The following is a 71,625-nucleotide window of genomic DNA, read 5'->3' on the forward strand; positions in this document are numbered from 1 at the left end:
GTGTAATTCCTGTTGTTATCGGAAAATAATATTTATTTATACAATCATCCATTTCCTTTTTATGAATACTATATGGTCGCCTCTTAAGTGTTAAGAAACATTTCATGATAAGCTTGCTTTTATTGATGAGGAAATTAGAATTAATTTACATCATTTCATCGTTCATTATCACCTGAAAGTCAATTCAGAATTCGTTTTCCAAGGAATATTCTGAAAAATGTACAACTGATTAACATTCGGAAAGACCTGCGGAACTTCTCGTTTTTGACCCGCTTGACAATTTGAAATGAGGGGGGAACAGTTTGAAAAGTTGTTATAAAAAGGATATAAATCCATCACATGATAAGGTAAGACATTTTTTTAATTATTTGAGATGTTCATTTGTAAGGATAATGACATAAGTTAACTTAAAACTGTCGTAAACATTGTAAAATTGTTGTTCAAAGTTCCCACAAAAATTCGTTGGGAATTTGCTACGAGAAAATGGATGGATGTGATAAGACTCTGGGGTTCAACATTGATAGTAAAAAAAAAATCCGATAAAAAACGTTGAATGTAAATGATATGAACCTCCAGAGTCTTATATTATAGGACTAGGGTTCTTTTCAGAAATCCCCCTCCCTTGTCTGTATCCGCCATGCTAAGTCCCTGTCAAATCGGTGAACTTGAACGTTTTAACGGCGTGACGCAGAGGTTTCCGAAAATGCGTGTAACTGTTCCGAAATTGGGGTGGTTATTTATAGAAGTAAAATACGATTTTGAGTGTAAAAATGTACTCGCCCAATGATTTGTTTTTGGGCCTTTAACTATACATCGTTTGACAATTTCTAGTCGTCCAATCAAGGATTTGGTCGACTAGATATGTACTACGTTGTAGTATAGTTAATATCAAACGCACTGATTTCTTCCATCGCCGGACTCTTACACGAGTTATATTGTCATTCCCTACTAGAGGATAACCAGTTGGGGAGTTCAATATTCCTGTGTGGTATGTTTCATTCTATTGTTGAAGACTTCATTTTGTTGTTGTCAGTTCGCTGTTTTCAACGCCATCTTATATTTTATATTACCCAGTATATGTATATATACACATGGAAAAAAGAATGGCAACACCAAATTGAAATTGAAATATAAAAAAACACTTTTTATTTATTGTGATATAATTTGGTAAAATAGAACTACTGAAACATTATTTAAGTATCACCTGAGTTCAGTCGAATAAATATCGACTAGGTAAGTTTTTATCTGCACATGCAGCTACTGTACCCGTAAACAGATGTTTTCATCCTCATTGTTTTCAACACTTTAAATAACCAAATTTTTAAAGTTATGTGATTGACACCTTGTAATGGGTCCCCGACAACTCTAAACTGCAGCAAGATGACAGATTATCAGCATAAGAGAAGCAGGGATGTCACTGTAACTACTGCACGTATTGTTGGTCATTACCATTCCACTTTAAGTCGTTTTGAGAATAAAAGAAGGCACTAAACGATGTTAAAGACCTTCCGAGATAATGAAGACCCCTATACCATTTGCAAGGGAAAATCAAGCATAATAAAGGTTGGTCAGAAGGAAACCCATTGCATACAATACAATCCCAAAAATAGAGTGATGGGCATACAGCAGCCTTTTAACAAGAACTGTTCGAGATCGACTCATCGCTACTGGCTATCAAGCGATAAGACCATTTCGGAGACCTTTGCTTACGAACAGACACACAGTTTTCCGTATTCAATGTAGTGCAGAGCTCGCTAAAGTTGAAATTAGCCTCGTGGAGGAAGATTCATTGTTCCAATGGAATTCGGGTCATCTTCCTTGGACGGATCGTAGCCCAGATTTGAACCATATCGAGCATATATGGGACACTATTGGGCGGAAAGTGCGCGAAAGGACACCCCAGTTCAAACACATTATGAAATAAACAATGCCCTTCATAAAAATGGTTGCTGCTACCTTAGCAACAAATTTGTCGATTTTTGGCAGGAATCGGAAGACGCTTAGATGCGGTTATCCGTTTGAATGGAGGCTGCCAACAAAGTACTGTTTCCTTGGCGTATAACGATCAACCATGATGTGAATAGTCATCTGACGATTAATTTTGAAATGTCTGACATTGTAAAGTTCGACTACAGTCAAAGTTGTAAAATGCATTTTTTTTTTAACAAAAAACACTTCATTTTGTTATTAAAATTGTGATTATATTAATCTTTTTTTTCAAATTTTTTTTGTTCGTTTCAATGCCAATGTGGTTATCATGAACTATTTTTAATTAATATTATACAAATATCTTATAATATATTATCAAAAAAAAGAGGCTGATTTTTAAGTTTTGAAAAATCAAGGTGTTGCAATACTATTTTCCATGTGTATAGTAGTTTCATTAAAAGAAGGTTGTGAATCATATGCAAGCAGCTGCTAAGATAAGTGCAAATTAATTAACAGCAAACAAATACCAAAGTACAAATATAGAAAAAGTACGGATGCAAGAGATTTATTTTATGCGCAATTTGCCGTTAATTGTGATATACAAAAAAGCGTGTATGGTCCTAAAACTCACATCATTAAAAAACACTTCATGGTGTAGAATTGGAAAAATTTAGTCAAATAAAGTGGCCTCTATGAGATTATTTAATGTTCCAACAAGAAACAGTTTACGCTTTAAAACTATTTCTCGAATTAATTTTTTATAAAGCCTGCTGACTTTCAGTACATTTGAACAAGAGCCTAAAGTTGAAACCCATCCCCCTTTATACTCTGGATAAGGAAACTCCCCCCATTTTTTTTTGAAATTGGCTGGATCCGCCTCTGACTATCTTGCAGATCAAATAAGTTTTTCAGGACCCCCCTCTTTTGTGGGAAAAATGTGACTCTTTTTTTCAGGGAACCAATGAAGCATGACTGGAGCGGGCCGCCTCGTAGGGAGTCAGTGGTCCTTCTCTTTTGAAAATTTCTGGATACGCTACTTGAAATGAATTACAAAATAAAATATGACAATTCGAATCTACTATGCTTGCATAAAAATGACTATTGCTTATGGAAATAGAAAATTTTAACTTTGTCTGTTAATGGTGTTATTATGTACATCATGATGTGGAATCAGAAAATTAGAATATAATTAGTTAACCTAAAACATAACCATTTAATTTTTTTTTACAAATCAATTGGCTTTTATTTAATTATTAAATACCAAAAACGAGTTGATATTTAACTCGGATATTGTGTTTAAATTTAAATGCATTCCTTGTTACTTTTGAAATTAACATATACTGTATTAATCAGACCATCAAGAAACTATTTGCTTTGACAAAACATGGTTTCTCATGACAACTATAGACGATATGAAAACTATTATACTGAATTTAACCAACTATAGGTTAACTACACAACATTTAGAGAGTACAACAAAATTGAAAAATTACAATTTTGTTTTATATTACTTGTAAATCATTCTGTTTAGCAATGTTTAGGAAATTAAGCAAGAATGGATTGATTGCAACTTTATTATTGTAAAGGCATCATTTCAATCATGAAGCACCATGTATGTATGTGTCAGGCAGCAACAATTTCATTTTCGAGGGGGGGGGGGGTAATTGATTTTTTTTAAGACAAACTTTTCTTTTCTCCTTCAGTGAATAACAAACTATTCCTTTTGGCAACTTTTGGTAAACTTTTTTTTTTCAGGGTCATAAACAAGTTATTTTCTCTCAAAAACTGGAAAAAAATTCATGCCCCCTCCTCCCCTAGATAATCATATGGTTGCTGCCTGAATCTAAAGTTTGAAACAAACAATACAAGAAATATGCAAAAGGCACCTTAATTTCTCCAGTTATATCTGTATCTTTTAAATCGAGTCCTTCATTGGTGAATTGCAGTGATCTCTTGGTTTTTGACTGTGAAAGTCCCTCTGTTTGAATTGGTTGTGGCATAATTTCAGGTGGTTTAGTTTTGTCTATTTCTGGCTGTTTTTGGTGACCCGGCTGAAGAATTGGTTGCTTTGTCAATTGGTTAAAGGGTGGCAGTTGTACCAATCGAATGGGTATTGAGGTTGAGAGTTGGGTTCTTTGTTGTTTTTCTGGGAGAATAAGTGGTGATCGCAGCATTCTCTTCGTAACTGTAGCCCTTCGTGGCGACGGAATATTTATTTGTGTTTTCACAACATTCTGACGTTTCGATACTAAGTCACCTCTTTATGTAATTGTTTTATAACCTTTTTTGATAGTTCTAACATCCTTTTTAGTTTAAATAATCACCGAAGAATTTCATCATGTTTTTTCATAACATCATGAACCAGGTGTAAAATTTACAGTTCGTACTTCTTTATGATATTTTGAAAAACTTTCCCAAAAATATCTTTGTATGTGGCCATATATTATTGCATTAGCTAAATCTTAATTATGAATATGTTTTTGTCGATAATTTAATTTCCTTAGATAAAGATTTTTGTTCCATATTTTTACATGCTGCAAGCGAGGGTACGTATCACTAATTTCTGGTAATCAGACATAAATATGACTAGCTGTTTTTGTTGAGCATTCCTAGCGCATGCTTCCATCGAAAAAAAATCTCAACAACACAGAGACTACTGAGAAATTGTCAAAAATGTCTTAAATTTGAGATTTCTTAAAATCCCCCCTTTTGACCTTTGACCGCAGTTTTCCAAAATCTTCACCTTTTTTGCACTCGACTACATGCCTTAATCAAAAAATATTATATCTATCTACAAAATAAGACCAAAAATAGCCGTGAGGTATTTCGATCCATTAAATTTTAAAGTTTACCGTATTTGTCACCGTACTATAAAGCCTGACTAATTTTTCGTTAAAGTATTATTGCGCAGAAAGTGATTTTTAACCTGTTTATATACACATCGTTCCATACACTTTGAAATCACACTGAACAACGAAATAGGTCTATACTTTCTAACGTCATTCGGTTTACTATTTCTTTTATAAACTGGGGTAACATTTGCTCTTTTCCATTGATCTGGAAAAGAAGACGTACTTAACGATAAGTTAAATAGCTTACACAGTGGATACTTCAAAACAGACGACGCTTCTTTTGACAATTTGTGACTTTTGAGGTCTGGGCCCAAAGCTTTTGTGGGATTAGCAATTTTCAATATATCTTTTCACTTCCATAACAGTAAGTTATATAAAACTAATGTCATCACTAACAGTATGAAGTTCATCAGGAATCATAGCACTCGAATCATCAATATTTGACTGGGAAGAAAAAATCGATATAATTCATTTGCCTTTTCGATTTCATCAAATATTTAGTTGTTATTAACCACAAGCATTAGCCATACAAAAAGGACTATAGTCGACTCTTAGCTGATGAAAATGGAAAGTGCTCTCGCTTTGTAGATTAATTTATTTACTTGAATAGCCACGTGCATCAATCAACAAATTTTACCACTCACGTGAGGTTACACAATATGAAGAAGTATTTATCGTTTAACAGGTCGGGACCACTACCTTATATGGAAATGCATAAATAAGCATACTTATGTTCTCGCACATGTAATTGTTTATTTACATGTGACGCAATTTATTTTTACCTAGGGTTTTGACCAATCCACTAAATGAGTCACAATGCATGATGGACTACTATGCAATTACAATCAACCAAGAACACGTGTTATTTACTGAAATACAACACATTTTTTCGTGCAATGCGGGATTAGTTTTTCATTTTGTGTATCCTCATTTATAGTTCGTGATATAAAGTATTATTTCCATGCACCGATTAACGAAGAGTTGTTTCTATGCGAAGAAAACTGGGTTGGAATTACCCAATATATAGCCATTAACATGTTTGATGATGACACAGATATTTCATGTATTTGTCAACCAGACAGCAACGAAAAAACAGCGAAAAAACACAATTACCCATGAGACAAACTTACCAGTGCAAAGTAAGCCGTCGATAACAGCCGGTGCTGATATTCACGAGTACAGCAATTTTCGTATAGATAATTAAAGGCAAATGTGTGATCCTTGAATTTTGTGTTCTTAAAAAAGGCGAAAAAATATTTACATACTACATGGCAGTGTTAACATTATTATAAAGTATTTATTTTTGTCACATTTCAGTAGATGGGACTTACAAACTCATGAAACTGTTGCCTTTGTTTTGAAGGTAGTGAAGTCAGCAACTGTAGTTTCAGATTGTTCGTTTTTTAACAGACTCGGACTTTTGCCAAACTGAATAAATCATCACAGCTGATTTCTTATACCTGCAAAGTAAAACTTTGGTTGACTTGTTTGCTTTGATTGTATAGTTGTTTATACAAACTTTGAAAATAAAATAGACCTCAATATTTATATATATATAGGCATAGGTTAACTTGTATATTTTATATTTTGCACAATATACAAACAAAGCAAGCAAGCTAACCAACGTTTTGCTCTACGTGCATACGAAATAAGCTGTAATAATGTCATGGAGATGTATGTGCGACAAGGTTGAAAATTTGATATGTTTTGTGAAAATTGCAGAATTCGATCTATAATAATAAAAAAAGAAGATGTGGTATGATTGCCATTGAGACAGCTGTCCACAAGAGACCAAAATGACACAGAAACTAACATTTATAGATCACCATACGGCCTTCAACAATGAGCAAAGCCCATACCGCATAGTCAGCTATAAAAGTCCCCGATATGACAATGTAAAACAATTCAAACGAGAAAACTAACGGCCTTAATTATATATAAAAAAAATGAACGAAGAAACAAATATGTAACACATTAACAAACGACCACCACTGAATGGTTTTTGATGGGATAGATTTCTTCTCCTTTTATATATTTAATTGGGCTGGGTTTTTTTCTTCATTTTTTTCATTTTTTTTGGTTTTTTGGATTGTTTTACACAAGTAAATTTTGGGTCATTTATAGCTTACTTTTCAGCATTGAACCTATGCCTGGTTACTTTACTGAATTAAGTCTTTGTTGGAAAGAAGTCTCATTTGGCACTCATACCTCATCATCTTATTTCTATATACAAAGCACGTTTTAGAAAAAAAAAGGTAATATGGAACCAACTATGATCAAGAGACTTTTGATATTGGAGATATTTTACATGTCAATTAGGACAGCAGACGAACGATAAAAAACCTCTGAGGTATATTTTGTGATACAATTAGCAACAAACGAATTTAAAACATTGTTGTGACGTCATTCTATTGTTCTACCTGTTCTTTATTTCAGTGATTGGACTATCATTTACCTGTAAGAAACCAATATGTTACCTTAAACTGTCTAATATTTTTAAGAATAGATCTCTCTTTTCTTAAAAATATTGGACAGTTTAAGGTAACATAATAGTTTCTTACAGGTAAATGATTGTCCACTCACTAAACATTAAACATCTGTCTCCTGTCAGAATAAATTTACAGCGAAAGAAAACATGACGGCAATTTGACAAACACATTTTTATTAAGGTAACCTTCCTAATCAGTTAGTTTGTGGACAGTTTTTTAGAACTTCAAATTTATTTTAACACTTCCAGCGTCAATGCTTGTTTCACGGCCATTCTCATTTTCGGGTCGTCTCCCTTGACGTCGACTTTGTCGACAATGCTCTTTGTAAGTGTGGAGTCTTGCGTCTTGTGAACTTTTGCGTTAACAACGCTGTCGACCATTATAAGCTGGTCTTCACATTTCCTTTTATACCCACGCACTGCCGATGAACGATGACCATTTTTTTTCTGAAATTAGCTGCTCATCTACACCTGCCGCGTATAGCCTTGTCGCTGCCGTCGCACGTAGAGAATGATTTGTGAAGTTACCAGAAAATTGAGCACCTTTACACAAATCCGACACCGTTTTTTGCAGCTGGTGGACAATCGTCGTACCACTCATCACTTGTTGGATATTTCTTTGATCTCAATTCGTTTTTGAAACATCCTCTGTATATTCTAAATACTTTCTTCCATCAGCAGGAGATATTTTCAAAGATATTTGTGAATTAGTACCAACACGTAGATTTCTGTGTTCTTGTCCGGCACGCAAGGCAAAGTTTAACCCTATACAGTACAATAAGGTGTCACAGAGTTTTTTTGGCGTATCAGTTCCTAAAATATTGTAACTCCACATGTATGTTTCCTGGTCAGCGCTTATCACATCCGCCTTCTTTGTTTTAAGACCAATTCCGTTTCTACTTAGTTCTTTCATTTTAGAATCTAGAACACTGCGCAAGGCACTAACATCTCTGTCATCTAAAATACTTATGGACCGGTCATTTTGTCTTAAAAAACGCTGGATGTAAATTATTAGTTCATACAGTGTATTTGGATAGTATTCAAGTCCTTTCTTATTGCGCACTTCAGTAATAAAATACCCAAGAACTGTGTTGAGTTGATCATTTGTCATGGTAACTAGTCTACCTTCAATTTTAGAAATCTCATTATCAGTTTTCGCTATTTTATTTCTATGCTCTAGCCAATTTTCGAACAGTTTCACAGCCCAATCAGTTTTGTTTTTCGTGCTTTTGGGGATTTCTTTTTGCACAAGCTGTTTTATGTCGTCATCGGTCTTCGGATATACAAATCTTCCGCTTTTGTTGTTGTTGATCTCTTTCTGTTGACCATCATTTTCAGCTACAATAAAAAAAAATTAAAACAATTAACGCTTTATAGACAATGACACAATTCGATTGATTGATTGTTTGTTGCTTAACATCCAGTGGCAAATAGTTCATGCATATTCAGGACGAGAACAAGTTCACAATAAATACAAATTGGTAGGTTGATACGATAGAGGCCATCTGGGATGACGGTCGGAGAAATTTGGACTGCCACTGAAAAATGAGGGTATCTTGGATAGGGACAGAAATTCGAAGACCTCCAGTTAAATATTTTGGTTAAAATTAAGAGAAATTTGCTCATTGGATGTGCACCTCCTACTGTGTACAAAATGCAAATCGAACACTTGCTTAATCAATCAAGGACATCATTTTTTTCTTAATTTACAGATTTGGGCGTTTGTTTTCAAGTTTGTTTTTTATCTAAATATCGGATAGTATTGCCTGTATTGGAATATGACAAACTTCAAAAAATAAATCAGAAAAAAGAAACACCTTTACAGCAGTTTAAAGAGATCAAAAAGTTTTTGATTCGCACGTTGTTCCAAGTGACTGTTTTAAAACGGATATATCTTAAAGTATAGTCATTTGATTTTGACAAATTTAATCATATTATGTTTGTAAAATCAAATTTTAAGCAGTTTGCAATTGTGTTATATAATTAAGTCAAAACACGTTTCTGCATTTAATTGAAAGGGGGGTCTTAATGAATGCATTTTATTTAAAAACGCCATACTATGATCAATAAATGTTTCGTTGAAATGTGACAACAGTTTCAAACAGTCTTCACCTAAAAGGTCATATTGAGTGTATACAATGTATATTACGAAAACACAATAAGGATACACTATCTTCTTTTTTATATGTAAACACAAATGTTTTGTTTTGTTTTTTGTCATTTGCCAAGTGGGATCGAGGGACGAAATATTTCGGTAAACACTGAAAAGAGTAACACATACATAATCGGATAAAAAGAGCCACATAAACCTTGTATAAAAATCGAAAAGTGAATGTGTGCGAGTTTTTTTTTATGTTTTGTTCGTTTGTTTGTTGTTGTATTTTTTTCTTTTTTGCCTTTTCTTTTGGGTCAGATCTTTTGCAACAACAACAATCGATTTTTCTATGACAAGTTTGAAATAAATGAAAATTTATTTCATTTTATGTACACTATGACATGTCTCTATTATTCAGTATTTCTGATGTAATATGTTTGCACAGTACAAAATTCGTACAGCAAAGACTTACAGAAGGACTCATACATTTTAACTTGATTGGTATGATATAATATGCAGAAACTTAGAAGATAAGAACATCTAAATAATTCAAATTGCTTGCATGCATATTATCTCTTTTACTTATGCTTTTTATTATATTCTACATGTATATATGGTGTTGCATTGTAAATAAAATTGAACGCGGTGCATTTGATATAATTGAACCTTTTTCTTCAACTTGAACCCGGCCGTCTTTAAACGTATAATGTTATTCAAAGGCGGACCAAGGGGGACCTTGGGCCATCCTCTAATTAGTCGAGGAAAATTTCAATTAATATTTTTGGGGAATCACTGAAGCATGACTGGATCGACCTCCTCTTATGTCAGTCAGCGGAAACCCTTACAAAAATACATGAATCCGCCACTGCGTTTTAAAAGGAACTGAGGAATCAGTTAATAATAGGATTACATTTTGAGCATTGGTGTATCCAGGTGGGGGAGGGGGGTGGGGGTCCAGAACCCCCTTTTTATTGGCCGATCAATACATTTGAATGGGGAAATTTTGTTGGAATACCCCCCTTTTTTTACTCTGGTGTGGGACCCCATTTTGTTAAATTACTGGATTCCGCCCATGTTAAGATAAATTAAAAACTTGCCATTATTAGCTGCCATTACTAATTCTTCGTCGTTGTCCGCACTGGATATATCAGAATAAAGATCCGATTTTAACACAAAGTTGGAAACAATGTCATCACTATCATCAACGTCGCTTTCTTCTTGTTTGAAAGTATTCTGCGTTAGAAAAATACTTTCATCGTCGTCTATATCCATTTCCAAACATTAAATGCATTGAAAGTACTCACGGGGAGTTTAAATGTAGGCCTAGAGCACGTAAAATTCGTGATACGCATGCACTGTTTTTGCATGTACCTTAACATGTAGTTTACCTTCAACTGTACATTCTTTTTTTCTCTATATTGTTTGAGTTTGAGCTAGTGTTTAAAGGGGCCAAGATATAGGATAGAACTAATAAAGTTTTTGCAAAACTATTTAAACACTTGATGTGAAAAAATTTGCAAAAACACTATTATTGTATGCTTCTTTAAGGTCTATAACAAGTAAAACAATGTTTTAAGTAAGATATATATAAGTCTCTAACAGTCCATTCTGTAAAATATTGGACAGGTCGCAAGCCTCAGACCTGTTCAATATTTTACAGAATGGACTGTTATCGGCTTATATCCCTTACATAATAGATGGATGAAACTATAAAAATGTGTTGAGCTATAATATACCGTATCCGCTCCAGGAGGGCGAAGGTTCCGGGGGATGGACCCCCCTTGTTGAACGATCAGTGCATTTGGATGGGTACATGTAGTTGGAACCCCCTCCCCTTATGTCCAGGGTTAGGACCCCCTTTTAAAATGGCTGGATCCGCCCCTGCCGCTTTCATAACACTTATTTTTAGCATTCTGAATATTATGATGTTCTTACTTTTAGTTCAGGTTCTGTTAAAAAAAATACACATTTAGTACAGAAAGAAGTGTTTCAATGAAAGTTTTCGTGTTTTTCTAGGCAGAAATGATTTTGGAATGACATTATACCGGTTTAAAAGAGCTCAAATGATTTTCTTACTGGACAGTGGTCACTTCATCGGGTATTTCACTGTTTCATGTCGTGAAATTAATGCAGGTTCAATTCATAACAATGCACAAAACTGGTTCAACTACTTTTGCAAGGCGAAAAAGAAAGTAGAATCGTGAAGCCAGTAAACAATGTTGTTCTAATCTGAGCATGCAAATTGAAGATTACGTTATATATTTTACATGAAATATATTTGCAGAATAAAAAAATTGGTAATGAGAGTCCCAAACAATATAATAGTTGACTGTTTTCCCACTAATTCCACGTGTTTTAAGTAGAAGTTTACTCGTAGTAGCCCACAATGCATTGTAGTTCATTGAGTCGATTGGTCAGTTTTTCAAGGCCATATTGGCCTTGTGTTTTGGAAATTACTATGCAAATATATTCTGACGTCAGAAAATCTAGAGTTTTCGACCTGTTTAACGTTGCTGTTAGTCTCGATCATCCAGACGCTCCATATCCTATATGTAGAGTCTGGATTCAATTGCATTGAATAATTGTTAAGTTGGGGCGTGACAAAATATGCAAATGAGCTAGTTTTAATTTTTCGGAAAGTTTCAAGATTTATCTTCTATTCATGTTAACACTAGATAAAACCGAACAGAGGAAATGGACTATCAATGGACGTGGCATCCAAATCAGCTGAGTCTATCTCAAGTTTATACATTTCTCACTCAGTTGTGCCAAACACATCTCTATGTGTTTCTTGTTCAACAGTTGGTTCAAGAAAGTATCTCATATTATCTAAAAGTGGCTCTGTTGGTTCCGCATTCGAAAACTGTTGTAAATTTTATGAAACTAATCTACAGTGCAAAGAGAACTTTGGCAGTTACGTTTGTCATCAATGTAAATGGTATGTACGAGAGAAGCTCTCCTGTGATAGTGTAGTTCAACTTTTACAGACCCCCAAATTGATAGAATTTCTGATTCCTGTGATTATAGGTGGAGTTTTAGCTGTAACTTCAGGGTACCCAAACGCTCATTCGTCACAGATCGCCCCAGCCTTTTAATTTTTATATAAGATAAGATAAGAAAACTTTAATTTCATTCGGCATGGTTTACAACATACAAAAACATAAGCAGTGGCGGATCCAGAACTTTTCATAAGGGGGGCCCGCTGACTGACCTAAGGGGGGGCCCGCTCCAGTCATGCTTCAGTGATTCCCTATAGAATCAACCAAATTTTTCCCACGCAAGGGGGGGGGGGGGGGCAGGGCCCCCCGAGCCCACCACCAAATCCGCCTATGATAAGCTCTTGTGAGCTTTTCACCGAATATATAAAACAAAACACAAACATAGAACAGACATACATACATACAGACATAGAATGAATATGATATACGTGCAAGGCAAACAAAGCATACATATTTAAGAATAGCATATAAGCACACACAAAATGAATAGAATAGCACTATGCAAAGCAATCCAAAAAACAATAACCACAATCATGACTACAGCAACTAAGAAGCAAATGAAAATTTAAAAGCTATGAAAACAAATTAAATATATATTTGGTACTGTTTAATGCTGATCAATGGGAATTTACTCACGAGAGAACAACAAAATAGGTTTTAAATTTTGACTATATAAAATATATGCAAACATATTTTTGTTCTTCAATTGAGCCCGCAAAATGTCGTACGCGTTATGACCTGAGATTTTTTTTCTCAATGCAGGTCATGACCTGACTTTTCATTTTCAGAGGTTGACAGGTATGTAATTTAATTGTCAAGTTGTGTTCCCCTGACTGGCTAAGGCTCCTTGTTGAAGGCCATATTTTACCTATAGTTGTGAACTATTAATACAATGTGACTTGGAAGGAGAGTTGTATCTTGAAAAGAACACAACATATTTTATTTTCAATTATCATACAGAGCATACATTAATAAGGAAAAAGAATATTTATTTGCATAGATACATATATATATCATGTATGTAGATACATACAATTTAAATACAGTTAAAATACAATTATTACATTATTAACTCATATTCTTTTTAATAAATTTACCAACACATTAAAAACCTGATTATCTTCTAATCACAGTTTAAGACAGAAGCACAAACTTTGAAATAGCATTTCAAGTGGTCAAAATTATTTTGAAAAGCACATGTTGAAATTCTATACCTGTTATAGTTTCAATATTATTGAGGGGCCTGATGGATTATTTTCGTTCTTCGTGATTGATGTATTTTCACTATCGTTACCCGTTTTTCTACAGATTTTTTCCCTTATTATATTTTTTTCGTGATCCGTGATCATGGAAATTTATTTTCTGTGAATCATGATTGACAAAAAAATCAACTTGTGAATCGTGATGAGCCCTGCCCCCCCCCCCCCCCCCCCACCACCCCCAATCTGGCCCCTCATTTTTAAACTAATTTTTAGGTGAATGTGAAACTTATTAATTTTTAAAAACACACAATATCTCAAACTTTATGAAATCTTCTCATACAGTTTTTTACCAATATCTCTGAATTATCAAAGGAAAATATTAAACCTTTACACATGCTATTTGGAAATGTTTGAAGAACTTTTTATTTATTAGATTTGAAAATTTATATTTTTGCAGAAAGAGGGTTAAAAATTTGTATAATTAACTCCTTTTACAGTTTTCAACTCCATTCTTCAAACACTTCATGCACATGTCATAATAATAATGAAGTCAGCATGTGTATTTGAAGTGGATAAGGGATACTCAAATGACCATTTTTCATTATTAAATGTAACTTGGAATTTCCTTTTTCAATATTAAATTAAAGAGTCTCATTCATATTTTTAAAACACCACAAAAATGTATGATACATGTATGTTGAAAACAGTACATGACAATTAAGTTTATTTTTGTGGAGAAATTAGGCTAATGACTCACAGTACACTTCTTTAATTTGTAAAACACCATAATAGCAAATTATTGGTAATGGTATGCACAGCTTAGCGCAATGACTACAAATTGTTGCCTCCCTAAAACACACTGATCATGCTGATATGCATTCACATCTAACAATCAAATGTATATGATACATGTACAGTGTACACAAAATAACTATATAGTTCCATAATATCAGTCTAAAAATGTACATACAACATCACCAAATTGTTTTTTATAAGACCGAAAAAAATTGCGTTCGTATATTGCTATCACGTCGTTGTCGTCGTCGTCGTTGTCGTCGTCCGTAGACACATTGGTTTCCAGACAATAACTTTAGTTTAAGTGTATGGATCTCTATGAAACTTAAGCAAAAGGTTCAATACCACAAAAGGAAGGTTGGGATTGTTTTTGGGGGTAATGGTCCCAACCGTTTAGGAATTAGGGGACAAAAACAAGCATTTTTCTAGTTAACGACTATAACTTGTGTTAAAGTGTATGGATATCTCTGAAATTGTACCACATTTTACAAAAATACAATTTCTTATCAATTTTTTTTTTGGGGGGGTAAAAATAAATCTTTTTTTTTGTTTTTGGGGGGGGCACATTTTTTTTTCTTCAAGATTTACGAAATAACCACTTTTTTGGGGGTAACATTTTTTTTATGGCGGGGGGGGGGGGGGGCAATTTTTTTTTAATTTATTTTTTTATTTTTTAGGTTTTTCTCACAATTTATTTTGCTATTTCTTTGTCTATAGTCTAAAAACAGATTTACTAAGTATTGCACAACAGCGCAGTGTATTGCACTACAGCACAGTGTATTGCGCAACAGCATGAAATTGAAAATAAATTCATATCATTTAACCAATTTCAAGTTCTTTGACTACATTTAGTCTGTGACAGAAAACTATTATGTGTCAAATATTTAATTAAAATCCAAATTCAGACCTGTATCAAGCTTGAATATTGTCCTAATTGCCCAAACTGTTCAGGATTGGACCTCTGCGGTCGTATCCAGCTGCGCTTGGCTAAGCACATTTTTTGGTGATGTTGTACATTTATAGACTTGCATTTTATATTTGGTAGTGTACTGCATCATATTTATATGATCTATCGCCTCGTAAGATTTATCATTGGCTATTATTCAAACATTAAATAGTCTCATAATATATATATAAATTATATAAAACTTTTAATACATACATTATTTATACTGATAACTTAGTCTGTCATTTGTCTGTTCATTTGGCTACCCATAATTATAAATATAAAATTTCTTTAATATTCAGGTCAATTGAAAAAAGCTCTAAATCTATATGCAAAAGCAGACGATTTGACAGAAAAAATAGAATCCAAATCACAGCAGCTGCAAGAAAATGTACCAACAAAGCGCTTATGTTCCTTACAACAACCATCTGGGAAAAGACACAAATCAGCTCTGCAACATGATGTTAGAGGTAAAAGAAAAAAAAGTTATTGCATGAATATTTTACTAACTGTTTATATAAAGGCAACATCATTTTTTTATTATGGTTATTTGAATTTCAATAAACGTCTTAATGTCAATATCATTACAAACCTCATATTTTTGTACAACATCATCAGAATTATATACCAGTAATAATAGTTTCGATTTAACCAAAATTAAGTTAATTTATGATAAATTATTCACATTTATGAAAAAAGGAATCAGCTTGTTTTTCACTTTTACATACATGTACATGTATCTAAAAATGTTAAGGTTCATCAGAACGAATTGACAATTATACATGTATATACCCCTCAGTTTTTCACATTGCAATTCGACAAATATATATCCATTTTTAATTAATGCATGCAGATACTAAATGAATGTGCAATGGTTAATGTTTGCTCAGGGAAATAAAACTGTTATTAATAATCATAAGAGAGCATTTACATGAATTTTGATGTTGCCTTGGATGTTATTATCATTAGGGTTATGGCTGTTATGTGTCCGTTGATTGGAATGTCGTCTCTTTGACATACCCATTTTCTATTCTGTATTCTATTTTGCATGTCATCATTTAAAAATTATAACTGCCTAAACTGGATTTTGCTATCCTGAAATTAGGCATTAAAATTTCAAGCAACTTAACTCTCTAAATTACAAATCTTTTTTAAGAAAACATCTAAGAAGATTCTCTTATAAATAATCAAAATTGGAAATGTTAACAAATGAATTTACTTTGTATTTTAAGTGTTGGTGTAAATTTTAGCATGTTTTTTTAAAAGGGGGAAAACTACAATGCATATAAAACAACTTTTATTATACAAACTAGTGCAAGAAAAAAACATTTTTTCAGTTCAATAATCACTTTAAAAATCAGAAGATGTAACTGAATAAATACATTTGTAGTACATTTAATTCATATCAAACTGTTATGATACAACAAATATCCTTTTAATGGGCAATGAGTAAGTATTCTACTTCATAATTGTGTCTTTTTATGTCCCTGCAGCAAGGCAAAGGGTACATTTAAGTGTTACCCTTGTTATCTGTCCATCCTTCGGTCTGTCCTAAGTAGTCCCCTACCAACGAAGTTGAAGGGGACTTTAGGTTTGCACTCTGTCCGTCAGTCAGTCCGTCTGTCAATCTTTCAGTCCGGCAAATCAGCTTTACACACTTTTTTTGTCATGCTTGAAGTTAGTGGTTTGATATTTGGTATATAGTATAACCATGATAAGTTACAGATCAAGTTCTAATTTTGTTCCGGTCTGGGGATTTTTTGCAGAGTTATGGCCCTTGGACTTAGAAAAATCACATAAGTAATCTGTTTTCGACACTTTTTTTTGTCACACTTGAAGATATTGACCTCATATTTGCCATATTGTTTAACCATGACAAGTTATAGATCAAGTTAGAATTTTGTTCCGGTCTGATGATTTTTTTGCAAATTATGGTCCTTGGGACTTAAAAAAATCATGCAAGAAATAAATTTTTCACTATTTTTTTTGTCATACTTAAAGAGTTTGATTGATATTTTGTTTATAGTTTTACCATTACAAGTTACAGATCAAGTTTAAATTTTGTTCTGATTTGATGATATTTTGCAGCGTTATATGATCCTTAGACCTAGAAAAATCACATTATTTACCAATTTTCTGCACTCTTTGTTGGTCATGCCTGACTACCGTTATATTGATTTGATATTTGGTATTAATAGTTTTAACATGACAATTTACACATCAAGTTCAAATTTTGTTTTCGGGAAAAATGAACTTTTACTGGTAGGGGACTATGTATTGCCATGCAATACTCTCAGAATGCTGGATACTATCCATGCTGATCTGTGTCCACACTTGTTTCAAATTTTATTAAACTTGTATACAATCCTAACAACTAAATCACTCTGACAGAGTTTGAATATGGGCAGTGAGTAATTTACAGTGCTATTCTGTCATTCCATCAAAACCAAATATGCTCACTTTTTTAAACAACTAAAGATATTTACAGTACTTGATTTTTTTGTTTATTCAGGTCCACTTATAAAACTTACAGATAAAGTTAACGTTTCCATTCTGCTGATCTTGGCCAAAATAACCGGCTTTTGAGTTGTAAAATTTAATTAAAATAATAGTTATACTATAAAATAATAGTTTTTCTGCTGTGCTGATTTATGCTAAAATAACGGGTTTTGGACATGTATTTGTGCACTTGAGAAAACAAATATGTTAATATGAAGTTTTTCAAAATTTCTTAAGATATTGAAGTTAATTTTTTTATCTTTGCCTAATATGAAGGTTTAAAGATAGATTACATGTTTCATTCTACTCTGCTAATTTTTGTATAAATAATGGGCCAAGTTGTTAGCTTTAATTAGCCTATGGACACTGTATCAAAATCCCTATATATGAGATATTGTTTACTAAATATAGCAATGCATATCATTTCTTAATGACCACTCTAGTTTCTTTTCAGTTCAAGCACTGCATGTTCACAAAGCTTTTAATACTGGCCATTCTTAAATAGTTATGCATCTGTCAAACTGTTATTTTTAAATATAAGTTTGCAGTGCAGACATTATTTTGAATGAGTCAAATATCAGCAACTTTTGATCAAGAAGCACATTACAAATGGATATTACATGGACAAGAAATGGAATACAAGTTATGAGCAGTAATCTTTTATGTAATATGAATTGCGAGATATTAATATAAATCTTTACTGATCAAGTAAGTACGCTTTATATATTATTTTTTGGAAAAATGTGAACCAGAGCAGGTTGACTTATTTACAAGAACGGTCATAAAACTAGGTTGAAAAACATATTTATCTTCTTGGGATATAAATCTAATCAATGATCTTTTCAATTTACTGAAATCAAATATTTTAACCTTTTTATTCAGCTGGTTATAATGCATAGTATATATTATTATAGGTTTTGAAACAAACAAACAGGAATTAATACCAGAAAAGACTCCACACTGCAAAATAAATCTCAATGTCAACCAGTATTGTCAAACAGAATTTGCACATGATGTTGGAAAATCTTGTCAAGCACCTTCTACAATAGAAAAATCATGTCAAACATTTGAACCATGTCCTTCTCTTGATAAATCTTCAAAGAAGAACCTAACAGGTGAAAATTACAGATATGAAATGGTACAGTACAGATCAGTTAACAATAAAAGAAAATTGTCTAAAACAATTCACCACATTGCAAATGGCAGTGTTTTTTTGGCCGTAAAATCTTTGTTAAACCACCAATCTGAAGACATCAGAAAACAGACCATTACTGGTATATGTAATGTAATTAAAAAGATATGCTCAAATTGTGCAAAAAAAGAAAAAACATGCTTCACAGAACAAATAGAGGATATAGATAAACTGAACTTTAAGAGTATGTCTGATGAATTGCAAAGGGACAATCCTCTGTTTTGGTCTATTTTAAGTTCTGCAGGGATGAATATGAGAGGTGTTACTAATGACATCAGAGTAGTAACAGCTGCTTCCATTTTATTTCATACCCGCAATGTTTTTTTGAATTCATTACAAAGATCTGTTGGCATATCCCTGTACAACAACCAACTGCAAAAGAAGGGATACTTTCTGCTTTCAAAGCTTGGTATTTGCAATTCATACAGTACTGTCAATAGAGATTTGCATAAGCTCAAAGTGAATACCGAAAAGTGTATGCTTGAACTAAAAAAAAATGTTGAGGACAATATAAGATCTTCCATCAATAAAAACCTTTGTAATGATTCTAGCATGGATCATTTATATTCAAGACCTGGCACTGTTTCTTCTACAACTGTCGATACAGATCATGGCTATTCAAAACCAAATGAAACCAAATCGCAAACAAACACCAGTGATTTAAATCCTGCATATAGGTTTAATTTAGACAACTTAGATTTCCACATCAAAGTGCGTAATTTGACAGAAGACCATCAAAATGAATTACATACAATTAATGGCAATTAAAGACAGAGTTATTTGTGAAGACCTTCCTAATGAGAGACCAATTGGAAATTTACAGCATATTCCAATTGGAGATTTTCTGCCAAACTGTGATGACATATCCTCATTAAGAACTGATATGATTCAGGTTACAGCTTCAATTCTAACAAAACACCTTACAAGTTTTATGCCATACCAGAAATGTATACCAGAAGGTTTCTACCACCAATATAGCAAGCAGATGAAACAAAAATCAACAGTGGTAAGGCTTTATACACATACATAATTGAGAACATCTGATAAATTAAACATTCAAAATTTATAAAAAAAAGCAGAAGACAATAATAAAAAAATTATTTTTTAAGTAAAATCTACAACAATAAGGTAAAAATGAATAACCCTTCAAAGACAAAAAAATCATTCCGCAAAATACTGCATAGGTAATATAGGAACGAGAAACACCAATGCTACAAAATAAGTTTAAATAACTGGAGTGAAAAGCCAAATATTTGAGTTCACAACAAAAAGGTCCAGCATTAACTGTCTTTGCCATCAACAATGGACACATGACTCTATATATGTCTTGTGGATGCCAGCTAGTCTTATTGGATTTATCTTGGCAAACAGTTGGATTTACATTTTGCACATTCTAAGCTCTACACATTGTACTTCTTACTTTGAAAAATGACAGATATGCTCATATCTAAAAATAGTACCAAATATTTGTCAAGGGCAATATATTGTTTCATTGTGAAGTCAGCATGTAAATCCGTAAATGGTCTGTTTGAAAATCAATTACATGCTCTTCCAATATTTGACACTTAATGTTTAACACCTATTAATCCACCAATTTAAAGACTCAAATATTTATTTTCATTTAATAACAATTGAAAAATGTCTTGACAATAATCTTAACATAAATGAATAATTTTAATTTTAGGTACCACTAGGCATTCTACCCCTCAATGAAAATAAAACAAGTGAAATGATTGAGATTTTGAGGTATCTGCAACAATACGTTCCTGGTACAAGATCAGAAGAAGAACTTGCTAAAGAGGATATAAGGTGATTGCTGCTGCGAATTACAGTCTGGATTCTGTCTAAGTTTAAAAAGAAATGACACATACAGTATAAACATAATAACACTATGGGCATTGCATTTGCCTTAAAAACTCTTTGTTATAACCAAAATTGAATGTATCCTTTTACAGCCTTAAAGGTTCTATACAATGCATCTATTAAGCTAATATTTACCAATTCATATTTACATGAAGCCTGGTATCCCCTTGCTGTGTAAAGACTTGACAATGTTAATGACCTTTGACATATAATGTTGAAAGATTTAACTCTGTGACTTTTACTTTTGACCTTGAAAATTAAAATAGCTCAAGATTTTTCCAAAGATAAAGTATGTCATAACTCATTAAAAAATTTAGATTCTTGTGTATTCACAAGGGTGGTAAAGTAAATTGTAAGTACCACTGTGCCACTGATCTATGACCTTGAACTTCAATATAGCTATATATTTTCATAAGGACTAAGGAATGGACCATTTAACTTGCAGGGGGCAGGGAATGGTTTTTTCGTAAATAAAGATTTTGATTCTGAATTTAGAGAAAATAAATAATTTGGCCAGCAAGGGGACAACAAAAAATAGTGGTCCTATTGTATTTATAAGCAATACCTTCCTAATGAGTGTCCAAAAGTGCAAATAACTGTAATATTTTTACCTCAAAAATAATTATTTTTAAAAACTATTTTGAAGAGATGAAACTAATGCAGGTCTCAGACCTATAGCAGTTGGAGGTGATCAGTTGTCTGCAGAGAGAATTAGGTGTGCTCATATGGCCAGACTAGATGGAGACACCCCAGAGGAAAGATTGGAAGGAGTTTTTGCAATGGTGGAAGATTTCCATGAAAAGATGAACTTTTTGCAGGTTATTTATTTTAGATAGATTGAGTTTTTGAAATTTTTAACCAGGATAAACAATTTTTTATCCAATTCTGGTGAAATAGATTTTTTTACTACATTATAAATCAGAAGATGTGGTATGAGTGCCAATGAGACAACTCTGTGTCCATGTCACAATGTATTTAAAGTTAACAATTGTAAGTCAAAGTATGGCATTCAAAGTTGAGCCTTATACCTAACAACAAACAGCAAGCTGTAAAGGGCACCAAAATTACCAATTTAAAACAAATCAAACAAGAAAACCAACTGTATAATCTATGTACACATGAGAAACAAGATACACAAACAAACCACACCCTAAAAACACACCACTGAACAACAGGCTCCTGACATAAGACGGGTACATTTAAAGGCAGTTGGTTTAGATGTATAAAAAGGCGCCACCCCTCACCCTTACCTGAAACAGTGGACCTGTATGAAAAGTTTAGGAAGAAAGATGACAGAGGACAAGTGATAGTATAAAGTACCGGTCAAAAGTTTTCAAGGCATTGGACCAGTGCGAAATTGAATGAGCTATAAAAAAGTTTAAATCACATTGATACTTTGATATACAGATTTTTTAAAAGAGTATATGAAAGAGATACAAGATAAATTTCATAAAAATCAAAGTTGATTTTGAAAAGGTATTTAAAATTTTAAACGTGACCATCTGTATTTTATTCAAACAGAAGTTTGTAGCTTTTTTACTTATTTTTTATAACATAATAGGATTGACAGCATTAAACCAAATACCAAAAAACTTCCCCTGGAAATTTTGCTTTAAAACAGTGCATATCCCATTCCAATTTGCACTGGTCCCATGCCTAGATAAATTTTAATCAGTCCCTTTAAAGGTTTGTTGCCCTATGGGATTTGCTTTACAAAGGTTTCCCTGTAACATTTCTATGTATCTAATCCTTTATTTTATACATGTATGTGTTATTTATTTCAGGTAATTATGGAAAAGTTCTATTTGACTACAAGCTGTAGAGATGCTGGAACTCTATATCAGCTCCGAAATCTGATAAATAGACGAAATGTAGTTACCAAAGTTTCAAAGGATTACCATGCTGATGGTGAATTCATTGATTTAACAACAGAAGCCCATGTAATTGCTGCTGCTTTGAAGCATTTGGAAATGAATGATATGTCCAGTAAGTGTCCAAAACTGCCAAAAGGTTTGCACTTGGCAGATGCCCATACACAAAAACATTACATTTTCCAATTATGTGGACAAATTGTAGATAAATATTTTTTAAATGACATTGAAAGTTCGATTGATAATTTAGAATCAGGGGAAGACACCAACGAATTGCACCAACAGGATGATTATGTTTATAGTTATGCCACTAATTTCTGGAAGCTGGGAATGCTAAGGAAAATATCTATTTTAGCAACCAGATATGGAGATGGAATTAGGATTCTTCGACACTGGAAGTATGCCACACTTCTTTACCATCAGGCACATAAAACTAAATATCGTCTCGAAGGATTTCTTTTAATGGCAGGTGTTAATGCCTTGTACACCCCTAGGCAAAGGCATGAAGTTATCCATAACCGCTTCATTAACCTCAGGGGTGGAGAAGGTCACAACCTAGATGGCGACTATGTTATGGAACTTCTTAATAAATATGCTAAACAAAGAGTAAAGTTACTCGGTCCAAACCATTCAGCAGAAGTGGTAGAAAGAATCGGGAAAACTATGATGGCAACAAATGCCATAGAAGAAAATTTACATTCCCAATTAAAACTTGCACCAGTATCTGCTTTTCACCGTACACAAAAGCTTGACAAAGATAGAAAAACTTTGGTGAAACAGCTAGTAGATGTGAATGTCTTCAAGAAAGTACCAGGAAGGGAGCATTCTGCAATTAAACAAGACAAAAAAGATATGTTTCAAAGTATTGACATTAAGGAATTTCAAACATACATCATCCAAAAAAAGGGAGAGTATGCCTTGCGCAAAAAATGCATTTTAATGTCATATCTATATTTAATTTTATAACTACATTTGTAGCTTAAGCATTAAAATATATCCCTATTCTTTAGACAGCTAATATATATAATTCTAAATATAAAGTATAAACAAAATAAATGTTCAAAATTTATTAAATATATAAACAAAAATACAGGAGAGTGAAGACTGATTTTTTTCAAGACTACCAAAATATAAATCTGATTTTAATTATATGAACATAATAAAGGAACATTTAAAATTGTTCTTTGTTTAGTAAGCTACAAAAACTAACATTATTTTGAAATCAAATATCTTTAAAATTGTATAAGTGTAGTTTTTTTCCAATGTATCATTTATAGATAATGAAATGTATATCAAATCAATATCACCTTTTTGAAAAATGATGTGCAGTTTTTGGCCATGAATATTAAGTGAATTGCATGTTTTTCTCTTAAAATGTAGTTCAAGTTATATAAAACTTATCATTTTTATTATGTTTTTATCTAAAATCAATTTCAAAGTAAAGTATCCAAGAAGTTTTGGAAACTTGTGCAAAAAACAAATTTTATTTTTAATATTTTTTCTAGTTTTACTTCCACCATGCTCATGTTACTAACATGTTGATTATTTAAAGGTTGTACTTGAAATTACTTTTTGAAATTTTATATGATGTTTTATGTTTTTTAGTTATTTGAAAGTGTGGATTTATAAAAGAAAATACAGTATACTTTAGTAGCTATACTAGTACAGTGAAATCTGTCTAAACATAACTTTGTAGGGACCAGTTTTTGTTCATTTTTGAAATATAATTGGTTTTTTCATGTTCAAATTGCATAATATTTGAAATAACTGAACTTAAAAACATGTTTTGTGAAGACATTTTTTTTGTTTATACATTGTACTAGGTTCTGTTTAGACAGATTTCACTGTGTACATAAAATAACATTAATAACATTTACTTACACAAATAAAAGTATTGTTCTTGTACATTAAATACGTTAAATAGTATAGCACTTTTAACAAACAATTGACAGTTATTCATAATAGTACATGATAATCTAACTAAAACAATCATGTTGGATTCAATTTGTAAAGAAGGCTATGAACAATACATTTGGAGATTATTATCTTTTTATGTTGTTTTTGTAAAAATAATTTTATAAGTAAAGTAACCTAGAATTTTTGGAAGTGCACCTCCACCACACTCATGTTGTACTGGAAATAACTTTTTAAAATTTTTTATGATGCTTTAAAAATGTTATTTTATCTGAAGCTTATATTGGATAATAATCCATACTTTATTTTTGGTATATATTTATGTATGTTGTGCTAGGTATCAGTTTTACTTCTCATTCTCATGAAGAACTTTACCTGTAGATCATTTTACTTCACAACCTGGTTTGCTCTATGTGATTTAGTTTTTAAGATACATGAAGTAGAAAAATGTTTTTATACCTATATTCTATTAAGCAACATCTGTCTTTTTTTATATGAGTTAGAATTAAATTATAAAATGTATACTAGATACACTTACAAACATTCAGTTCAAGTTGACTTGTTATTGTTTAAGTTGTTTGACAGATATTTACAAGTTAAGGAAAATGGAAAATTAAATGTGAAAAATGGTCTTAAATGGGTCAAGTGAAAAAAAGAAAGAATGAAAGATGAGCTAAAAAATAGTCAATGAGTAGTGGGTGGATCTTTCTTCCTTTCATTATTTTATTACAGATGTCTATTTACAATACAGAATCATTCTGATGTTAAAGAAATTCTAAAATGAATAAGAACAAAAAAATAAACTTAACATGTACATATCAATAAAAAAATACATTGTCCAAATTGAGTTAATTATAAAAATTAAAAGCAAAGAATTGTCTTTCATTGACATAATACTCATTTTATAAATAATTCACTTCATAAATGTGTTTTTTTTCATCTTTGATTATTTTGGCATGATCAGTTAATATAGTTTTTGATGTAGTATTTAATTTTTAGTTTTTATGATAAACCTAATTTTGTCATTCTTTGTTACTTTGATGTTTTTGATTTATACTTGTTATACCACTTGTTGTTTGAAAAAAGTTACCCAAAAAAAATGTCCGTATTCAACTATTTCACTTTTGGCATTTAAGATGAAAAAATAACGCATTAGTCATCTCTCAGTGACATGGCAAAGTTATTATACTCATTAATTCAGTTAATTTTTTGATTGAGCAGTAAAAAACAATTCTAAGTTTTCAATTAGTTTAATTTGTATTTCAAACATTTACATTGTATTTATCTGTAATAGATCTGTTATTATAATCACAATTATACTATTTCTATTGTCAGAAACTATTTTGTTATTATAACTTATAAAAACCATAACATTCAATCAGATACCTAATAATTATTAGGAGTATGCTTCAATTAAATTATGAAAACCTTCCTTGCTTTTTAGCTATGCCTATAAGAACATTGAAGTTAAATTCTCCCTTGTCCTGCTGTAAAGTATTTCTTATCTAAATACCATTGGCTAAAAATGTGCCTTGCCTAGTGCAGCTAGATAAGTCTGCAGATGTCCAATGCTGAACAGTAAGGTCAAAAATGGACACAATATTCAAGCTTGATGCAGGTCTGAATTTGGATTTTAATTAAATATTTTACAAAAAATAAATGTAGTCAAAAACTTGAAATTGGTTAAATAATTTGAATTTATTTTCAATTGTAGTTTTACTCAATACTTAGTCAAACTGTTATATACAAAATGAGTTTTGAGAAAAACCTATAATTTGAAAAAATAAAAATGGCCCACCCCCTTACACCAAAAAAAAAATTTACACCCTAAAATTTTTTTTTATTCAAAGAAATTTTATTTTGTATAATGTGGTACAATTTAAAAGATAACCATACACTTTCACACAAGTTATTGTCTGAAAACTAGAAAAATGTTTCTTTTTGACCCTTTTTTGCCCCTCTTTCCTGAACGGTTTTGGCAATTACCCCCAAAATCAATCCAAACCTTCTACTTGTGGTATTTAACCTTGTACAATTTTGGAGCAATCAAAAAAGAAGTTATTCACAAGATATTGTGCAGAAACCAGAAAAATGCTCGTTTTGGCCCCTTTTCCCTAAACGAGTGGAACCATCACCCCCAAAACCAATCCCAACCTTCATTTTTGGGTATTGAACCTTTTGTTGAAGTTTCATAGAGATCCAACCACTTAAAACAAGGAATTATTTGCATTAGGAATAATTTTGAATTCTGGAAAATTGATAAAAATATATGAAGAAAAGTAATCCAACTAAATAGGGTTAGCCATGCATGCATGGCTAATGCTAATTTTACTTTCACTATTATTTCGGTATGAACTAACCTACCACCCTTAGCCATGCACGTATGGCTAACCCTATTTAGTTGGTTTAGTTTTCATCATAATTTTTGTTCAATTTTCCAGAATTGAAAATTATTCTAGATTCAAATAATTCCTTGTTTTAAAGTAAAGTTATTGTCCGGAAACTAAAATGTCTACGACGACAACGTGATAGCAATATATAAAGGCAAATTTTTATTACACTTATGTTACAAGTTTTTATCATTATACATATATAAATAAGAAGAGGTGGTATGAGTGCCAATCAGACAAATCTCCATCCTAGTCAAAAAGTATTTAAAGTTAAACAATTATAGGTTAAAGTATGCCCTCCAACAAGGAGATGTGGCTCACACAGAACAGGAAGCTATAAAGAGCCCCAAAATGACCAGTGAAAAGTAAAATCACAAAAATACTGAACTCAGAGGAAAATCAATTTGGAAAGTCCATAATCACATGGCAAAATCAAAAAACAAAACGCATCAAAAACGAATGGACAAGAACTGTCATATTCCTGACTTGGTACAGGCATTTTCAAATGTAGAAAATGGTGGATTAAACCTGGTTCTATAGCGCTAACCCTCTCACTTTAATAACAGTCTCATCAAATTCCGTTACATTTACATGATGCGTTAAATAAACAGTCACAATCAATAAAATAGTCAAAATATGGGAACATCAGTCGACACATTCAAACGGGAAAACCAACACTCTAATTTATTAACAAAACAAGAAACATCTATAAAACATTCAAATAAAATTTTCACTTTTGGCATTTAAGATGAAAAAATAACGCCGTAATTATCAAAGCTTGTTCTTATGTCCTTATTCTGTACTGTTACACCACAGTTCCAGGTTAGGGGAGGGTAGAGCGCTTAACCATGTTTAACCCTTCCACATTTGATATTTGCCTGTCCCTAGTCAGGAGCCTTTACTTGAGTATCCCATCAGATGATCACTTTTTCAAAAAATATTTTTTTAATAAATTAGACAGATAACAATGAATGAATCATACCCTACAACAAGGTCAAGACATCCCCTAGCATCAAGTTTAGTGGTACCATTAATAACCATCAACCAAATTTCACCCTCTTGCTCCACACCCTCTATATAGTGCCAACTTGGGTGATGATTTTGTATGATGGTTCTCCTGTGGAAAGCAAGGTAAATTCAAGAAAAGTGACCTTTTATAGCTACATATGGTATATGTTTTTCTCATGTTTGAAGGCTATATGTTGACCTATAATTGCTTACACTCACTTCATTTGAACTAATGCATAGGCAATCATACAAAATTCTAGTATTTTATATTCAAGAGTACAACCCAACAGAATTAACTGAAATGATAACAAATATTATTAGACCTCGGTGTGTGCTTTTTAATAATATGAAAGATGTGAATAAAGGAGTAGGTTCAGTAAGACCCGTTTTTTGCTCCAAAATATAGCAGTTTTACAAAATTGTGAAATTGTAATCTTTTAGCTATTCATTGGAAAGTAGAATGCTTCTGATACATAAATATAGGCTGTTTTTGACAATACAATGTACATATATCAGGTATTAGCAAAATTTAAAGTTATGCTAAATTACTGAAATCTTCACTACATATATGTATTTTAACATTTTAGTTAAATTTAAGATGGTTTCCTTCTTAAATAAAAGTGGTCACATTCATGTTCATTCATAATACTGAAATGTAAGTTGAATTTGATGATTATACATAACATATATATAAAGGTTGACGATGAACACAGATGCGGCCACTTTCATTTTTGACAAAAACCATCTGAAAAGTGACATTTTTTGGCATATTTGATATGTTTTTCTTATTTAAGCTTGAATCAGAGCATTTTTAATGACTAAATCTGTTTAAATCTTTCACAAAAATTAATCTAATCAATTGAAATAGACACTTAAGTGTTTACAAAGTGTCCAAAATATTTCGTTAGATGAACCTGAAATTGGAGGCCAAAATTGGCTCTTACCAGACCTACTCCTTTAATAATTTTACAAAATTGTCTAATCACAACTGGTCAATAGTTTCAAAGTAAATAACAAGTTCATTTGAACTGATGGATAGGTGTTTCATTAGCAACATTGTAACAATAAGGCTTTTGTTTGTAAATCAGTCTCTGCTAAATAATTGTATCATTGGCAATACTACCACATCTCTTGCTAATGCAAGTTAAGTTTCAATCTAACTGGGTGTCTATAATATTCATGATCATATCAGCTATTCTTCTTTCATAAACAAAGTTATCCATCAGATCTGAAATTTCAAAAATGTAATGAATGTTGTTTACAATATCAGATATCATCTGTTTCCTAAAATGGGTTAAAATGTCTACACTCAAAACAGAAAGGTGATCATGTTCTTTGGCTAATTCAGCGACCATTTTCTCTAAATCTATTTGAATTGCATTTCTTTGATCACTAGAGACTTGCCTATAAGGTTTAATACCATTAATTTCGCAAAGCATGTTATCTTCTTTGTCTGTTATAAAATCTTTGTTTAACATTAAACAATCACAACATGAACACTCCTTTATACAGTTATCACAACATGGATGTGAGGTGTTAGATTGAGGTATATCTGGAGAAAAATGTTGAACCAGAATATTTCTCCTACATGCACTTGTTTTACAGTAGTTGATCATTTGTTCATCTGCACTATTTTTTGCTGTATCAACAGGATGATAATAACATACAGATGTTGATGTAATACCATCTCTTCCTGCTCTCCCACTTTCTTGCATAAATCCTTGTATGCTACGGGATGCACCCCAATGAATAACAAATCGAACATCTGGGATGTCTACTCCCATCCCAAAAGCTGTTGTTGCAATAACAACACGTGTAATACTGTTTTTTCTCATATTTTCAATAATATTTTTTTTATTTTTGTCTGGTGTGGAATGGTGGAACATGGCAAATAGACATTTTTTTGCACATGGGGTGCCTATGTATGCTGCTTCACTTAGTTCAGATAAAAAATATAAATATATTTGTGAACATGATTTTATGTTTCTACAATATATAATTGTTTTTGGTGATTGCTCACAATTGTCCCGAAGACTGGAAACTACCCAATGAAAACTGTCATGTAATCTAAATGATACCTTTTGGGCAAAATAGTTTATATTACTCCTATCACAACTTCCCATTACCAGTTTATATTCATTCATCCCAAGTATATGAGCTATTGTCTTTCTTGATGAATATGTCGATGTAGCGGTCAATGCTAATATAACAGCTTTTGGTACTAAACTCCTCAACTCTCCAATTCTATAATAGTCTGTGCGAAACTTGTTACCCCTAAAGAGAATAAATAATTGGTATAATTTAGTCTCTTAAATAAAAGGCAACAATACGTCATTAATGAAAAAATCAGAGAACAAAATCAATGAACCACTCTTTGTTATTCTTATTGCAACAGATTTGTAAAATCTTAAAACAAAGCCAAATTAAATTCTTTTGCCTAAAATACAGGTTGTAGTTATATCTTTCTGATGACAAAATTTTATTTATTGAAGTTGAATTTTATAAAAATTCATCCTTTTAAAAGTATAAACTTGTGATGTAATCTAAGTTTTAAAATATTCATTGATTGAATGACCAACATAAAATATCATAACCAAATTCTTTTAATGCAATGATAATTCCAAAGGAATATAAACCCTGGTTTCTCAATCTACTTCAGAAAACTGAATATGTTCTTAGAATGTTACAGATCCCTTTTCCAGCATACATCATTTGTATATGTTTTTATGATTTTTATGTCAACCAGTTGCCCTTATATGTAAATGTTACATGCTTGGTGGAAAGGAATAAAATAAATAACAATCAAATACTTGCGATGATTAAACTATATAACTGTACAACATTTCTGTAAGTCAGCATATGGTGCAAAGATGTCTAAAAATAAATGTTACAATAAGTTAACGAAAATTAGCAGTTGTTTTATAATTTGTGTCCAATGAACAGATGGAGATCTATTGATGTATTGGTAAATAGTGCATTTAAATTGTGTGATATTGTGACATAATTATCTGATTCAATATAAAAGCATGCAACTATCAGAAATGGATACTTTACCTTGTTCAACATCCTATAATGTACTAGAAAATACAAACCATAATTAGTTGGAATGGACTACCAGCGTCCCTAGTTACCTGCACCACCTTAGTGTCATTCAAACCAGGAGTGCAGGGTGTCCAGATATGTAAGATGGCTAAGTGGTTTTTAGCCAGATTTAAATTAAGCACAACTGCACTGTATAAATATGCACGTTCTACACAATGTTTTCCTTACATTGAATATGTAAATATTCAATGTACAATAATAATCTCCTGGGAGGACTGTACTTAACCAGAAGAAGAAGAATACTGTAATTTTTGCTGTCAATGTTGTATCATGATCCTTAGTTGATTAATTTAGCAACTCAAATGATCATACAAATAGCATGTGATTTTAATTTATAACACAAGCTAATCATATAATGCATGAGTAGCTGGTTAGAATCTTCTTAAACATGCATATACATAACCCAATCCCTGTTTATAAACCTGCAAAAAAGTAAGAATGTGCAAATATGATCAGTGTTCTTTATTAAATTAAGGACTGCTTTCTGGGTATGAAGGTACGAAATTTAACTGTATGAGGATACAGACAGAATAAATAAATACTTAAACAATGTAGTGGACACTGATGAGTGTGGACAGTATTATGCATTATGTGAGTATTGCATAAAACTGTGAGTCAACTCACTAAGGATACCCCATCCTATAATGGAAAATACATAATTATAACAGGATGCTGTTACAAAGTCTCCCAAAACAAAGCCCCTGTAATTATAAACCCTGTGGTACTACTCCTATAATTTTTCCCATTATAACTGTCCGATCTCACGCATATAAAGGATTTGATGACAATGAAAATTTGAAATGATTGTATTTTGTGATGAGTTTTGTGGGGATCTAGACTTCAAAAAAGTGTGTGTGGGGGGGGGGGGGATGGTGTGACCCCAGAGACTCCTTATATTTCATTTGATTTGTTTTATTGTCCTATACAAGAATATATATATGGTTTAGGGGTGGGTATCTTTACCATTTAAAATTTCTCAAACAGAATGGGGTAATGGTGACCCCACGGGGACTCCCCCTTTATTTCATTTGATTTGTTTTATTGATCCATACAAGAATATATATGGTTAAGGGGTGGTGATCTCGAACGTTTACAAGTTATCAAACAGGAGGGGGTGGTGGTAACCCCGGGGGACTCCCCCTATATTTCATTTGATTTGTTTTATTGTCCCAAACAAGAATATATATGATTTAAGGGTGGGGATCTGGACCGTTTACAAGATATTAGAACATTCTCAAATTGAAGGGGATGGGGTTGACCCCTAGTGACTCACCTTATATTGTATTTGCTTTGTTTTATTGTCCTGTGATCATTACTGCACACCGCGTGTCTTCATCACTTCCTGTTTTTAAGTTATAGTCATTTGAAAAATAAAAAAAAAAAAAAATCCCATAGGCTTCTATAGTAAACCCCTCTGTTCTTTTGGCCACTAAAAATACCTCTAAATATACCCCAATGCACAAACGAAAGATTGATGGCTCCCCTAGACATATAAGTCTAACATTTTATGAAACCCTAAGTAAATCTGACAAGCGGTTTTGGAGAAGCGCTGTGAATTTGGATTGTGATTAAATATTTAACACAGCATAGTTTCTGACACAGAATGAATGTGTTATTACTATTAATGACTTTTAATAGAAGAAATACATAAACATTTAGATATTGCTATATTCACAATGAAAGAATATTTTAAATAGATACTGATTAGAAATATCTCTGTGTTCATGTGTGAAAAAAATAATAACTACATCTATATAAGTAAGTTAAGCATCTCCTTTTAAATATTTCAGACCAATTATATCTTCCTTTATGCACATTCTCTGGTCATGTACTGGAATTGAGTACAATTAAGTTTTATTAATATTGCTAAAGTCATTAAGAGGAGTTACAAGACCTAATGCCACATATTGTCATCTTTAAACAAAGTAATTTCAATTATCTCCCTTGAAAAAAAATACCAAGAAATATCCTTCACCATGGACATCTTCAGGACATCTACAACATTACAACTGTTAATAATTGTTAGGAGTAGAAAATCTATTTCTTGCATGAATTTTCTATGTCCAAGGACCATAACTCTGCAAAAAAAATCTCAGACCAGAAAAATTTCTAACTTGATCTATAACTTGTCATTGTTAAAGAATGTGGCAAATATGAAGTCAATATCTTCAAGCATGATGAAATTTTTTTTTGGAAAACAGATTATGCGATTTTTCCAAGTCCAAGGACCATAACTCTGCAAAAAAAAAATCATCAGACCAGATCAAAATTCTCACTTGATCTATAACTTGTCATGTTTAAAGAATGTGGCAAATATGAATTTCAATATCTTCAAGCATGATGAAAAACATTTTTTGTTAAACAGATTATGTGAATTTTCCAAGGGCCTTAACTCTGAAAAAAATTATGCGACCAGAACAAAATTAGAACTTGATCTATAACTTGTCATGGTTATACTATATACCAACTATCAAACCAATATCTTCAAGCATGTTAAAACAAGAATGTGTCCATAGTACATATATGCCCCACTAGCACTATCATGTTCTATGTTCAGTGGACCACAAAATTGGGGTCGAAACTCTAATTTGGCATTTAAATTAAAAAGATCATATCATTAGGAACATGTGTATTAAGTTTCAAGTTGTTTGGCAACTTCATCAAAAACTACCTTCACCAAAAACTTTAATCTGACACAGGACAGACAGACAAACGCACAGACCAGAAAACATAATGCCCCTCTACTATCGTAGGTGGGGCATAAAAAGTTTGGAAAGCTGATTTGCCGGACTGACAGACAGACGGACGGACTGACGGACAGAGTGCAAACATAAAGCCCCCTTCAACTTCATTGGTAGGGGACTAATAACAGCTTGAAAGAGGTTCAGTAAAAACTGTAACATGTAATGCAGGTGTGGACACTATCAGAGTTGGAAAGAAATGTGATAATGGATTATTTTAAAAGGTGACGCCACATAAATTTAAATTATACAAAAAAAAAACAGTTGAAAATTTATTTCTTACATGAATTTTAAGTCCAAGGACAATAACTCTGCAAAAAATCATCAGACCGAACCAAATTATAACTTGATCTGTAAGTTGTCATGGTTATACTATATACTAAATATCAAACTAATATCTTCAAGCATGACAAAAAAAGTTTGGAAAGCTGATTTGCCACACAGACAGATTGACAGACGGATAGAGTGCAAACCTTAAATTCCTTTCAACTTTATTATTATTTTATTTCTTTTTGCATACAACAGTTTTTCTTCATCTTTTAGCTGTACATTTACTTTCTGATAACTTTTTTTTACTTGCCTTTTTAAAATAAGTATGGAAAAAAACTTGATATATATTTTATAGTATAGATCTACTTACATTTGTCAAATCCAAAATAGATGCTTGTATCATCATCATTGTTTGGAGACTTCAATACATATACATGTATTTTGTCTTTGTCTTTTTCTGAACTATGACATGGTCCTTCTTTCTTAATTGCAGGTGAGTGAGTGGAAAGCATTGGTGATAGTGAATTGATTAAGTGATGATTTTTTATAGCATTTAAATTATCTTAGAGCTTTCCATTAAAACAGACTTGATACCAGGAAAAACACTTTCAAAAAGGGTAACAATATGATAGACTTGGATTTCTTTTCCATTTTAAATGTAAGTTGAACACGTATCAATGTATGAAACTTTGATGTGTCTTCCCTGTGTTACAAGTATGATTTAATGGAACAGTCCTGAAATATTGTGAAAGTTTCCCTATTTCATTAAAAAAAAGTGTGACAATTGTTGGAATTGTAGCTGATAGAACAAGCACATTTTAATTGATTAATTTAATATCTTATATATTAAATAACCAAATTAATATCCCATCAAATGTATCATAATTTTCAAATGAAAAGTGAGAAAAACTTAAGTCTTCATCCTGTTTACTGGCCTAAAATAAAGGCAGGGTGCTGCATATTCTTCAAACATTATTTAATTTATGTATATATCTATGTCTAAGAGATTGACTAAAAATTCTTATAGCAATTTCACCCTCAAATTTCAAAAAAAAATCCTATGACAAACAGCTTTTATTTTATTATTATGTCCCTAAGAGAAAGAATCACCCATTGTAACATATTTTGGTGACAATGGTCTCTTTAATTACACAACGCACACACATATATATACAATGTATATATATACAAAAAAGTTTCTTGAGTTGCACAGAATTATATATTAGAAATCAAATACACAAAAATAGTTTTGAAAGCAGCAGTGTATGGTTTTTAAACTGTTTTTTGTGTATTTAATTTTTAAAATATCCTATAATACTGCTTCTTTGAAAATCAGGAATGAAGACTATAAGTATATAACTAAAAAGTGATATTTTCTTAATGCAAGAGTGATGTTTTAATAACATTATTCCATTATTGAACTAATCTAATAACACACCATTCTTCAACACAGTGAGCTTCATCTATTACAATTGCTGATAAATGACACTGATATACTTTATTTGTCAACAAATTTCTCCATTTACCACTAAATAGACTCTCTGGACTCATTAATAATATTGGTACCAGACCATTCTCTATGTTTTTAAGTTTCACTGAAAAGGTTACAAAAAAACAAATGAATTTATATAATTGATTGCCCAAATTTGCACATAATCTTAAATCGTTGTGCTGATTAGAATACATGTAGAAATACTTGTATATATATGAATAATCTTTGTAATACAAAAACTTTCAAAATGACAAAACAAGAAAATGTTGTTTGTTTTTCCACATTTCAGTTTGATTGTCTGTCTTGTATTGTGTAGTATAACCAATTCAATTGTTTATTAAATATTTTTAACTCTTTAACACAGTCAATCTGAAGTCAGTTAAAGCATTTTTAATTAAATTTCATTTTGTGTTTTTAGGTCCACACACAACATTGAACAAGACATAAAATAGAGGTAAACGATTCTTTGAGACCATCAAAATTACATGTTGGAAAACAAACTAATCATTTTCTTTTGTTATTTTGAAAGTTTTTGTATTTATATATAACGATAAGTATTTTTTTATATACATGCATTGTCATAATACATATTTCTTAAACTATGTTGTGATTTTTCGACAGCCATTTTGTAAAGACAATTACTTCATGAACCCCCCCTTTTTTTATTATTACTCCAACGTCGTTATTGTATGGACACATGGTTTTTATTGTTGTATTTGTGCTTTGTCACGAGATGTGTTGTTCTCGTGTTTGTATTTTTTTTTTATTCATATGAATATTTTTGATAGAGTTAAGCCATTTCAATTAATATTTTATAGTGCGTCTTTTATTGTTGTAATGTTGTACTGCTGTATCAGGTCTAGGGTGAAGGTTGGCGCCAGGTAAAACGTTTAAACCCACTGCATATATTATATGCACCTGTCCTAAGTCAGGAAGCTGTTGTTCAGTGGTTGTCTTTTGTTAGTATATTTCATATATGTTTCTCGTTTCTCGTTTTCTAAATAGATAAGACCGTTGGTTTTTCTGTTTGAATTGTGTTACACTGGTTATTATGGGGCCCTTTATAGCTTACTGTTTGCTTTTGCTCCGTGTTGAAGGCCGTACTTTGACCTATAACTGTTTAATTTTTTATACATTGTTACTTGGATGGAGAGTTGTCTCATTGGCACTCATACCGCATCTTCTTATTTATATTGTACATATACATTATAATATGTGTTATAGTTTTTTATAGAATCCATCACAGACTTTATATATCTATATTACTAAAATTACGAAGTCCAATTTTTCAGCCGTCATCACGTAAAAACGACGAATCAAAGAATTCAACTTTATATATCACTAATATAGTACAAAGGTGTAGATTGAAAATTACACCACTCCAGACCCCTTTGTTTTCCACGTAATTAATATTGCCAATAATTAAGAAGTTCCGGGTCGAGTCCGATACCGATACCAATAGTATATTCACCTGTTACCTATTACCTAATCTGTACGTTCCGCATCTGACAGGCGCACCACCAAACGGTGTATTCAGGGTTAATATGCTATATACACGGTTCATAATCACAGGGTTGACACTACTAAATTGTCAAATAGCTACCTATTGATATATTTTAATCAGTAAGACTTTCTAAGATAACAAGACTAAAAATGAGGAACATTTTTAAATTTGTTAGTGGGCATACATGACGTAAAACAGCGAATCAAAGAATTCATCTTTATTTATAACTAATATAGGACAATGTTGTTGATTAAAAAATACTCCATTCCAGGACCTTTTGTTTTCCAAATAATTTATATTACCAATAATTGATAAGTTCCAGTTCGACGGGTTCAAACAGAAAGATTTGAAAGCAGAGAAAACTGTGTATCTTATAATCGGCATGACTTTATCAGATGACAATACTAATACTAAAATAAGGCTTGCACATAGTTATATACCTTAATTCAGTCACGGACCCGCGATATCACGGGTGTGTTCTAGTGTATACATAAACAAAAGCAAGTGTACAGATCTAACATGGTTGGGCTGTTATTTAGAGTAATTATATAGTCTTATATTATATATATATAATTTTTACTTAGAGTTTTTTTTTAGAGTTGTCACTTGTTCAGACGTACTTATAATTTTATTTTAATATATATGTACCTGTCCCACAAAACAGAAGCCTGTAATCTAGTGCATGTTGCTTAATGGTGTAAAATGTATTTCAAAATTGTTGTGTACACACATTTAAATGTGTCCATTGGTTTACTCATCTGAATTATTTAACATGGTCATTGCATGGTTTATAGCTTGTATTCAAAACTCTGAGTGAAATTTATAAAAAAAATCTAAGACCCATTTTAAATTTCAAATTGGAAGTTAATTTGCAAAATATGAATGATATGAAACAATCTTTTACTTTCAGTCCTGCAATTCTTTTAGAATAGAATCGTTAATGAACATACATAAAAGCAGCAACATATTTTTGTTTATCTAAATATAATTTCTTCTAATATTGCTGTAACCTAAAGTCAAACAGAGATAGATTATGAAATCTATAATGTTTATCTTATACTGCTTGCATGCACATTGTATTTTTAATGTTGTTTATAACAAAAGACTTGTATTCATGTACTTTAACACTTTGTACTGCTTTTGTGATTGACCCAAGTAAGATACCATAAGTGAATAATTTAATTTGTATAGCTTACTGTAAACAAAGATTTATTTATTGGTTGGTGTGGGGTTTTTTTTAGGGGGGGGGGCGAGTTTGGGGAAGGAGGGCATACATGTATTTACCTTTATCGTCCATGTCACCAAGATAGGCACAGTCGATACCCATAGTGTTGAAAGCGATTTCTTGGTCCTTCATTAAACTAACGAGAGGTGAAATTACAATTATAATAGAAGTATCACGCTCAAGTACAGGTGTGATATTGCTGACAATTGAAAGCTGCTGGTGTATAAAAAATAAATCCGGTAGGACAGTGTAAATAAGGCTTTTGCCGTAGCCAGTTGGCAACATACCAAAAACATCTTTATGTTCTAAAACTGATTGTATGCATTCTTTTTGTAATGTTTTAAGATTATACGTTATATTTCTTTTTCTTAATGCAGCGTTTAAGGCATGGTTAAAGAGGTCTTCCGCCATGTTGATATAAATAAAGATGGGTGTGTTTATAATAATATCATCCAATCCCGTAATAAGAAAAATTTGTTGGGAATCCAACAAGAGGCTCATGAATAATTGAATATTTACATCAACTTCAACAATCGCAACCAGACGTTATAGTTCGCAGTAAGAACGATAACTCTGGTGTAACGAGACTACGTTGCTGTTTACTCCAGAAGAGTCGACTATTTATAGATAAAAGTTACCCGAGTGTGTAAAATTTAATTGCTAAAATAGAGAGGACAAATTCGATACTCTACGGGATTGAATGACATTCACTAGGTTTGTATTGTCATAACCAATCAATAAACTTAGATTATTCACGTCTCGTAATATCTTCCAATAAGGTAGCAAGAAAAGTTCACGCAATAACTGCCCATCGTTCAATTCCTAGTCCTAGTAGTCGATAATAAATGGGGGTACACTTGAGTCGTTTCTTTTTAATCCGAATATTTGTTTAACCGTTCTCCACCAATTAGAAGTGGACGGGTTACTGTTTTTTTCTTCATTAAATTGTTGTTATAATAATCATTTGATTTTCTTGGGTTTCTATTTTGTTTTCCTTATCTTTTTTTTATCTTTTTTTAACATCATTTGTTAGCCATGGAGGTTCATTTTTACGAACAGTTATTATTTTATTTGGAATACATTTTCAGCAGCTTCTATGATAGTTTTTGTTATTTCGGTTGTTGTAAATTGTTCAACATTATTTAAGTTTATTACGGAATCCTAATTTTTATCAGATAAAATGTTACGATATCTGTCATAATCTCCTCGATCATATAGCCAAATTTTCCGCTAAAAAGTTTTTTGACGACATTTCGGAGAGTTCAAAAGACTAATGACAGTAAAAACGTATTTGGTCCAATTAAAGTGGCCCGACTCCACAGTAATTTCTTATGTGAGCATCGTTTGTTCTAAAAAAAAAGGTCTAACAATGATGACGACGATTCATTAGAGTAAAGATGCGTTTACACCGTCACGGTACGATTTTCCATCCGATTTTATACCGAAACTCATTACGTAGACATTATGTTTAGGCTTAATGGACGGGAGTAGACATTGTGTTTTAGCTGAATGGACGGGCGTAGCCATTGTGTTAGGGCTGAATGGACGGGCGTAGACATTGTGTTTTAGCTGAATGGACGAGCGTAGACATTGTGTTTTAGCTGAATGAACAGGCGTAGAAATTGTGTTTTAGCTGAATGGACGGGCGTAGACATTATGTTTTAGCTGAATGGACGGGCGTAGACATTGTGTTTTAGCTGAATGGACGGGCGTAGACATTATGATTTAGCTGAATGGACGGGCGTAGACATTGTGTTTTAGCTGAATGGACGGGCGTAGACATTATGTTTTAGCTGAATGGACTGGCGTAGACATTGTGTTGTTCGGCTGTCGCTTCCTTTATCTTTATACGCAGTGGATCAAAAATGAGAAAGTTATCGTTTACATGAGGCACCGACTTCTGTATGTAATTGAAAAATATCTATTTTACTCCCAATAAACTGTTTGTCCAAAACCGCTCTTTCCAAATAATTGAATGGTCAGTCACTTATTGTCTTTGCACTACACATAACGTTTATGAATAACGTTCAATATCTGCAATGACGTCATTCCGTTAAAGATTTGGCTAGGCAGGAGAAATCAGCTTGGCGTGTGTAGGACCCTGCTACAACAATGAAGATTTATAGCTATTCTTTAAGAAACTTTCTTAGATGCAGTCCTCAACAATTTTTATTTTTGGTGAATTTGAGTCATAGACAAAATTGCAAGGAAGACGACAAATATGAGAACTCCAATCCAACCAGGGGAAAAACTGGCAGTTACTCTTAGATATCTAGCTATAGGCAAGTATTTTTTTTTAGAAGAAACATTGTTTATTTCCATGCTTCAATTTGCCTGTTATAAAACAGATTACAAAATACAAAAGTACATTATAAACAAGAATGTGTCCAAAGTACACGGATGTCCCACTCGCACTATCCTTTTGCATGTTCAATGGACCGTGAAATTGGGTAATAATCTAATTTGGCATTAAAATTAGAAAGATTATACTATAGGGAACATATGTACTAAGTTTCAAGTTGATTGGACTTCAATTTCATCAAAAACTACCTTGACCAAAAACTTTAACCTGAAACTTCCACTTTCATTTTCTATGTTCAGTGGACCGTGAAATTGAAGTCAAAAGTCTAATTTGGCTTTAAAATTAGAAAGATCATATCATAAGCAACAATTGTACTAAGTTTCAAGTTGATTGGACTTCAATTTCATCAAAAACTACCTTGACCAAAAACTTTAACCTGAAACTTCCACTTTCATTTTCTATGTTCAGTGGACCGTGAAATTGAAGTCAAAAGTCTAATTTGGCTTTAAAATTAGAAACATCATATCATAAGCAACAAGTGTACTAAGTTTCAAGTTGATTGGACTTCAGCTTCATAAAAAAATACCTTGACCAAAAACTTTAACCTGAACGAACGGACGCACAGACGAACGAACGCACAGACGAACGGAGCCACAGACCAGAAAACATAATACCCCTCTACTATCGTAGGTGGGGCATAAAAACGATATTTATTATGACTAACATGTCACAATATATTAAAATTTGGTTGTTGAAAAATTACCATAATAATTGTATAGCCAAAACCAATTTATTATTTTTCCTTTGATTTGTTTTGTCATTTATCAATAATTGATCTAAACAAGCCATCAGCTTTTAAATATTTCCATGATACAGTTTTCATAACTATAAAGAATAAAAATATCTTAATTTAACTCCTATGCCCTCAATATTATTTTTTTAGTAGGGCGAACAGACTGAACATGTTACTGTCATTTTAATACTATGGGGAATATTTGTCAAAGAGACAACAGCCCAACCATAGACACATGATAGAACAGACAGGTCACCAGAAGGTCTTCAATGCAGTGAGAAATTCCCGCATCCAGAGGTGTTTTTCAAATGGCCACTCAACAAATATATACAATACACAATACTACATGTAGTTCAGTGACAATGAAAGCCATACTAAACTCCATATTCTATATTTTTGTTGTTGTTTAGCTTGATTTAATATTTATTATCAATCTGTTTTTAAGGTACCTTCTACTAGTCATCCAGTGTCGTTTAAAGTTAATAGAGCAGAAATTGAAACCATGAAGAAAGTGATACACTGTATATATAAAAGGTAATTAACAAATAGAAAATATGTTTTTTTTTTAAATATTCTTATAACAGACAACTTACAATTTACTTAGTTGTCAAAACAGATAGAGAACAGACAACTTACAATTGACTTAGTTGTCAAAACAGATAGAGAACTGTTGGTAGATTGTGCCACTTTTGTTCTCTTGTTCATATTTTTGAAGCCTTTTTTCAACTAGATCCTTTTGATTTCTATACACACATTGTAAAAGTACATTAGATTACAACTAGGCTGAAAAAGTTCAATTTCATTGATATGAAACTTTGACCAATATATACAGGTATATGTACATGTAGCAGCATTTGTAACTCTATATCATATATGTATAAGGTGAATCAATGTGCTTGTAACTTTGAATAGAGTCTCATGAAATGGTGAAACTCACTGTATCCTGGTACACAGGTTTGTCAATAAATGAAAACTTAAAATAAGCAGATCTTATAATACTTATACATATATTCATGATATTACAACAACACTTTAAAGATCATTTTTTTTTTAAAACTTGGATCAGATAAATATAGAAAAATATATTTACTATTTATCAAATCTAATCATAACTGCTGACTGTCTACTTTCACTTTTTCCTCTCCCAAAGCAATTTAACAAAATTTAACGGTTTCAAGTTTCAATGTTACATGCTCGGTGAGTAAACAGGTGTTTATAAGTATGACATTTGATTTCTATTAATTTTATTCTTTCAATTTTTTTAAACATGATCATACATTGTCATACATGTATCATTATTATAATACTTTCATTTCTGTTATGTAGACTTTCTAGAGTAACTACATATTGAGTTACATAACAGACACAGAGCTATCACAGTCACATATAATGTCTTGGAAGCAGCATTTTATAAGATATCAATAAGACAGTAGACATACTACATTGTACCCTTTTGGATGAATTATAGCCTGGAGAAGTTTTGATCTAACATTAAAGACTGGGCCATAAAATTTTTGCCATAATCATTCAAGTGGTTTGTTTAGAAGGGACTGAATTGGCTTGTGTGTGTCTGCATCTTTAAACATGTTAAAGGAAAAGACTTGACTATTTGTAAAAACCAAAATCTTATAGAATTATAAAGAAAATAATGCTAACTTGTTTTTGTATTGTCTGTGAAAATAGAGCTATATAACTAATTGGAAGACTTAAAGATTTACTTATTACTATCTGGCTGCAACAATGTAAACTATTTGTATTTTAGAGGGGAGAAGACATGGATGCTGTAAACCTTTTATGCAGATGCCTTATGCTAAGAATTTTCCTTCTGTCAGGCGTCCCTTTTCCTTTACAACATTTTCATGTTTCAACAAAACAATAAATATTTACCTACCAGTTTGATCTGCTCTTGGCCTCATTTTCATGATTCATTGGTCAATGTTAAGTTTTGTGTTTTGGTATGTTTTTCAATTCTCATAAGCAAAACAAGATAAAACTACTTTAGTGTACTGAAGTGAACAATTGTAAGGTGTCTGTCTGACCTTGACCGCAATGGCTCATTGTCATGGATCTTTAACAAATGTCCAGTTGATGAGATACATGTGTATTCTGATCCTATAGAGCAACCAATTAGTTGTCCTTTTTAGAAACAGTATTGAGCTTTATCTTGAACCATTACTACTATATTGATAGGGTTCAAACCCCCCTTAAAACATAAACTACAAATAAAATAAAATAAAGGAAAAAAATAAAAAGTGAGGAAAAAAAACCAAACAAAAAAAAACAACAAAAAACAGTCAACTCTTATTTAATTTTCTAGGCAGTCACTGGAACCAACACACAATCAATTACAAAGGACAATCCACTCGATTTACATCATATTTAAAAAAAAAAAATTAAATATAAAATTTATACACATATACTAAATTAACTTTCAAAACGTTTTGTTTTATTTATGTTTTCAGAAACTTTATGAAATATTTGCATATTGTCCTGGTCTGCTTTTAGACCATCGCCATATATGATAATTTTAAGATTAGAACAAGAGATCGTCCCGATAGTATCCCTTCGAATTTCATTATATTTTGGACATTTGAAGAAATAATGAGAGGTAGTTTCTACTCGACCACAGGAACACAGTGCGTTCTCGATTAGATTTTTTTTAAATAGGTGGTCCCTTAGAACACTACTCTGGAGCCTTAGTCTTGCTAAGCATATCTGTTCTCTTCTACAGCCGAAGTGAAAATACAATGGTATTTTATTAATATTTTGAGAGTAAAACACGGTGTTTATGAACATGTAGTTTATATATATATAATATGATTATACCATTCTAATTATAAAAATGTTAAAAGTTCAATCACACGGCTCATTATCAAGCTTTAAGAACGAGGGTAAAGGGTAAAGCATTAGAAGGAAATAGAATAAAATAAAATACGGCCCATTATCACAGCCGACACTCGGCCAACCGAGAGACTAGTCGGTTAATCTATATTGAGTATGCGGCTATATGGGCGGTTGGTCTGTTAATCGGGTTGCTTATACGTCTGTTAAGAGTAAAACGCACAATTTAAAAAAAGAAAAGTGCCATGATAAAGCAATTAAAAGAGAGATCAACAACAAGGATGTGCATTGTGTACAAAATTACTAACTGCCTAGTTAATATAGATGCAACATATATAGGCTTATTCCAACAAGCCGATCACCAAGAACAACCGGACTGGATGTTTCCATGTTCCTCTTTGTAAAACGGATATAAGGAAAATGTCATTCTATCCAAAATCAATACGGGAATGGGATGCCTTACCACTTCCCTCTCCCCCTAGAGCATTGATTAATGCTTCAAGACTCGGTTAACAAAATAGACATAAACACTTGTTTTAATGAGCACCTGTATATAGGATTTTAACTTTCACGAAATGTAAATATAATTAAATTTCATGCGCAACACACAGTGACAAAATAATCAGACAGTTGATTGCGACCGCTTAACTGGAAGAAGAAGTGTATGTGACAAATGATATCTATCATAGAACATTTTCCACCTGTAAAAAAACCAATTCATAGTAAATTCAGTAAAACTAAAATGCGTCACGCAAGTATGTAGTATTTATGCTTATACGCATATCAATTTGTTTTTAATAAAAGGCGAAACAAACATTTTTTGATATCATTTAAAGGACACAAAATAGAACTTAGGTTCTAAAAGATATATTGACATTGGTAATTTTTTTTCATAATTGTAATATAACGTGAATAATACCACGTTTCAGTGAATGTTATGGAAATAAAGTCTGTTAATGGGTTGGAAAAATAAAATTGTGTCAGTTAAGAGTTATTTAGCCACGAAAATAGCTTTCTACCTTTATATTTTCACATTGAAAAAATTAAGAATTAGATACTCTTAAGTAAAAAAAACCTTTTGAAATTCAATAATCAGTAATACTTACATCAGGTGGGACAGTACAAAAACAGACGATTTCACTCAGGTGTTGACAAACGATACAGGTAGCTCATTAAACACTGGTATTAAACCTTTTTAACATCTCTCGACACCTACAGTTGAGAACGACTCCGACAGGTAAAATAAGAAGGGTCGTCTCAAAAATAAAATAAAAATGAGATCATTACTGATTTTATTGCTTTCAATCATTGACAATGATAAAACTTTCCACAGAGTCCAAATTATATGTTTTTTTTCAATTTATTATAAAGAAAATGATAGACTTCAAGTCACATTTCATCTTTTAGACGTTGTGCTTCTAGCTGTCCTGGTTAAATTTGGAAAACGAAAAGAACAAAAATTAATCATGTTTGAATGTAGTTGATATTTAATTAAACAATGATCATTTCGGTTGACAAGGGCGTCACATGTCTGTTAGTTTTGGCCTTGGATGTCTCCATAATTTACTCAATATATACTTTGTTTCATTTCAATTCACCAATTTGGTGTTCCACTTGAATTCTGCATTCACCAATCACTGCTCAAATGTTATAACATTAAAACGAGGGATCAATTATATTTTTTTCCCAAATTCATTAAGGAAAAACTTTAACTGGAACAAGATATCTTGAAGCGGAGAAGATCGTCGTTGATAAGAAAAAAAAAAAGTGATATTTTCCTTCAACCAAAAAAAATCAATATGTTATTATCCCTCCGGAAATTGAATATGTACATCAACTAAGGTGAAGATCGGTTGAAAAACACCAAGTTGTTCGTGTTCACAAGTGTGATACGGACGGACGGCCCAGTATTCTTTTTCATTTTTGAAAAGAATCATAAAAGCTTTTACACCATCAAATAATATCGTTATTGGCATGCGACAAGTATTTAGTGAAAAACGCACATAATCACAAAAGGGGAAAAGAAAATGGGTTAGAATTCAGAATGATTGGAATAATAATCAATTCAACATGCAATGTCGTGCAAATACATACGAAATAAGAATATAATATGACAGAGACATATGCATGGTGGACGGATGCAGACGTTTCCTCTTTTCGTGTTTTCGGGAAATCCTGAAATCGAGAAAGTAAAAGCTAGAAATTGAAAAACCGGGAAATCAAGAAATCAAGAAATTGGGAAATCTAGAAATAGAGAACGCAAAAACGCAAAATCGAGAATTCATTTCGCGTTTTCGTGTTTTCTCTTTCATGTTTTGGCGTTTTTGCTTTCTTGCTTTCTCGATTTCCCGATCTTGTCTATTTTCCAATTTCTCAACTTCCCTATTTCTAGATTTCCCAATTTCTCAACTTCCCTATTTCTAGATTTCCCGATTTCTCAATTTCTAGATTTTGCTTTCTCGATTTCATGATTTCCAAATTTCGCGTTTGCAAAATGAAAGAGAAGTCACGAAAACGCGAAAAGGTGAAATAAATGGCCGCATACCTCCACCATACATATATTTATTTATTTGGTTGATATATTAGCTTAAAACTATACAGTGAAAACAGTATAAAACCATATTGGGATAATCGTAACTGCAATTACGATTATCCCAATATGGCGACGGCAGATATAGGTAAAATGTTTACAGTCTTTTTTTCTCAAATGTAGCATGTTTTTGTCAATAGTTACTCAGCTGCAAGGTTTTTTAAGACAAAAACAAGAATACAACAAGCACAGTGTTTAATAATATAAGGGGAGGGGGGTCACTGGGCATTTCTATATCTATATATTATTTAAGGAAACTTTCCTATATGAGGATAAAGAGGTAGGGACAATTTGCCGGCAATTTGTTTCATTCGATTAGATAGGTAAATCATGTTTTAAATAGCCCGATAGATGCTAATTATAGTACACAATAATACGTCACATCATCTACTTTCATAACTTGAACAGGTATTCCTACAAAAACAAGGCCATGATTATTGATTTTTTAATATTGATTTTATTTTATTATTAACATACTGTATGCAAGATGCCATACCATGTAACTTGTCAAGGAGCCAAATAATATCGAACTTATTCAAATCGTGATTTTCTCATTCTGAATATGTACATCTGTATTTGTCCTGGTCTTTTAAGGTTTTATCGTCTATAAGATAAGACAAGAAAATACATGTACATGTATATATTTTAACCGGAGAACATCTTACATCAGTTGGTCATAGAACACCCTGTGTTACTACTTCATGTTTTATTGCATTTTCTGTAATTTTAACAAATAGGTCCTTCGTTGTGATACAGATGCAACAGCTTCTTAATGTTTTACCTTCACTCACGATTTGTAGTGTAATTGATTTGTTCTGTTATGTTGTTTTATTTTTCTGATGAATTATGTACCCGTGTATAGACGGTGGTAAAAATTTCAGTTCTAGTATCTTTACAGTTTGTGATTTGGCGACAAAATTGTTGTTGACTGCATTTGTTACATATAATACCATGTTCAAAAAAGGTTTCGACGAATTGTTTTTTGTTGTTATGAAACTTGTATACAATGGCCTTATTTAAAGTTATGTGTATATTACACCCGCAACATGTAGGCTTACTTTCCCAATGAGTTTAATTGTGAAAATGTTACACATAATTTTGTTAAATGTATCGGTGAAAATGCTACGCATAAAACTTGTACTTTCCCAATGAGTTTAATTGTGAAAATGTTACACATAATTTTGTTAAATGTATCGGTGAAAATGCTACGCATAAAACTAGTACTTTCCCAATGAGTTTAATTGTGAAAATGTTGCACATAATTTTGTTAAATGTATCGGTGAAAATGCTACGCATAAAACTAGTACTTTCCCAATGAGTTTAATTGTGAAAATGTTACACATAATTTTGTTAAATGTATCGGTGAAAAATGCTACGCATAAAACTAGTACTTTCCCAATGAGTTTAATTGTGAAAATGTTACACATAATTTTACATGTATCTGTGAATATGCTACGCATAGAACTTGAACTTTCCCAATGAGTTTAATTGTGAAAATGTTACACATAATTTTGTTAAATGTATCGGTGAAAATGCTACGCATAAAACTAGTACTTTCCCAATGAGTTTAATTGTAAAAATGTTACACATAATTTTGTGAAATGTATCGGTGAAAATACTACGCATAAAACTTGTACTTTCCCAATGAGTTTAATTGTGAAAATGTTACACATAATTTTGTTAAATGTATCGGTGAAAATGCTACGCATAAAACTAGTACTTTCCCAATGAGTTTAATTGTGAAAATGTTACACATAATTTTGTTAAATGTATCGGTGAAAATGCTACGCCTAAAACTAGTACTTTCCCAATGAGTTTAATTGTGAAAATGTTACACATAATTTTGTTAAATGTATCGGTGAAAATGCTACGCATAAAACTAGTAATTTCCCAATGAGTTTAATTGTGAAAATGTTACACATAATTTTACATGTATCTGTGAATATGCTACGCATAGAACTTGTACTTTCCCAATGAGTTTAATTGTTAAAATGTTACACATAATTTTGTTAAATGTATCTGTGAAAATGCTACGCATAAAACTAGTACTTTCCCAATGAGTTTAATCATGTTAATTGTGAAAATGTTACACATAATTTTGTTTAATGTATCGGTGAAAATGCTACGCATAAAACTAATACTTTCCCAATGAGTTTAATTGTGAAAATATTACACATAATTTTGTTAAATGTATCGGTGAAAATGCTACGCATAAAACTAGTACTTTCCCAATGAGTTTAATTGTGAAAATGTTACACATAATTTTGTTAAATGTATCGGTGAAAATGCTACGTCTAAAACTAGTACTTTCCCGATGAGTTTAATTGTGAAAATGTTACACATAATTTTGTTAAATGTATCGGTGAAAATGCTACGCATAAAACTAGTACTTTCCCAATGAGTTTAATTGTGAAAATGTTACACATAGTTTTGTTAAATGTATCGGTGAAAATGCTACGCATAAAACTAGTTCTTTCCCAATGAGTTTAATTGTGAAAATGTTACACATAATTTTGTTAAATAAATCGGTGAAAATGCTACGCATAAAATCAGTTCTTTCCCAATGAGTTTAATTGTGAAAATGTTACACATAATTTTGTTAAATGTATCGGTGAAAATGCTACGCATAAAACTAGTACTTTCCCAATGAGTTTAATTGTGAAAATGTTACACATAATTTTGTTAAATGTATCGGTGAAAATGCTACGCCTAAAACTAGTACTTTCCCAATGAGTTTAATTGTGAAAATGTTACACATAATTTTGTTAAATGTATCGGTGAAAATGCTACGCATAAAACTAGTAATTTCCCAATGAGTTTAATTGTGAAAATGTTACACATAATTTTACATGTATCTGTGAATATGCTACGCATAGAACTTGTACTTTCCCAATGAGTTTAATTGTTAAAATGTTACACATAATTTTGTTAAATGTATCTGTGAAAATGCTACGCATAAAACTAGTACTTTCCCAATGAGTTTAATCATGTTAATTGTGAAAATGTTACACATAATTTTGTTTAATGTATCGGTGAAAATGCTACGCATAAAACTAATACTTTCCCAATGAGTTTAATTGTGAAAATATTACACATAATTTTGTTAAATGTATCGGTGAAAATGCTACGCATAAAACTAGTACTTTCCCAATGAGTTTAATTGTGAAAATGTTACACATAGTTTTGTTAAATGTATCGGTGAAAATGCTACGCATAAAACTAGTTCTTTCCCAATGAGTTTAATTGTGAAAATGTTACACATAATTTTGTTAAATAAATCGGTGAAAATGCTACGCATAAAATCAGTTCTTTCCCAATGAGTTTAATTGTGAAAATGTTACACATAATTTTGTTAAATGTATCGGTGAAAATGCTACGCATAGAACTTGTACTTTCCCAATGAGTTTAATTGTTAAAATGTTACACATAATTTTGTTAAATGTATCTGTGAAAATGCTACGCATAAAACTAGTACTTTCCCAATGAGTTTAATAGTGAAAATGTTACACATAATTTTGTTAAATGTATCGGTGAAAATGCTACGCATAAAACTAGTACTTTCCCAATGAGTTTAATTGTGAAAATGTTGCACATAATTTTGTTAAATGTATCGGTGAAAATGCTACGCATAAAACTAGTACTTTCCCAATGAGTTTAATTGTGAAAATGTTACACATAATTTTGTTAAATGTATCGGTGAAAATGCTACGCATAAAACTAGTTCTTTCCCAATGAGTTTAATTGTGAAAATGTTACACATAATTTTGTTAATTGTATCGGTGAAAATGCTACGCATAAAACTAGTACTTTCCCAATGAGTTTAATTGTGAAAATGTTACACATAATTTTGTTAAATGTATCGGTGAAAATGCTACGCCTAAAACTAGTACTTTCCCGATGAGTTTAATTGTGAAAATGTTACACATAATTTTGTTAAATGTATCGGTGAAAATGCTACGCATAAAACTAGTACTTTCCCAATGAGTTTAATTGTAAAAATGTTACACATAATTTTGTTAAATGTATCGGTGAAAATGCTACGCATAAAACTAGTTCTTTCCCAATGAGTTTAATTGTGAAAATGTTACACATAATTTTGTTAAATAAATCGGTGAAAATGCTACGCATAAAATCAGTTCTTTCCCAATGAGTTTAATTGTGAAAATGTTACACATAATTTTACATGTATCTGTGAATATGCTACGCATAGAACCTGTACTTTCCCAATGAGTTTAATTGTTAAAATGTTACACATAATTTTGTTAAATGTATCTGTGAAAATGCTACGCATAAAACTAGTACTTTCCCAATGAGTTTAATAGTGAAAATGTTACACATAATTTTGTTAAATGTATCGGTGAAAATGCTACGCATAAAACTAGTACTTTCCCAATGAGTTTAATTGTGAAAATGTTGCACATAATTTTGTTAAATGTATCGGTGAAAATGCTACGCATAAAACTAGTACTTTCCCAATGAGTTTAATTGTGAAAATGTTACACATAATTTTGTTAAATGTATCGGTGAAAATGCTACGCATAAAACTAGTTCTTTCCCAATGAGTTTAATTGTGAAAATGTTACACATAATTTTGTTAAATGTATCGGTGAAAATGCTACGCATAAAACTAGTACTTTCCCAATGAGTTTAATTGTGAAAATTTTACACATAATTTTGTTAAATGTATCGGTGAAAAATGCTACGCATAAAACTAGTACTTTCCCAATGAGTTTAATTGTGAAAAGGTTACACATAATTTTACATGTATCTGTGAATATGCTACGCATAGAACTTGAACTTTCCCAATGAGTTTAATTGTGAAAATGTTACACATAATTTTGTTAAATGTATCGGTGAAAATGCTACGCATAAAACTAGTACTTTCCCAATGAGTTTAATTGTAAAAATGTTACACATAATTTTGTGAAATGTATCGGTGAAAATGCTACGCATAAAACTTGTACTTTCCCAATGAGTTTAATTGTGAAAATGTTACACATAATTTTGTTAAATGTATCGGTGAAAATGCTACGCATAAAACTAGTACTTTCCCAATGAGTTTAATTGTGAAAATGTTACACATAATTTTGTTAAATGTATCGGTGAAAATGCTACGCCTAAAACTAGTACTTTCCCAATGAGTTTAATTGTGAAAATGTTACACATAATTTTGTTAAATGTATCGGTGAAAATGCTACGCATAAAACTAGTACTTTCCCAATGAGTTTAATTGTGAAAATGTTACACATAATTTTACATGTATCTGTGAATATGCTACGCATAGAACTTTTACTTTCCCAATGAGTTTAATTGTTAAAATGTTACACATAATTTTGTTAAATGTATCTGTGAAAATGCTACGCATAAAACTAGTACTTTCCCAATGAGTTTAATTGTGAAAATGTTACACATAATTTTGTTAAATGTATCGGTGAAAATGCTACGCATAAAACTTGTACTTTCCCAATGAGTTTAATTGTGTCATTTTATTCGGGAACCTTTAACGAGAAAGGCATGGATAGGAATTGTCAATACTGATTGCTGCCTGCCCTAGCGATGTACATTAGAACGAGGTCTCAGGCAATCGACACTAAAAAGTAAAAGAGCACCGGTCTTACCTTCTGTGAAAATGTTACATGTATCTGTGAATATGCTACGCATAGAACTTGACTTTCCCAATGAGTTTAATTGTGAAAATGTTACACATAATTTTGTTAAATAAATCGGTGAAAATGCTACGCATAAAATTAGTTCTTTCCCAATGAGTTTAATTGTGAAAATGTTACACATAATTTTGTTAAATGTATCGGTGAAAATGCTACGCCTAAAACTAGTACTTTCCCAATGAGTTTAATTGTAAAAATGTTACACATAATTTTGTGAAATGTATCGGTGAAAATGCTACGCATAAAACTTGTACTTTCCCAATGAGTTTAATTGTGAAAATGTTACACATAATTTTGTTAAATGTATCGGTGAAAATGCTACGCATAAAACTAGTACTTTCCCAATGAGTTTAATTGTAAAAATGTTACACATAATTTTGTGAAATGTATCGGTGAAAATGCTACGCATAAAACTTGTACTTTCCCAATGAGTTTAATTGTGAAAATGTTACACATAATTTTGTTAAATGTATCGGTGAAAATGCTACGCATAAAACTAGTACTTTCCCAATGAGTTTAATTGTGAAAATGTTACACATAATTTTGTTAAATGTATCGGTGAAAATGCTACGCCTAAAACTAGTACTTTCCCAATGAGTTTAATTGTGAAAATGTTACACATAATTTTGTTAAATGTATCGGTGAAAATGCTACGCATAAAACTAGTACTTTCCCAATGAGTTTAATTGTGAAAATGTTACACATAATTTTACATGTATCTGTGAATATGCTACGCATAGAACTTGTACTTTCCCAATGAGTTTAATTGTTAAAATGTTACACATAATTTTGTTAAATGTATCTGTGAAAATGCTACGCATAAAACTAGTACTTTCCCAATGAGTTTAATTGTGAAAATGTTACACATAATTTTGTTAAATGTATCGGTGAAAATGCTACGCATAAAACTTGTACTTTCCCAATGAGTTTAATTGTGTCATTTTATTCGGGAACCTTTAACGAGAAAGGCATGGATAGGAATTGTCAATACTGATTGCTGCCTGCCCTAGCGATGTACATTAGAACGAGGTCTCAGGCAATCGACACTAAAAAGTAAAAGAGCACCGGTCTTACCTTCTGTGAAAATGTTACATGTATCTGTGAATATGCTACGCATAGAACTTGTACTTTCCCAATGAGTTTAATTGTGAAAATGTTACACATAATTTTGTTAAATAAATCGGTGAAAATGCTACGCATAAAATTAGTTCTTTCCCAATGAGTTTAATTGTGAAAATGTTACACATAATTTTACATGTATCTGTGAATATGCTACGCATAGAACTTGTACTTTCCCAATGAGTTTAATTGTTAAAATGTTACACATAATTTTGTTAAATGTATCTGTGAAAATGCTACGCATAAAACTAGTACTTTCCCAATGAGTTTAATTGTGAAAATGTTACACATAATTTTGTTAAATGTATCGGTGAAAATGCTACGCATAAAACTAGTACTTTCCCAATGAGTTTAATTGTGAAAATGTTGCACATAATTTTGTTAAATGTATCGGTGAAAATGCTACGCATAAAACTAGTACTTTCCCAATGAGTTTAATTGTGAAAATGTTACACATAATTTTGTTAAATGTATCGGTGAAAATGCTACGCATAAAACTAGTTCTTTCCCAATGAGTTTAATTGTGAAAATGTTACACATAATTTTGTTAAATGTATCGGTGAAAATGCTACGCCTAAAACTAGTACTTTCCCAATGAGTTTAATTGTGAAAATGTTACACATAATTTTGTTAAATGTATCGGTGAAAATGCTACGCATAAAACTAGTACTTTCCCAATGAGTTTAATTGTGAAAATGTTACACATAATTTTGTTAAATGTATCGGTGAAAATGCTACGCATAAAACTAGTACTTTCCCAATGAGTTTGATTGTGAAAATGTTACACATAATTTTGTTAAATGTATCGGTGAATATGCTACGCATAAAACTAGTTCTTTCCCAATGAGTTTAATTGTGAAAATGTTACACATAATTTTGTTAAATAAATCGGTGAAAATGCTACGCATAAAACTAGTTCTTTCCCAATGAGTTTAATTGTGAAAATGTAACACATAATTTTGTTAAATGTATCGGTGAAAATGCTACGCATAAAACTAGTACTTTCCCAATGAGTTTAATTGTGAAAATGTTACACATAATTTTGTTAAATGTATCGGTGAAAATGCTACGCATAAAACTAGTACTTTCCCAATGAGTTTAATTGTGAAAATGTTGCACATAATTTTGTTAAATGTATCGGTGAAAATGCTACGCATAAAACTAGTACTTTCCCAATGAGTTTAATTGTGAAAATGTTACACATAATTTTGTTAAATGTATCGGTGAAAAATGCTACGCATAAAACTAGTACTTTCCCAATGAGTTTAATTGTGAAAAGGTTACACATAATTTTACATGTATCTGTGAATATGCTACGCATAGAACTTGAACTTTCCCAATGAGTTTAATTGTGAAAATGTTACACATAATTTTGTTAAATGTATCGGTGAAAATGCTACGCATAAAACTAGTACTTTCCCAATGAGTTTAATTGTAAAAATGATACACATAATTTTGTGAAATGTATCGGTGAAAATGCTGCGCATAAAACTTGTACTTTCCCAATGAGTTTAATTGTGAAAATATTACACATAATTTTGTTAAATGTATCGGTGAAAATGCTACGCATAAAACTAGTACTTTCCCAATGAGTTTAATTGTGAAAATGTTACACATAATTTTGTTAAATGTATCGGTGAAAATGCTACGCATAAAACTAGTACTTTCCCAATGAGTTTAATTGTGAAAATGTTACACATAATTTTACATGTATCTGTGAATATGCTACGCATAGAACTTGTACTTTCCCAATGAGTTTAATTGTTAAAATGTTACACATAATTTTGTTAAATGTATCTGTGAAAATGCTACGCATAAAACTAGTACTTTCCCAATGAGTTTAATCATGTTAATTGTGAAAATGTTACACATAATTTTGTTAAATGTATCGGTGAAAATGCTACGCATAAAACTAGTACTTTCCCAATGACTTTAATTGTGAAAATGTTACACATAATTTTGTTAAATGTATCGGTGAAAATGCTACGCATAAAACTAGTTCTTTCCCAATGAGTTTAATTGTGAAAATGTTACACATAATTTTGTTAAATGTATCGGTGAAAATGCTACGCATAAAACTAGTACTTTCCCAATGAGTTTAATTGTGAAAATGTTACACATAATTTTGTTAAATGTATCGGTGAAAATGCTACGCATAAAACTAGTACTTTCCCAATGAGTTTAATTGTGAAAATGTTACACATTATTTTGTTAAATGTATCGGTGAAAAATGCTACGCATAAAACTAGTACTTTCCCAATGAGTTTAATTGTGAAAAGGTTACACATAATTTTACATGTATCTGTGAATATGCTACGCATAGAACTTGAACTTTCCCAATGAGTTTAATTGTGAAAATGTTACACATAATTTTGTTAAATGTATCGGTGAAAATGCTACGCATAAAACTAGTACTTTCCCAATGAGTTTAATTGTAAAAATGATACACATAATTTTGTGAAATGTATCGGTGAAAATGCTACGCATAAAACTTGTACTTTCCCAATGAGTTTAATTGTGAAAATGTTACACATAATTTTGTTAAATGTATCGGTGAAAATGCTACGCATAAAACTAGTACTTTCCCAATGAGTTTAATTGTGAAAATGTTACACAGAATTTTGTTAAATGTATCGGTGAAAATGCTACGCCTAAAACTAGTACTTTCCCAATGAGTTTAATTGTGAAAATGTTACACATAATTTTGTTAAATGTATCGGTGAAAATGCTACGCATAAAACTAGTACTTTCCCAATGAGTTTAATTGTGAAAATGTTACACATAATTTTACATGTATCTGTGAATATGCTACGCATAGAACTTGTACTTTCCCAATGAGTTTAATTGTTAAAATGTTACACATAATTTTGTTAAATGTATCTGTGAAAATGCTACGCATAAAACTAGTACTTTCCCAATGAGTTTAATCATGTTAATTGTGAAAATGTTACACATAATTTTGTTAAATGTATCGGTGAAAATGCTACGCATAAAACTAGTACTTACCCAATGACTTTAATTGTGAAAATGTTACACATAATTTTGTTAAATGTATCGGTGAAAATGCTACGCATAAAACTAGTACTTACCCAATGACTTTAATTGTGAAAATGTTACACATAATTTTGTTAAATGTATCGGTGAAAATGCTACGCATAAAACTAGTTCTTTCCCAATGAGTTTAATTGTGAAAATGTTACACATAATTTTGTTAAATGTATCGGTGAAAATGCTACGCATAAAACTAGTACTTTCCCAATGAGTTTAATTGTGAAAATGTTACACATAATTTTGTTAAATGTATCGGTGAAAATGCTACGCCTAAAACTAGTACTTTCCCAATGAGTTTAATTGTGAAAATGTTACACATAATTTTGTTAAATGTATCGGTGAAAATGCTACGCATAAAACTAGTACTTTCCCAATGAGTTTAATTGTGAAAATGTTACACATAATTTTGTTAAATGTATCGGTGAAAATGCTACGCATAAAACTAGTACTTTCCCAATGAGTTTAATTGTGAAAATGTTACACAGAATTTTGTTAAATGTATCGGTGAAAATGCTACGCCTAAAACTAGTACTTTCCCAATGAGTTTAATTGTGAAAATGTTACACATAATTTTGTTAAATGTATCGGTGAAAATGCTACGCCTAAAACTAGTACTTTCCCAATGAGTTTAATTGTGAAAATGTTACACATAATTTTGTTAAATGTATCGGTGAAAATGCTACGCATAAAACTAGTACTTTCCCAATGAGTTTAATTGTGAAAATGTTACACATAATTTTACATGTATCTGTGAATATGCTACGCATAGAACTTGTACTTTCCCAATGAGTTTAATTGTGAAAATGTTACACATAATTTTGTTAAATGTATCGGTGAAAATGCTACGCATAAAACTAGTACTTTCCCAATGAGTTTAATTGTGAAAATGTTACACATAATTTTGTTAAATGTATCGGTGAAAATGCTACGCCTAAAACTAGTACTTTCCCAATGAGTTTAATTGTGAAAATGTTACACATAATTTTGTTAAATGTATCGGTGAAAATGCTACGCATAAAACTAGTACTTTCCCAATGAATTTAATTGTTAAAATGTTACACATAATTTTGTTAAATGTATCTGTGAAAATGCTACGCATAAAACTAGTACTTTCCCAATGAGTTTAATCATGTTAATTGTGAAAATGTTACACATAATTTTGTTAAATGTATCGGTGAAAATGCTACGCATAAAACTAGTACTTTCCCAATGAGTTTAATTGTGAAAATGTTACACATAATTTTGTTAAATGTATCGGTGAAAATGCTACGCATAAAACTAGTACTTTCCCAATGAGTTTAATTGTGAAAATGTTACACATAATTTTGTTAAATGTATCGGTGGAAATGCTACGCATAAAACTTGTACTTTCCCAATGAGTTTAATTGTGTCATTTTATTCGGGAACCTTTAACGAGAAAGGCATGGATAACAATTGTCAATACTGATTGCTGCCTGCCCGAGCGATGTACATTAGAACGAGGTCTCAGGCAATCGACACTAAAAAGTAAAACAGCACCGGTCTTACCTTCTGTGAAAATGTTACATGTATCTGTGAATATGCTACGCATAGAACTTGTACTTTCCCAATGAGTTTAATTGTGAAAATGTTACACATAATTTTGTTAAATGTATCGGTGAAAATGCTTCGCATAAAACTAGTACTTTCCCATTGAGTTTAATTGTGAAAATGTTACACATAATTTTGTTAAATGTATCGGTGAAAATGCTACGCCTAAAACTAGTACTTTCCCAATGAGTTTAATTGTGAAAATGTTACACATAATTTTGTTAAATGTATCGGTGAAAATGCTACGCATAAAACTAGTTCTTTCCCAATGGGTTTAATTGTGAAAATGTTACACATAATTTTGTTAAATGTATCGGTGAAAATGCTACGCATAAAACTAGTACTTTCCCAATGAGTTTAATTGTGAAAATGTTACACATAATTTTGTTAAATGTATCGGTGAAAATGCTACGCATAAAACTAGTACTTTCCCGATGAGTTTAATTGTGAAAATTTTATACATAATTTTGTTAAATGTATCGGTGAAAATGCTACGCATAAAACTAGTACTTTCCCAATGAGTTTAATTGTGAAAATGTTACACATAATTTTGTTAAATGTATCGGTGAAAATGCTACGCATAAAACTTGTACTTTCCCAATGAGTTTAATTGTGTCGTTTTATTCGGGAACCTTTAACGAGAAAGGCATGGATAGGAATTGTCAATACTGATTGCTGCCTGCCCGAGCGATGTACATTAGAACGAGGTCTCAGGCAATCGACACTAAAAAGTAAAACAGCACCGGTCTTACCTTCTGTGAAAATGTTACATGTATCTGTGAATATGCTATGCATAGAACTTGTACTTTCCCAATGAGTTTAATTGTGAAAATGTTACACATAATTTTGTTAAATGTATCGGTGAAAATGCTTCGCATAAAACTAGTACTTTCCCAATGAGTTTAATTGTGAAAATGTTACACATAATTTTGTTAAATGTATCGGTGAAAATGCTACGCCTAAAACTAGTACTTTCCCAATGAGTTTAATTGTGAAAATGTTACACATAATTTTGTTAAATGTATAGGTGAAAATGCTACGCATAAAACTAGTACTTTCCCAATGAGTTTAATTGATACATTTAACAAAATTCTGTGTAACATTTTCACCGATACATTTAACAAAATTATGTGTAGCATTTTCACAATTAAACTCATTGGGAAAGTACTAGTTTTATGAGTAGCATTTTCACCGATACATTTAACAAAATTATGTGTAACAATTTCACAATTACACTCATTGGGAAAGTACAAGTTCTATGCGTAGCATATTCACAGATACATGTAAAATTATGTGTAACATTTTCACAATGAAACTCATTGGGAAAGTACTAGTTTTATGCGCAGCATTTTCACCGATACATTTAACAAAATTATGTGTAACATTTTCACAATTAAAGTCATTGGGTAAGTACTAGTTTTATGCGTAGCATTTTCACCGATACATTTAACAAAACTATGTGTAACATTTTCACAATTAAACTCATTGGGAAAGTACTAGTTTTATGCGTAGCATTTTCACCGATACATTTAACAAAATTATGTGTAACATTTTCACAATTAAACTAATCGGGAAAGTACTAGTTTTAGACGTAGCATTTTCACCGATACATTTAACAAAATTATGTGTAACATTTTCACAATTAAACTCATTGGGAAAGTACTAGTTTTATGCGTAGCATTTTCACCGATACATTTAACAAAATTATGTGTAATATTTTCACAATTAAACTCATTGGGAAAGTATTAGTTTTATGCGTAGCATTTTCACCGATACATTAAACAAAATTATGTGTAACATTTTCACAATTAACATGATTAAACTCATTGGGAAAGTACTAGTTTTATGCGTAGCATTTTCACAGATACATTTAACAAAATTATGTGTAACATTTTCACAATTAAACTCATTGGGAAAGTACTATTTTTATGCGTAGCATTTTCACCGATACATTTAACAAAATTATGTGCAACATTTTCACAATTAAACTCATTGGGAAAGTACTAGTTTTATGCGTAGCATTTTCACCGATACATTTAACAAAATTATGTGTAACATTTTCACTATTAAACTCATTGGGAAAGTACTAGTTTTATGCGTAGCATTTTCACAGATACATTTAACAAAATTATGTGTAACATTTTAACAATTAAACTCATTGGGAAAGTACAGGTTCTATGCGTAGCATATTCACAGATACATGTAAAATTATGTGTAACATTTTCACAATTAAACTCATTGGGAAAGAACTGATTTTATGCGTAGCATTTTCACCGATTTATTTAACAAAATTATGTGTAACATTTTCACAATTAAACTCATTGGGAAAGAACTAGTTTTATGCGTAGCATTTTCACCGATACATTTAACAAAATTATGTGTAACATTTTCACAATTAAACTCATTGGGAAAGTACTAGTTTTATGCGTAGCATTTTCACCGATACATTTAACAAAATTATGTGTAACATTTTCACAATTAAACTCATCGGGAAAGTACTAGTTTTAGGCGTAGCATTTTCACCGATACATTTAACAAAATTATGTGTAACATTTTCACAATTAAACTCATTGGGAAAGTACTAGTTTTATGCGTAGCATTTTCACCGATACAATTAACAAAATTATGTGTAACATTTTCACAATTAAACTCATTGGGAAAGAACTAGTTTTATTCGTAGCATTTTCACCGATACATTTAACAAAATTATGTGTAACATTTTCACAATTAAACTCATTGGGAAAGTACTAGTTTTATGCGTAGCATTTTCACCGATACATTTAACAAAATTATGTGCAACATTTTCACAATTAAACTCATTGGGAAAGTACTAGTTTTATGCGTAGCATTTTCACCGATACATTTAACAAAATTATGTGTAACATTTTCACTATTAAACTCATTGGGAAAGTACTAGTTTTATGCGTAGCATTTTCACAGATACATTTAACAAAATTATGTGTAACATTTTAACAATTAAACTCATTGGGAAAGTACAAGTTCTATGCGTAGCATTTTCACCGATACATTTAACAAAATTATGTGTAACATTTTCACAATTAAACTCATTGGGAAAGAACTGATTTTATGCGTAGCATTTTCACCGATTTATTTAACAAAATTATGTGTAACATTTTCACAATTAAACTCATTGGGAAAGAACTAGTTTTATGCGTAGCATTTTCACCGATACATTTAACAAAACTATGTGTAACATTTTCACAATTAAACTCATTGGGAAAGTACTAGTTTTATGCGTAGCATTTTCACCGATACATTTAACAAAATTATGTGTAACATTTTCACAATTAAACTAATCGGGAAAGTACTAGTTTTAGACGTAGCATTTTCACCGATACATTTAACAAAATTATGTGTAACATTTTCACAATTAAACTCATTGGGAAAGTACTAGTTTTATGCGTAGCATTTTCACCGATACATTTAACAAAATTATGTGTAATATTTTCACAATTAAACTCATTGGGAAAGTATTAGTTTTATGCGTAGCATTTTCACCGATACATTAAACAAAATTATGTGTAACATTTTCACAATTAACATGATTAAACTCATTGGGAAAGTACTAGTTTTATGCGTAGCATTTTCACAGATACATTTAACAAAATTATGTGTAACATTTTAACAATTAAACTCATTGGGAAAGTACAAGTTCTATGCGTAGCATATTCACAGATACATGTAAAATTATGTGTAACATTTTCACAATTAAACTCATTGGGAAAGTACTAGTTTTATGCGTAGCATTTTCACCGATACATTTAACAAAATTATGTGTAACATTTTCACAATTAAACTCATTGGGAAAGTACTAGTTTTAGGCGTAGCATTTTCACCGATACATTTAACAAAATTATGTGTAACATTTTCACAATTAAACTCATTGGGAAAGTACTAGTTTTATGCGTAGCATTTTCACCGATACATTTAACAAAATTATGTGTAACATTTTCACAATTAAACTCATTGGGAAAGTACAAGTTTTATGCGTAGCATTTTCACCGATACATTTCACAAAATTATGTGTAACATTTTTACAATTAAACTCATTGGGAAAGTACTAGTTTTATGCGTAGCATTTTCACCGATACATTTAACAAAATTATGTGTAACATTTTCACAATTAAACTCATTAGGAAAGTTCAAGTTCTATGCGTAGCATATTCACAGATACATGTAAAATTATGTGTAACATTTTCACAATTAAACTCATTGGGAAAGTACTAGTTTTATGCGTAGCATTTTTCACCGATACATTTAACAAAATTATGTGTAACATTTTCACAATTAAACTCATTGGGAAAGTACTAGTTTTATGCGTAGCATTTTCACCGATACATTTAACAAAATTATGTGCAACATTTTCACAATTAAACTCATTGGGAAAGTACTAGTTTTATGCGTAGCATTTTCACCGATACATTTAACAAAATTATGTGTAACATTTTCACAATTAAACTCATTGGGAAAGTACTAGTTTTATGCGTAGCATTTTCACCGATACATTTAACAAAATTATGTGTAACATTTTCACAATTAAACTCAGTGGGAAAGTACTAGTTTTATGCGTAGCATTTTCACCGATACATTTAACAAAATTATGTGTAACATTTTCACAATTAAACTCATTGGGAAAGTACAAGTTTTATGCGTAGCATTTTCACCGATACATTTAACAAAATTATGTGTAACATTTTCATAATTAAACTCATTGGGAAAGTACTAGTTTTATGCGAAACATTTTCACCGATACATTTAACAAAATTATGTGTAACATTTTCACAATTAAACTCATTGGGAAAGTACTAGTTTTATGCGTAGCATTTTCACCGATACATTTGACAAAATTATGTGTAACATTTTCACAATTAAACTCATTGGGAAAGAACTAGTTTTATGCGTAGCATTTTCACCGATACATTTAACAAAATTATGTGTAACATTTTCACAATTCAACTCATTGGGAAAGTGCTAGTTTTATGCGTAGCATTTTCACCGATACATTTAACAAAATTATGTGTAACATTTTCACATTTAAAGTCATTGGGAAAGTACTAGTTTTATGCGTTGCATTTTCACCGATACATTTAACAAAATTATGTGTAACATTTTCACAATTAAACTCATTGGGAAAGTACTAGTTTTATGCGTAGCATTTTCACCGATACATTTAACAAAATTATGTGTAACATTTTCACAATTAAACTCATTGGGAAAGTACTAGTTTTATGCGTAGCATTTTCACCGATACATTAAACAAAATTATGTGTAACATTTTCACAATTAACATGATTAAACTCATTGGGAAAGTACTAGTTTTATGAGTAGCATTTTCACAGATACATTTAACAAAATTATGTGTAACATTTTCACAATTAAACTCATTGGGAAAGTACTAGTTTTATGCGTAGCATTTTCACCGATACATTTAACAAAATTATGTGTTACATTTTCACAATTAAACTCATTGGGAAAGAACTAGTTTTATGCGTAGCATTTTCACCGATTTATTTAACAAAATTATGTGTAACATTTTCACAATTAAACTCATTGGGAAAGAACTAGTTTTATGCGTAGCATATTCACCGATACATTTAACAAAATTATGTGTAACATTTTCACAATCAAACTCATTGGGAAAGTACTAGTTTTATGCGTAGCATTTTCACCGATACATTTAACAAAATTATGTGTAACATTTTTCACAATTAAACTCATTGGGAAAGTACTAGTTTTAGGCGTAGCATTTTCACCGATACATTTAACAAAATTATGTGTAACATTTTCACAATTAAACTCATTGGGAAAGAACTAGTTTTATGCGTAGCATTTTCACCGATACATTTAACAAAATTATGTGTAACATTTTCACAATTAAACTCATTGGGAAAGTACTAGTTTTATGCGTAGCATTTTCACCGATACATTTAACAAAATTATGTGCAACATTTTCACAATTAAACTCATTGGGAAAGTACTAGTTTTATGCGTAGCATTTTCACCGATACATTTAACAAAATTATGTGTAACATTTTCACAATTAAACTCATTGGGAAAGTACTAGTTTTATGCGTAGCATTTTCACCGATACATTTAACAAAATTATGTGTAATATTTTCACAATTAAACTCATTGGGAAAGTATTAGTTTTATGCGTAGCATTTTCACCGATACATTAAACAAAATTATGTGTAACATTTTCACAATTAACATGATTAAACTCATTGGGAAAGTACTAGTTTTATGCGTAGCATTTTCACAGATACATTTAACAAAATTATGTGTAACATTTTCACAATTAAACTCATTGGGAAAGTACTATTTTTATGCGTAGCATTTTCACCGATACATTTAACAAAATTATGTGCAACATTTTCACAATTAAACTCATTGGGAAAGTACTAGTTTTATGCGTAGCATTTTCACCGATACATTTAACAAAATTATGTGTAACATTTTCACTATTAAACTCATTGGGAAAGTACTAGTTTTATGCGTAGCATTTTCACAGATACATTTAACAAAATTATGTGTAACATTTTAACAATTAAACTCATTGGGAAAGTACAGGTTCTATGCGTAGCATATTCACAGATACATGTAAAATTATGTGTAACATTTTCACAATTAAACTCATTGGGAAAGAACTGATTTTATGCGTAGCATTTTCACCGATTTATTTAACAAAATTATGTGTAACATTTTCACAATTAAACTCATTGGGAAAGAACTAGTTTTATGCGTAGCATTTTCACCGATACATTTAACAAAATTATGTGTAACATTTTCACAATTAAACTCATTGGGAAAGTACTAGTTTTATGCGTAGCATTTTCACCGATACATTTAACAAAATTATGTGTAACATTTTCACAATTAAACTCATCGGGAAAGTACTAGTTTTAGGCGTAGCATTTTCACCGATACATTTAACAAAATTATGTGTAACATTTTCACAATTAAACTCATTGGGAAAGTACTAGTTTTATGCGTAGCATTTTCACCGATACAATTAACAAAATTATGTGTAACATTTTCACAATTAAACTCATTGGGAAAGAACTAGTTTTATGCGTAGCATTTTCACCGATACATTTAACAAAATTATGTGTAACATTTTCACAAATAAACTCATTGGGAAAGTACTAGTTTTATGCGTAGCATTTTCACCGATACATTTAACAAAATTATGTGCAACATTTTCACAATTAAACTCATTGGGAAAGTACTAGTTTTATGCGTAGCATTTTCACCGATACATTTAACAAAATTATGTGTAACATTTTCACTATTAAACTCATTGGGAAAGTACTAGTTTTATGCGTAGCATTTTCACAGATACATTTAACAAAATTATGTGTAACATTTTAACAATTAAACTCATTGGGAAAGTACAAGTTCTATGCGTAGCATTTTCACCGATACATTTAACAAAATTATGTGTAACATTTTCACAATTAAACTCATTGGGAAAGAACTGATTTTATGCGTAGCATTTTCACCGATTTATTTAACAAAATTATGTGTAACATTTTCACAATTAAACTCATTGGGAAAGAACTAGTTTTATGCGTAGCATTTTCACCGATACATTTAACAAAACTATGTGTAACATTTTCACAATTAAACTCATTGGGAAAGTACTAGTTTTATGCGTAGCATTTTCACCGATACATTTAACAAAATTATGTGTAACATTTTCACAATTAAACTAATCGGGAAAGTACTAGTTTTAGACGTAGCATTTTCACCGATACATTTAACAAAATTATGTGTAACATTTTCACAATTAAACTCATTGGGAAAGTACTAGTTTTATGCGTAGCATTTTCACCGATACATTTAACAAAATTATGTGTAATATTTTCACAATTAAACTCATTGGGAAAGTATTAGTTTTATGCGTAGCATTTTCACCGATACATTAAACAAAATTATGTGTAACATTTTCACAATTAACATGATTAAACTCATTGGGAAAGTACTAGTTTTATGCGTAGCATTTTCACAGATACATTTAACAAAATTATGTGTAACATTTTAACAATTAAACTCATTGGGAAAGTACAAGTTCTATGCGTAGCATATTCACAGATACATGTAAAATTATGTGTAACATTTTCACAATTAAACTCATTGGGAAAGTACTAGTTTTATGCGTAGCATTTTCACCGATACATTTAACAAAATTATGTGTAACATTTTCACAATTAAACTCATTGGGAAAGTACTAGTTTTAGGCGTAGCATTTTCACCGATACATTTAACAAAATTATGTGTAACATTTTCACAATTAAACTCATTGGGAAAGTACTAGTTTTATGCGTAGCATTTTCACCGATACATTTAACAAAATTATGTGTAACATTTTCACAATTAAACTCATTGGGAAAGTACAAGTTTTATGCGTAGCATTTTCACCGATACATTTCACAAAATTATGTGTAACATTTTTACAATTAAACTCATTGGGAAAGTACTAGTTTTATGCGTAGCATTTTCACCGATACATTTAACAAAATTATGTGTAACATTTTCACAATTAAACTCATTAGGAAAGTTCAAGTTCTATGCGTAGCATATTCACAGATACATGTAAAATTATGTGTAACATTTTCACAATTAAACTCATTGGGAAAGTACTAGTTTTATGCGTAGCATTTTTCACCGATACATTTAACAAAATTATGTGTAACATTTTCACAATTAAACTCATTGGGAAAGTACTAGTTTTATGCGTAGCATTTTCACCGATACATTTAACAAAATTATGTGCAACATTTTCACAATTAAACTCATTGGGAAAGTACTAGTTTTATGCGTAGCATTTTCACCGATACATTTAACAAAATTATGTGTAACATTTTCACAATTAAACTCATTGGGAAAGTACTAGTTTTATGCGTAGCATTTTCACCGATACATTTAACAAAATTATGTGTAACATTTTCACAATTAAACTCAGTGGGAAAGTACTAGTTTTATGCGTAGCATTTTCACCGATACATTTAACAAAATTATGTGTAACATTTTCACAATTAAACTCATTGGGAAAGTACAAGTTTTATGCGTAGCATTTTCACCGATACATTTAACAAAATTATGTGTAACATTTTCATAATTAAACTCATTGGGAAAGTACTAGTTTTATGCGAAACATTTTCACCGATACATTTAACAAAATTATGTGTAACATTTTCACAATTAAACTCATTGGGAAAGTACTAGTTTTATGCGTAGCATTTTCACCGATACATTTGACAAAATTATGTGTAACATTTTCACAATTAAACTCATTGGGAAAGAACTAGTTTTATGCGTAGCATTTTCACCGATACATTTAACAAAATTATGTGTAACATTTTCACAATTCAACTCATTGGGAAAGTGCTAGTTTTATGCGTAGCATTTTCACCGATACATTTAACAAAATTATGTGTAACATTTTCACATTTAAAGTCATTGGGAAAGTACTAGTTTTATGCGTTGCATTTTCACCGATACATTTAACAAAATTATGTGTAACATTTTCACAATTAAACTCATTGGGAAAGTACTAGTTTTATGCGTAGCATTTTCACCGATACATTTAACAAAATTATGTGTAACATTTTCACAATTAAACTCATTGGGAAAGTACTAGTTTTATGCGTAGCATTTTGACCGATACATTAAACAAAATTATGTGTAACATTTTCACAATTAACATGATTAAACTCATTGGGAAAGTACTAGTTTTATGAGTAGCATTTTCACAGATACATTTAACAAAATTATGTGTAACATTTTCACAATTAAACTCATTGGGAAAGTACTAGTTTTATGCGTAGCATTTTCACCGATACATTTAACAAAATTATGTGTTACATTTTCACAATTAAACTCATTGGGAAAGAACTAGTTTTATGCGTAGCATTTTCACCGATTTATTTAACAAAATTATGTGTAACATTTTCACAATTAAACTCATTGGGAAAGAACTAGTTTTATGCGTAGCATATTCACCGATACATTTAACAAAATTATGTGTAACATTTTCACAATCAAACTCATTGGGAAAGTACTAGTTTTATGCGTAGCATTTTCACCGATACATTTAACAAAATTATGTGTAACATTTTTCACAATTAAACTCATTGGGAAAGTACTAGTTTTAGGCGTAGCATTTTCACCGATACATTTAACAAAATTATGTGTAACATTTTCACAATTAAACTCATTGGGAAAGAACTAGTTTTATGCGTAGCATTTTCACCGATACATTTAACAAAATTATGTGTAACATTTTCACAATTAAACTCATTGGGAAAGTACTAGTTTTATGCGTAGCATTTTCACCGATACATTTAACAAAATTATGTGCAACATTTTCACAATTAAACTCATTGGGAAAGTACTAGTTTTATGCGTAGCATTTTCACCGATACATTTAACAAAATTATGTGTAACATTTTCACAATTAAACTCATTGGGAAAGTACTAGTTTTATGCGTAGCATTTTCACCGATACATTTAACAAAATTATGTGTAATATTTTCACAATTAAACTCATTGGGAAAGTATTAGTTTTATGCGTAGCATTTTCACCGATACATTAAACAAAATTATGTGTAACATTTTCACAATTAACATGATTAAACTCATTGGGAAAGTACTAGTTTTATGCGTAGCATTTTCACAGATACATTTAACAAAATTATGTGTAACATTTTCACAATTAAACTCATTGGGAAAGTACTATTTTTATGCGTAGCATTTTCACCGATACATTTAACAAAATTATGTGCAACATTTTCACAATTAAACTCATTGGGAAAGTACTAGTTTTATGCGTAGCATTTTCACCGATACATTTAACAAAATTATGTGTAACATTTTCACTATTAAACTCATTGGGAAAGTACTAGTTTTATGCGTAGCATTTTCACAGATACATTTAACAAAATTATGTGTAACATTTTAACAATTAAACTCATTGGGAAAGTACAGGTTCTATGCGTAGCATATTCACAGATACATGTAAAATTATGTGTAACATTTTCACAATTAAACTCATTGGGAAAGAACTGATTTTATGCGTAGCATTTTCACCGATTTATTTAACAAAATTATGTGTAACATTTTCACAATTAAACTCATTGGGAAAGAACTAGTTTTATGCGTAGCATTTTCACCGATACATTTAACAAAATTATGTGTAACATTTTCACAATTAAACTCATTGGGAAAGTACTAGTTTTATGCGTAGCATTTTCACCGATACATTTAACAAAATTATGTGTAACATTTTCACAATTAAACTCATCGGGAAAGTACTAGTTTTAGGCGTAGCATTTTCACCGATACATTTAACAAAATTATGTGTAACATTTTCACAATTAAACTCATTGGGAAAGTACTAGTTTTATGCGTAGCATTTTCACCGATACAATTAACAAAATTATGTGTAACATTTTCACAATTAAACTCATTGGGAAAGAACTAGTTTTATGCGTAGCATTTTCACCGATACATTTAACAAAATTATGTGTAACATTTTCACAAATAAACTCATTGGGAAAGTACTAGTTTTATGCGTAGCATTTTCACCGATACATTTAACAAAATTATGTGCAACATTTTCACAATTAAACTCATTGGGAAAGTACTAGTTTTATGCGTAGCATTTTCACCGATACATTTAACAAAATTATGTGTAACATTTTCACTATTAAACTCATTGGGAAAGTACTAGTTTTATGCGTAGCATTTTCACAGATACATTTAACAAAATTATGTGTAACATTTTAACAATTAAACTCATTGGGAAAGTACAAGTTCTATGCGTAGCATTTTCACCGATACATTTAACAAAATTATGTGTAACATTTTCACAATTAAACTCATTGGGAAAGAACTGATTTTATGCGTAGCATTTTCACCGATTTATTTAACAAAATTATGTGTAACATTTTCACAATTAAACTCATTGGGAAAGAACTAGTTTTATGCGTAGCATTTTCACCGATACATTTAACAAAACTATGTGTAACATTTTCACAATTAAACTCATTGGGAAAGTACTAGTTTTATGCGTAGCATTTTCACCGATACATTTAACAAAATTATGTGTAACATTTTCACAATTAAACTAATCGGGAAAGTACTAGTTTTAGACGTAGCATTTTCACCGATACATTTAACAAAATTATGTGTAACATTTTCACAATTAAACTCATTGGGAAAGTACTAGTTTTATGCGTAGCATTTTCACCGATACATTTAACAAAATTATGTGTAATATTTTCACAATTAAACTCATTGGGAAAGTATTAGTTTTATGCGTAGCATTTTCACCGATACATTAAACAAAATTATGTGTAACATTTTCACAATTAACATGATTAAACTCATTGGGAAAGTACTAGTTTTATGCGTAGCATTTTCACAGATACATTTAACAAAATTATGTGTAACATTTTAACAATTAAACTCATTGGGAAAGTACAAGTTCTATGCGTAGCATATTCACAGATACATGTAAAATTATGTGTAACATTTTCACAATTAAACTCATTGGGAAAGTACTAGTTTTATGCGTAGCATTTTCACCGATACATTTAACAAAATTATGTGTAACATTTTCACAATTAAACTCATTGGGAAAGTACTAGTTTTAGGCGTAGCATTTTCACCGATACATTTAACAAAATTATGTGTAACATTTTCACAATTAAACTCATTGGGAAAGTACTAGTTTTATGCGTAGCATTTTCACCGATACATTTAACAAAATTATGTGTAACATTTTCACAATTAAACTCATTGGGAAAGTACAAGTTTTATGCGTAGCATTTTCACCGATACATTTCACAAAATTATGTGTAACATTTTTACAATTAAACTCATTGGGAAAGTACTAGTTTTATGCGTAGCATTTTCACCGATACATTTAACAAAATTATGTGTAACATTTTCACAATTAAACTCATTAGGAAAGTTCAAGTTCTATGCGTAGCATATTCACAGATACATGTAAAATTATGTGTAACATTTTCACAATTAAACTCATTGGGAAAGTACTAGTTTTATGCGTAGCATTTTTCACCGATACATTTAACAAAATTATGTGTAACATTTTCACAATTAAACTCATTGGGAAAGTACTAGTTTTATGCGTAGCATTTTCACCGATACATTTAACAAAATTATGTGCAACATTTTCACAATTAAACTCATTGGGAAAGTACTAGTTTTATGCGTAGCATTTTCACCGATACATTTAACAAAATTATGTGTAACATTTTCACAATTAAA

General features: G+C 31.1%; 3 protein-coding genes across 3 annotated transcripts; all 3 read right to left on the reverse strand.

The window, feature by feature from the left end:
• Window positions 1-7,894: 7,894 nt before the first annotated feature.
• On the reverse strand, window positions 7,895-10,636 carry LOC134698123 (uncharacterized). The gene is made up of 2 exons (XM_063560413.1): window positions 10,462-10,636; window positions 7,895-8,607 (listed from the first exon to the last, which is right to left on the reverse strand). Exons 1-2 carry the CDS (start codon window positions 10,634-10,636, stop codon window positions 7,895-7,897), a joined length of 888 nt encoding a protein of 295 aa, XP_063416483.1.
• Window positions 10,637-29,194: 18,558 nt separating this feature from the next.
• LOC134698124 (recQ-like DNA helicase blm-1) lies at window positions 29,195-29,878 on the reverse strand. The gene has a single exon (XM_063560414.1). It carries the CDS (start codon window positions 29,876-29,878, stop codon window positions 29,195-29,197), a length of 684 nt encoding a protein of 227 aa, XP_063416484.1.
• A 5,687-nt stretch (window positions 29,879-35,565) lies between these two features.
• On the reverse strand, window positions 35,566-38,798 carry LOC134696116 (ATP-dependent DNA helicase RecQ-like). Its single transcript, XM_063557736.1, has 2 exons — window positions 38,437-38,798; window positions 35,566-35,751 (listed from the first exon to the last, which is right to left on the reverse strand). Exons 1-2 carry the CDS (start codon window positions 38,786-38,788, stop codon window positions 35,570-35,572), a joined length of 534 nt encoding a protein of 177 aa, XP_063413806.1. The 5' UTR covers window positions 38,789-38,798; the 3' UTR covers window positions 35,566-35,569.
• Window positions 38,799-71,625: the final 32,827 nt, after the last annotated feature.

The sequence above is a fragment of the Mytilus trossulus genome, chromosome 14 (assembly GCF_036588685.1).
Source record: "Mytilus trossulus isolate FHL-02 chromosome 14, PNRI_Mtr1.1.1.hap1, whole genome shotgun sequence".
Lineage (NCBI taxonomy): Eukaryota > Metazoa > Mollusca > Bivalvia > Mytilida > Mytilidae > Mytilus > Mytilus trossulus.

Coding starts and splice junctions, on each gene's coding strand:
- LOC134698123 (XM_063560413.1), bottom strand. CDS start 10,636: ATGGATATAGACGACGATGAAAGTATTTTTCTAACGCAGAATACTTTC. Junction 8,608..10,461: donor AGTAATGGCAGCTAATAATG/GCAAGTTTTTAA, acceptor TTTTTATTGTAG/CTGAAAATGATGGTCAACAG.
- LOC134698124 (XM_063560414.1), bottom strand. CDS start 29,878: ATGAGAAAAAACAGTATTACACGTGTTGTTATTGCAACAACAGCTTTT.
- LOC134696116 (XM_063557736.1), bottom strand. CDS start 38,788: ATGGCGGAAGACCTCTTTAACCATGCCTTAAACGCTGCATTAAGAAAA. Junction 35,752..38,436: donor TGGTGACATGGACGATAAAG/GTAAATACATGT, acceptor TAACCTTTTCAG/TGAAACTTAAAAACATAGAG.